Source organism: Capra hircus, chromosome 7, assembly GCF_001704415.2.
Source record: "Capra hircus breed San Clemente chromosome 7, ASM170441v1, whole genome shotgun sequence".
In the NCBI taxonomy this organism is placed as follows: domain Eukaryota; kingdom Metazoa; phylum Chordata; class Mammalia; order Artiodactyla; family Bovidae; genus Capra; species Capra hircus.
This window is the reverse complement of record NC_030814.1, coordinates 104,381,852-104,441,613: the sequence shown is the minus strand read 5'-3', so window position 1 is coordinate 104,441,613 and position 59,762 is coordinate 104,381,852. Positions and strand designations below refer to the sequence as shown.

General features: G+C 55.3%; 3 protein-coding genes across 4 annotated transcripts; 2 read left to right on the top strand and 1 right to left on the bottom strand.

The window, feature by feature from the left end:
* CERS1 (ceramide synthase 1) lies at positions 1,078 to 20,555 on the top strand. Its single transcript, XM_018051461.1, has 7 exons — positions 1,078 to 1,573; positions 3,792 to 3,951; positions 8,910 to 9,090; positions 11,183 to 11,344; positions 11,734 to 11,881; positions 12,089 to 12,198; positions 20,364 to 20,555. The coding sequence occupies exons 1-7, from the start codon at positions 1,337 to 1,339 to the stop codon at positions 20,404 to 20,406; spliced, it is 1,041 nt and encodes a 346-aa protein (XP_017906950.1). The 5' UTR covers positions 1,078 to 1,336; the 3' UTR covers positions 20,407 to 20,555.
* On the top strand, positions 20,671 to 23,025 carry GDF1 (growth differentiation factor 1). The gene is made up of 2 exons (XM_018051460.1): positions 20,671 to 21,069; positions 21,684 to 23,025. Exons 1-2 carry the CDS (start codon positions 20,748 to 20,750, stop codon positions 22,466 to 22,468), a joined length of 1,107 nt encoding a protein of 368 aa, XP_017906949.1. The 5' UTR covers positions 20,671 to 20,747; the 3' UTR covers positions 22,469 to 23,025.
* UPF1 (UPF1, RNA helicase and ATPase) lies at positions 22,826 to 56,150 on the bottom strand. 2 transcript variants are annotated; one of them, XM_018051458.1, is made up of 24 exons: positions 55,660 to 56,150; positions 44,041 to 44,183; positions 42,356 to 42,445; positions 39,888 to 40,055; positions 39,290 to 39,470; positions 38,000 to 38,161; positions 37,258 to 37,375; positions 37,009 to 37,107; positions 36,431 to 36,539; positions 36,114 to 36,273; positions 35,894 to 36,012; positions 35,310 to 35,474; positions 35,102 to 35,216; positions 34,161 to 34,304; positions 33,582 to 33,795; positions 30,505 to 30,622; positions 29,961 to 30,117; positions 29,629 to 29,771; positions 28,107 to 28,281; positions 27,502 to 27,583; positions 26,055 to 26,216; positions 25,706 to 25,923; positions 25,276 to 25,398; positions 22,826 to 24,690 (listed from the first exon to the last, which is right to left on the bottom strand). In XM_018051458.1, the coding sequence occupies exons 1-23, from the start codon at positions 55,879 to 55,881 to the stop codon at positions 25,279 to 25,281; spliced, it is 3,384 nt and encodes a 1,127-aa protein (XP_017906947.1). In that variant the 5' UTR covers positions 55,882 to 56,150; the 3' UTR covers positions 22,826 to 24,690; positions 25,276 to 25,278. The 2 variants fall into 2 exon arrangements, with proteins under 2 accessions (XP_017906947.1, XP_017906948.1); XM_018051459.1 differs by having other exon boundaries at positions 37,291 to 37,375.

Sequence of the window (59,762 nt, the reverse complement as noted above, 5' to 3'; positions counted from 1 at the left end):
GAGCCTCCTCCAGCTGTGAGGCCAGTGCAGCTGGAATGGAAGGAGCAAGGTGGAGAGAGGAGGCCGTGAGGGTGGGCTGTGAGTCACAGTGAGAGGGTGGGCTTTCACTCTTGGTGATGGGAGCCATGGAAGGCTGTGAGCAGCGGAGGAGCAGGTAGGTTTCCTCTGGCCTCTGTGTGGGGTGAGGAGGAGGCACAAGGGTGGCCAAGGGTTCAATAAGGCTGTACAGATGCAGAGACTTCACGGATTCTGGAAATGTCTGAAGGTGGAGTGAATTGGATGTGCTGGAAGACTAGGGGTCGGGACAAGCAGTAAGGGAAAAGAAGAGGGATGGGGGTCCTCTTGACCCCTCTCTCTTCCATTTTCACCTGTGTGCTTGAAGGCCAGGTCAGGCTAGTGGCTGTATGGAACCCAGCGGGGCTCCTGCAGGGCCCACACTGATTGCTTAACTCTGCACCTTGAAAGGTGGTGGGAGGACTCCTAGATAGGGGGAAGGGAGGGGCACAGGTGTACAAGAATCCAGGGGGCTGGAATGAAGGCTATCAGTGGCAGGAGAGACGATGTCCTCAAGAGGTGACCTTTGGGGGCTGTGGACACAGGGCCTGGTGGGTGGATAATAGAAGATCACCAGGGTTGGTCCCAGTGAAGCAGTGGTTTGGATTCAACCCAGGTGGCCCCCACACACCTGGGGCACCCACTCCCTTGGCCTCCCTGAAGGTCTGTGAACCTGCTGCAGTGGCCCGCCGGGTCCTCAGGGGGGAGAGCAGCAGGTGGCCCTCAGGCCAGGACGTGATGAGGCGTGAGTGTGGGACAGGGCAAGAGACAAGCCGGAGGGCCTGGGAAAGGGAATCGCGGTCCCGGGTGCGGCCTGCTGGTGCTCGCTGTGCCTGGTGGTGAGGGTGAGCAAGGGCATGCGAGGGGGGACGAGGGATGGGGACACGGGCCCGCTCCGGTCCTTCTTGGGTTCAGGCCTGGCGGGCAGCAGGCCAGATGCCCGCTCCACCTCTACCCCGCCCTCCCGCGCCTGGGTTTCCTCCACTGGAAAATGAGCCCGAGCGCTGGCCCGCCTCCAGGACGCGGCGCGACAACGCCGGGACTTGTACACCCGAGGTCGACGCAGCCGGTGCCTCCGGGGGACCCAGCTACCGCGCGCCCCGAGATCGTAACCGCCGCGCCCCCTCCCTGCGGGGCGGAGCTAGCGCCAGTCCCGCCCCTTCGTCCCAAGAACTCCCGCCAGCGCGCCCCCCGGCCCAACTGCAGCGCGTGACGCGGGGCGCGCGGCTCCGGCGGCCACCGTGGGCGGGCGCAGACTGCCCGGGCGGCCGGGAGCGGCGGCATGGCGGCGGCGGGGTCGGCGGGGCCCGAGCCCATGCCGAGCTACGCGCAGCTGGTGCAGCGCGGCTGGGGCAGCGCGCTGGCGGCGGCTCGGGGCTGCGCGGACTGCGGCTGGGGGCTTGCTCGCCGCGGCCTGGCCGAGCACGCGCACCTGGCGCCGCCCGAGCTGCTGCTGCTGGCCCTCGGCGCGCTCGGCTGGACCGTGCTGCGCTCGGCGGCCACCTCGCGCCTCTTTCGGGTCAGTGCTGCTGGGGGTTAGGACGTGGGGGCCCCGGGCTGGAGGAGCTCGGGCCGCGGAATCGTGGGCCGCCGCGTGCCCTATCGGTCAGGGAGAGGTGGGAGTGGGGGTGGATGCGGGGGTGTGACCGGGCCGGGGAAGCGTGGGACGTGGGGACTCCGACTAGGGTAGGGTGTTCAAGATGGGGACCCGATCCGGTCAGTGAGGCACAAGGAGGCCCCGGGAGGTGGGAGGGCCTTGGCTGCTGCGCAGTCTTTCGGACCCGGTGGAGCCGGAGATCGAGGAGCGGAGGACACAGGGGGAGAAGGTTCGGCGCACAGGGGCCGTCTGCGCCTTGCTTCTCCGGGTCGTGCGGGGCGCTCTCCGAACCGTATTGGTGTCCTGAGTCGGTGCGGCGGCGGGACTGGCTTGTCCGCTGCTACGGGGAAGAGGCCGGAGCTGCCCGGTCGCTGTAGCTCGTCTCTCTGGAATCAGCGCCACCCTCTGATCAAGGGCTGCAAAAGCCGGGGCTCCCTGGCGACGCCGTGTTCTCAGTCTTTGGGAGAGGTCGCGAGGCCTGGGTCCTCAAAGCCGGACTGTACGGCCCCGAAGGGGTCGCGACAGAACTACTGAATTTCCGGCGAGCCTGGGAAGGCTACCTCCCCCACCTGGAGAGTGACCGGGGGTGACGGTGGTGCCTGGACTCCCTGCCTTCCTTGAGGAGGGGTCGCTGCTCTGGGAGCTTGTGGGAAGGCGTTTGAACTCATCGCTGGGCTGTGACTCCCCTGAGGACCAGCTAGGGTCACTTCGCCCGTCTGACCAGAGCTGGCAGGGGGTGCAGGGACAGAGTGCCCAGAGCCAACAAAGGGGCCTTTCTCTGCTGGCGGGGAAGAGGCTGGCCCTTGTTAAGTCAAGGATGGGATGTTGTCTGGCTGCTTGTCCCCACCCCCATCTGACCCACATGGTGGGTAGGGACCCCAGCCACCACCCTGCTCCAGGGAGGGGGCGGCAGGCGTGACGAGAGCCCCTCCGTATGTCAGCTCTGGTCCCAGTCTGGCTTTGTTGCTTCCCCCACCTTCCTAGTTTCCAGCTGGGAGGTGGGAGGTCCAGGAACACCAGAGCCCGAGAAGGGGATACGGTCACTTTGGGACTACCAGGCTGGAGCCGGCTTCCTCCTCACTTCCTGAGGGAGCTGGGTAGGGGACAGCAAGGTCACAGCGCCCCCACTTTTGGAATCCCCGGAGGTCTGGCACTCACTCCAAATTTGTGGCTCGCCCTTCCCCAGAAACGGGTGGAGGGGCTGCCTCGTCCTCCAAAGCTCATCTTCTTGGCAGTTGTCTGGTTGCCCGGGGTTACTGGAGCTGGCTCCAAATGTCTCCATGGCGACTGTTGGTGCTCCAGCCCCTCAGCCTCTCCTCGGGGAAGGGGGCGGGGCTTGGCCGGCAGCTGTGGAGCCCCGCCCCCAGGGAGGTTGAGGCTCTGCTCCCAGGGCTCCAGGGGCTCTGGGCCCCTCAGATTCCTCCACGTCTCACCGTTGCATGCCCCACTTCTCTTGTGCCTTCCCCGATGTCCCTTCAGACCCGCCCATCTTTGATGTCCTCTCCCTGACCGTCTTCCTTCCTCTCTGCATCCTCCCTTTGTCGCCCTGCATTCCCAGGTCCTGCCCCACATCCCTACCCCATCTTCCACAACCCTCTGTTCCTCTAAGGTCTCCCCAGATTCCACCTCTGAGGCACCCCCTTCCCCTCAAGTTTCTCCCCCTGGCGATCACTGGGTTCCAGCCCCCTGTGTCCCGCACAAATGCCCCCAAATTTGCCTCCATGCTCTCCTCACAGGTTCACCCCTACCACCCCTTCCAAATCTCGTTAATCCCCCCTCCTCCCTGTCATACCTCCAGCTCCTGTTGAGAGCCCCCCCCCCCGAGTCCCCTGGACTGGCCCAATGATCTCCCTGGCTTTACGCCCACATATCCCCTTCCTCTGCTCACAATCTCCCCTCACGTTTCCTCTCAGGTCTCCCCCATCACTCCCCTCCCTAGGCCACTGTGACTGGACAGCTGGGCACTAAGTTTAGCCCTTGGCAGGCGCTCGTGGGCTCTGGTTCCAGGAGGCTGTGGGGACCTGGCCCGGCCCTCCCAACACTGCCTGGCCTGGGGAGTCCCTGGGCTTTGGTTTCCCTTCCCTGGAGGAGTGGATCTGGGCCCCCAGTGCTGATGGCCCACCCACCTTCTCACCCATAGCCCCTAGCCAAGCGGTGCCGCCTCCAGCCTAGAGATGCCGCCAAGATGCCTGAGAGCGCCTGGAAGTTTCTCTTCTACCTGGGCGCCTGGAGCTACAGCACCTACCTGCTCTTCGGCACTGACTACCCCTTCTTTCACGACCCACCCTCCGTCTTCTATGGTAGGGCCCCTCCCAGGGGTGGGCAGGCTGGGGGAGGGCTCTGTTCGGGACGCGGACACTCAGGAGACATCCCATACTGGACATCAGCCCTGAGACAATGGCGATCGAGGGGCCTTTGGGCCAGGAAATGGGGCACCTGACACTGTGTCAGGACTCAGGGAGACATCCTAGAGGAGGGGACCCCTTGTGTGGGCCCTCGAAGTCAGTCCGGCACGTGCAAAGGCCCTGGGGCTTGTGTGAGCTCGATATGTAAAGATGAGAGGAGGATGGGCAGGAGCTTGAGTTTCATCCTAGATAGGGTGGGTTTGTGGATTATAAGAAACTTCTTCTGGCTCCCAGGAGATGAATCCTGGGTAAGAAGGGGAGCCGGGCCCAGAGGGCAGGCGAAAGACCAGTGTGGCTTGGACCAGCTTGGCGAGGAGATAAAGGTGGGGAGAAGTGGCTGCATCCACCGAGTGGATTCGACGTGGAAGTCTCATGCAGGCCTGAGCTCTGGGTGGGGGGTGGGTAGGAAGGTGACTGCAGTGTCATCTGTCACCAACCGGCAGGCTGATAGAGAACAGTCTGCAGAGGGGTCAGACTTCGCTACCCTTGTGCTGCCCACACAGGCCGTCTGGGACACACATGGACGTGTTTCCTGCCGCGTGATATAAACACCCTGAGAGGGTTCGTGTGGCACCAGGGGGCTGAGCATGGAACCCGTGTGTGTCTGTCTTTCGGGGGCTCTGCTGTCCGCAGGGCGACTTTTCCCATGCCATGCATCCCTGCGGGGAGGTTTTAGTTGCCATTCGATTTTCTTTTATGAGAATGAACTGTAATTGAACTCTCTCAAAGTTTTGGGCATGGACTTGCCTCTGGCTCCTCCTTATAAATTATTCTGTGAGACCACACTTGCAATGTAGCTGCTTCTTTGGGTGCACACTTATTGAGCACCTACTGTGTACCAGGCACTGTGCTGGCACAACTGTGGGCAGGTTAGAGAAAGGGCCCTACCCCTGTGTTTTGGGGTAACAGACCATGAAATAGGAAGTCTGTTAATGGTGAAAAGTACAGATGAGAAATCTTGAGTGAGGAGAGGAGAGGGGATATGGGGTGTCTGGGAGGTGGGGAGAAGGGCATTTTCTTTAGGGATGGGGAAAGTGTTAGCTAGTGTCTAACTCTATGTGACCCCATGGACTATAACCCACCAGGCTCTTCTGTCCATGGAATTCTCCAGGCAAGAATACTGGAATGGATAGCCATTCCCTTCCCCAGGGAATCTTGCTGATCCAGGGACTGAACCCAGGTCTCCTGCATTGCAGGCAGATTCTTTACCATCTGAGCCACCAGGGAGGCCACAGGGATGAGAATGGGCCCACCAAAGGTGACTTCTATGTGGGGACTGGGAGGAGCCTGGGGCAGATAGGAGATGTAAAGGCTACTGTCAGACAGACACGCTACTGGCTGATCAGAAATAGCAAGGAGGCCAGTCATCTGGGGCAGGGGCACTGGGGGCCTTAACCAGAGGGCAGAGAGCAGAAGAGGGGGACATTGACAGGATGACTTGAGGGGCTGAAGGCAGGAGCTGGTGTCTGTAACCAGAACAGGGCTGAAGGAGGGAGAGAAGTGGTTAAGAACTGTTTTAAGGGGATTCCCCCTGGTGGCCCAGTGGTTAGGACTCTGCTTCCACTGCACAGGACAGAGGTTTGATCCCTGGTTGGGATCAAACTAAGATCCTGCGTGTCACTCAGCATGACCAAAACTAAAAGAGAGAGATCATATCATTAAGAAAATTTTTGAAAGCAGAATTGGTAGGATTCACTGCCAAACCAGAGGTGGGCGTGAGAGTGGAGGAGGGTGGAGCTGATGCTGGGGCCTAGTGGCGTGGAGGTAGGGCAGGTTTGGGGAGACCAGGAGCTGATCCTGGAGGTCGAGGAGGGGGATGAGGCGAGGGGGATGTGGCGAGTCCAGAGCAGCAAGGGAGTGTGTGTGGAGACGAGGTCGGAGGTCCAAGGACAGAACCCAGCCCTACCTGCCCCCCTCCAAATGTGCTAGGAGGTACAGACACAGCTCGGATGGGGAATTATCTGCTCCTCATTTCCCTCTACCCCAGATCCGGGGCCCAAGGCTGGAGAGGGGATGCTTGCTCTCTACTGTACCAGTCTTGCCAATGCAATAGGTGGAAAAGTGGGTGTCCAGTTTCCACAGAGGCTTCTCTATGTCCCTTCCTTCTCAAGAGGGACAGAGGCACCTGGCAGGTGCGGGGTGGGGGGCCTCTGTCTGCTGACTGCAGCGCTGCTACGCGGCTGCACACAGAACGTGGTGAGAGACCCTCCCATGTCTGTGAGTTTGGCTGCCGAGTCTCGGGAGCCCTGGACGTGTTAAAGTTGGGGGTGAGTGATCTGTCGGGTGTTTTGCGTTTTTTAAATTAGTTAAACATAATACAGAATTAACTATTTAATTTTATTTATTAATTTATTTGACTGCACCATGTGGCTTGCAGGATCTTAGTTCCCTGGCCAGGGACTGAGCCCATGCCCCCAGCAATGAAAGTGTAGAGTCCCAACCACCGGACTCCCAGGGAATTCCCAGGATTAGTGATTTTAACCAGTCACAGAAAGACAGATATTGTGTGACTCTACTTACATGAGGCAACACTTCGGGCTTCCCTGACAGCTCAGTTGGTAAGGGGTCCGCCTGCAATGCAGAAGACCCCGGTTCAATCCCTGGGCTGGGAAGATTCCCCTGGAGAAGGGACGGGCCACCCACTGCAGTAGTCATGGGCTTCCCTGCTGGCTCAGCTGGTAAAGAATCCACCTGAATGCGGGAGACCTGGGTTTGATCCCTGGGTTGGAAAGATCCCCTGGAGAAGAGCATGGCAACCCACTCCAGTGTTCTTGGCTGGAGAATCCCATGGACAGAGAAGCCCACCAGGCTCCTTTGTCCATGGGGTCACGAAGCATCAGACACAACTGAGCGACCAAACACAGCACAGGACTGTCAGATCCACAGAGACAGAAAGTAGGGTGGTGGAGGCCAGGGCTCGGGGGAGGGGGAGCAGTGGGGGTGTCCGGTGGGAGCAGAGTTTCAGTTTTACAACGTGGAAAGAGCTTGGGGATTGGTTGCACAACACTGTGAATATACCCAGTGCTGCTGAATTTAAAAGTGGCCTAGATGGTACATTTTATGCTATATATATTTTTAGCACAATTTTTCAAAATTCACCATTTTAACGTGAGCAAGCAATTCAGTGGCAGTTAGCACAGTCAGTATTGCCCAAGCACCATGCCTGTCTAGTTCCAGAACATTCCATCTTGCCCCAAAGGAGACCCATCCCCATTAGCAGCTCCCTATCCTCCCTCTCCCAGCCCCAGGTAAGCACTAATCTGCCTTCAGTCCCTATGGATTTGCCTGTTCTGGTCATTTCTTCTAATGGAATCATTGGTTTGTGATTATCTGTGACTGTTTTGTGTCTGGCTTCTTTTACTCAGCATAATGTTTTTGAGGTTTATCCACATTGTAGTGTGTTAATGTTTCTTTCCTTTCTGTGGCTGCACAATATTCCACGGTGTGAATTTATCCCATTTTGTGCATCCATTCACCTGCTGACAGGCACTGGGGCTCCTCCCCTTTCCTTCCATGAACATGGATGTAAAGGGCCCCTGTCTTCATTACCCTTGGCTATAGGCCAAGTGGGCTTGCCAGGTCATGGGGTCTGTGTATTCCCAGCCATCGAGGTGGCTGCGGGGAGAATGGACCATCAGGCAGTCAGGAACAGGCTCTGGAGGCCAGGAAGCTGGGGCAGCGCTGGGAGGAGATGGCAGTGCCTGGTCCAGGGGTGGGGTCGGGGCAGGGGGACCAAGGAGGGACCCTCTGAGAGGGGCCCAAGTGGATCTCTGTTGCAGGAGGGGCTGGGGCACAGATGAAGGCTTGTCACTGGAGGAGGCAGCCAGGGGATAGGGCTCCAGGGGGACCTGAGAGTCTAGCTCCAGGTCATGGAGGCAGGGGGTGGGAACAGGGGGTCTGGGATGGAGCCCGCGGAGGCCATTTCAGGATGCGGTGAAGAGAGAGGAGCTGCAGACAGCAGGGCGCAGCCCGGAGTTCTCGGTCAGATCAGGCAGAGACTGGTGATGGGCTGAGGAGGGGAGAACGGTGGTGGTAGAAGTAGCTGGCGGTCGGCGTCACTGGGAAGGCTCAAGACCGGGGTGTGGGTGGGCGCATGTGTCGGGGGTGGGGCGGGGAGTACTACAGGAGGAGGGGAGGTGGAGCTGGGCCTGCTGTGCGGGAGCACCCACACTCATGGGCATTGGCTGGCACAGCGAGGCAGGTGGCACCTCCATCAGTCTGGATTTGCTGAGAGGGTCTCGAGCAAGCCTGGTGAGTAAGAGACAACAGGAAGGGGGCCTGGGGCAGAGTTGGAAATTCTCGCAGGACCGATTCCAGGGCTGTTGTTCAGTCAGTCAGGCGTGTTCAACTCTCTGCAACCCCATGGACTGCAGCACACAAGGCCTCCTTGTCCCTCACCATCTCCCAGAGTTTGCCCAAGTTCATGTCCATTGAGTCGGTGATGCCATCCAATCATGTCATCCTCTGCTGCCCTCTTCCCCTCCTGCCTTCAGTCTTTCCCAGCATTAGGGTCTTTTCCAGTGAGTCAGCTCTTCACATCAAGTGGCCAAAGTACTGGAGCTTCAGCTTCAGCATCCGTCCTTCCAGTGAATATTCAGGGTTGATTTCCTTTAGGATGGACTTGTAGGAGTCAGTTTGAGAGTAGCAGCACCTTTTTCTGTAGGTCTAGAATTGGTCTAAACGGTAATGCCTGTCCTTAAACAATGACGGGTGGAGAGTGGGTAACAGAAGACCAGTGACCAGCACATCTGCAGAGATGAGGGGCGCCCGCCTGGCTTGAGGGGGTGAGTGGGGTCGCTTGGGGCTCCCAGAGGCCCTGTGAGTCCCTGACGGCACTGTGCGGCCCTCCCCAGACTGGAAGACGGGCATGGCAGTGCCACGGGACATTGCAGTGGCCTACCTACTACAGGGAAGCTTCTACGGCCATTCCATCTACGCCACGCTGTACCTGGATGCTTGGCGCAAGGACTCAGTGGTCATGCTTGTCCACCACGTGGTCACCTTGGTCCTCATTGTCTCCTCTTACGCCTTCCGGTGAGTCCAGAGGGAGACAGCAGGGTGGAGGGAGCTGGCGTGAGCAGTGGCAGGAGGCTGGCACAGGACAGAGGCTGATCCTTGGGTCAGGCATGGGAGTGTCCGTGGGGGAGGTTTCTAGAGTTGACGGGGTGAGACAGGTGCAGAGAGGCCCTCCTGCCCCCACCCCATCTGTGCCACTCTGACCCCTCCTAGATGGCACCCTTGGCCGGGTCACAAAGCAAGTGTTTACTGAACACCTGCCATGTGGCAGGTGCTGCTGGGGGTGCGACCATGAGCCCAACAGACAGACCCTGATGTTCCAGAGCCCACTGTGGCCACCGCATGCGGTCACGGTGCTTCAGGCAGAGCCTGTCCAAGCCACGAGCTGCTGTATATGGAGAAGCCACTCTGATTCCAAGGCAAAGGAGAGTGGAAATGCCTGCAGTCCCTTTGTTACTCATTTACATGTTGAATGACAATATTGCAGATATACTGAATTATTTAGAATATATTATTAGGATTCATTTTACCTCTTCCACTTTATTTTTTTCTAAACATGGCTGATAGAAAATTTAAAACGAAATTGGGATTAGCAGATGTAAATAATTACATATAGAATGGTTAAACAACAAAGTCCTACTGTATAGCACAGGAAACTATATACAGTACGCTGTGATAAATCCTAATAGAAAAATATGTAAAAGAATATATATATACACACACACACACATATATATATATGTAAGAATGTGCTTAGTCACTCAGTTGTGTCCGACTCTTTGCAACCCCATGGACTGTAGCCCGCCAGGCTCCTCTGTCCGTGGGATTCTCCAGGCAAGAATACTGGAGTGGGTTGCCATTCCCTTTTCCAGGGGATCTTCCCAATCCAAGGATCGAACCCAGGTCTCCTGCATTGCAGGTGAATTCTTTACCAGCTGAGCTACCAGAGAAGCCTTTATATATATATATATATATACATATATATATAAAACTGAACCACTTTGCTGTACAGCATAAATTAACACAATATTGTAAGTCAACTGTACTTCCAATAAAATTAAAAAAATAACGACATATACAGCTCATATTCTATTCCTATTGGACTAGCTGTGCCCTCCAGCACAGTAGCTGCTGGCCACAGGTGGCCTTGTTAATGTTAATTAAACTTAAATAAAATCACACATTCTGTACTTCAGCGCCAGTATGCGGCTGGTGACTCTGTAGCTGGTGACTCTGGGTCTCAGGTTTAGAACATTCCTATCATTCCTGAAAATTCTATCAGACAGCCCTGCTCTAGAGGGTAGAGTCAGATAACATCCCCTCACCCCCCCCCAAAAAAAAGCCCTGCATTTATCTGAAGGTGATAACTGGAAAATTCGAGTGGAAAGATGAGGACTGGCAAGGTGGGGAGGTTGGGTGGGGAGGTTGGGGGTGACAGGTGAGCAGAGACTGAAGGGCGGTGAAGGAAGGCTCCGGGAACACCAGGGATGTTAGGTGGTGAGCACAGCCTGTGACTGTCGGGAGCCTGAGCTGTCAGGAAGACAGAGTGGGGACAGAGATGTGACCGAGGCACAAGGCCACATCCAGGCTGGACTCAGGCCGCTGGGCCACGCGGCTGTGAGGGGTTGGGAGAGGGGCTCCAGGCTTCTGCAGATCGTGGTGGGGACCCAGCCTGTCTCAGGCAAGCCTGCAGATTGTAGCCATGTTCAGGTTAAATGTATAAACCTGGGAACATCGGCAAGGCAGTCGTGTTTAAAATTTGAGGGGTCTGGACATGTGAGGGTCAGGGGTTACAGAGGGGTCAGGGGTCACGGGTGAGGTTACCCGTGAGGGGGTGAGGAAGGATCAAAGAATACTTCCAGAGAGGTTCCTGAGTCACGAGGGATAGGGTGAGGGCCTGGGTGGGGCTACCACAGGGTGGACTCCGTCTGGGTGCTACTGCTGACTTAGCCCCGTGAAGGGATGGGCAGGGCAGCCAGGCCAGGGAGGATGGCTCTGAACCCGCCCACAGGAAGCCTGGGGGCGGCCAAGGGGGCCTGTGCTTGGCAGCCTGGGTGTGGGTAGGGGTCCTGTGTAACTGGCCCTCTCTGCTCTCCCGCTCTCCCCCCAGGTACCACAAGGTGGGCATTCTTGTGCTCTTCTTGCATGACATCAGCGACGTGCAGCTGGAGTTCACCAAGCTCAATGTCTACTTCAAGTCCCGCGGAGGCGCCCACCAGAGGCTGCACGCCCTGGCCGCCGACCTGGGCTGCCTCAGCTTCTGTCTCAGCTGGTGCGGGGAGGAGGCGGGCCCAGTGGAAGGGGCGGGCACTTGGTGGAGGCGGGCGAGGCCAGGTCGGGAAGGGGGTGGGGTTTAGCTGAGTGGGCGTGGCCAAGCCAGAAGAAAGCAGGTCCCAGAGACGGGGTGGGCCCGGCAGGGAAGCCGGTGGGGTTGGTGAGGTGGGTGGGGCCTGGCAGGGCAGTAGGCGGTGCGAGTCGGGAAGAAGCAAGTGGGCTGGAAAGGACAGAGCGGGAAAGGAGACAGATGGGCAGGAATGGATAAGGGTGGGGTAAGGAGATAGGGACAGATGGATGATTCCAGCCGGGACAGGCCAGGCACGGGGTGGGGCCATCCTCCGGTTCTCCCCCACAGCCTCGCCGAGCCGCCCCTCCCTCCTGCAGGTTCTGGTTCCGCCTCTACTGGTTCCCGCTCAAGGTCCTGTACGCCACGAGCTACTGCAGCCTGCGGTCGGTGCCTGACATCCCCTTCTACTTCTTCTTCAACGTGCTCCTGCTGCTGCTCACCCTCATGAACCTCTACTGGTTCCTGGTGAGTGCACGTCCACAACGCGTCGCCCCCCGGCCCTCCTCAGACGCCGGCCCTGTTCCGGTCCCCGTCCCTGAGGAGCCCTCCAGGTGCAGGCCCTTCTCACACAGGCCCAGTGGTAGGGGCAAGGGGCAGAGGGCCTGTGGCTGGAGCAGACGGCGGTCAGGAGGCGCAGGGCTCTCTTTTCACCTCTGCCTTCCCTTCCCACAGTACATCGTGGCTTTTGCCGCCAAAGTGCTGACGGGCCAGGTGCGGGAGCTGAAGGATGTGCGGGAATATGACACGGCAGAGGCCCCGAGCCCCAAGCCCCGCAAAGCTGAGTGAGTTTGGAGGGGCCGGCGGCCCTGGTTCATTCTTTTAGCTACCTCTGTCTGACAGAGCGCGCGCTGAGGGCGGGTTCTGGAGACGCAGCGGCGGATGAAACCCAGGTGCACGCTGCCCTCCACCCAGAGCCTCCATTCAAAAGAGAGACTGCAATAAAGGCATGGACGACATAGCTACAGAGTTAGACGCTGTCGGAACAGACAGTGAGGAAGGTGGGGGCAGAGAGGTGCCTGGTCGGGGCAGAATGGTGGGGGGTGAGATCAGGGTCTCAGTGGGGAGAGCTGTAAGGGCCAAGCCCAGTGGTGAGGGGCGGCGGTTGGCCAGGACTGACAACAGCCTCTAAGCAGGTGGCAGTGGAGGTGGGGGCAAGGGGTGCTGTGGGCGCCAGAGCCTGCACTCTGTTCATGCTGATACTCCCTGGCTTCAAGGTCCCTGAGGCAACCACTGGTCAGCCAAGCAGGAGATGGGGCTCGGGGTTTGGGCCCCGAGGAGTCATAGGGACGGAGAGCAAAAGGGACCTCTGGCAGCTTTCTGGAGGTGGGCCTGGGGACTTCCAGCCCTGGGATGTGAGCCAGACGGCACCCAAAGCCCCTGGCCTAGAGGGGCCCCAGGGGTGAATGGGGCCTGCTGGGGTGACCAGCCAGGTCCAAGGCATGCGGCGCCCCACAGGCAGTGCGAGGAACGGTCCAGCAGCACTGAGGCGGGGCAGGCGGAGGCTGCCGGAGGCCCCCGGGTGCTTCCCAGCAGACCCTCTGGTTTGGCCCCTGGACTGACAACAGTCCAGGGAGGTCATGAGGGACCAGGCTGGGGAAGATGGTTCCCAGGAAGCAGTGGGCTCAGAGTGCAGTGATGCGTGGGTCAGCAGGGGCAGCGAGGAAGAGGAGGAAGAGGAAAACAGGCCTGAGAAGGGGAGCAGAGAGCTGGGGGCTGGTCAGAGAGGCCAGAAAGCCAGCGCCCGGGGTCGAGAGAGGAGTCAGGCCAGGGAGCGGAGATGGCGGACACTAGAGGGCTGGGCAGCAGGTGAGGCCACCCCAGTGGTCAGATCCCAGCTGTGTTGGAGAACTAACCAGGCTTGCTCTGGATGTAGGTGAGACAGAAATAAAAGAATCAAGGACGATCCAAGACCTCTGGCTGAGCTGCCGTTTACCAAGACGGGACTCAGGGCAGGGCCGTGTGCAGCCATGGGGGTGGGAGCTGGGAATCTAGTTCTAAGGGTGCTGGATTGTCCGTGCCCAGCGATTTGAGTTGGGAATTGCACATAGAGATCGGTGAGGCCTCACCAAGGAGTCTGACCAACCCTCAGAGGCTTCTGGAAGAAGCAGGGACTAAAGATGACTTCAGGGACGAGGTCAGGGAAGCGCTCGCTCAGCCAAGTCTGAAACTCTGAAAGCTCTTTCTGCTGTGAGATAGTGAACTCTGGAAAGCCCAAGGCAAAGAGAAAGTCAGGCCCCCTACCCACACCCCATTCCCTGCTCTGTCTCCCCCAAGAATGTCCAGCCAGAATGTGGGCTGGGAGGCTGGCGCTCCAGCTGCAAAGGGCAGCATTCCCGCTAGGATGGCAAAGAGCAAACTCCATACAGAGATGACAGGGGACCAGGGAACGCTGCCTGAACCTAACCCTTAAGGATAACTAGAACAGTTGAGTGCAAAACAAGATGAGATAAAAAGCAGTGAGAACGTGGGATGTGCCACAGAAGAGCTCAGGACACCTCAAAACTGTCGGGTCATGGAAGACAAGAGACGGAGGGGCTGTCCTAGCTCAGACTGACTGAATGCAGCTGTGGAGTCCTGGGCCAGAAGAGACGGCTATAGAAGAGCTGGTGAAATTCAAACCGAGTCTACTGTTCAGCTCACAGCAGTGTCCCCAGCGTTGGTTTCTCAGCTGTGACAGATGTACTGTGCAGATATGAAATGTCAGCATTTGGGGAAGCTTGGACAAGGCCTGCCCTGGAGCTCTTGATACTATCTCTGCAAATCTAAAAATTATTCCAAAGTTGAAAGTTTATGAGAAATGTGAAAGACACGAGAGACCAGTCAAAACAGCATCGGATGTTCTGTTACTTTCCTGGGCCTGCTGTAACAAAGTGCCGCGAACCAGGGGGCTTAGAACAACAGGTTATTCTCTCACAGTTCTGGAGACCAGGCGTCTGACGTGAAGGTGTCAGCAGGAGCCGCAGACTCTGTCTGAAGGTCTAGGCAGGGTCCTTGCTCGCCTCCCCCAGTTTCTGGGCGCTCCTTTGGGCTTGTGGCGACATCACTCAAGTCTCCACTTCCTGTCTCCACATGGCCTCTGGTCTCCAGCTCTTCTCTCATAAGCACATTTGCCATTGGATTTAGGCCACCGTCATCTCTTTGCAATTTCCCTCACTTAGTTACATTTATAAAGACTCTTTTTCCAAAGAGTCACATTCACAGTTCCAGAGATTAGGATGGGAACGTATCTTTTTGGGGACTCCTGTTCAACCTACTATAGAAGTTGTCTCCCACAATTAGATACAGCTTAAAAGAAAATCGGTAAATTGAAAGCTGTGGAGAAATTATCCAGAATGCAGCTAAACGCATGGAAAATATGACAACTCAAATGGTAAGAATTATCTGGCCGAGTTCTAAGAAGAGACAGACAGGGAGAGAGAACAGCGAGAAGACAACGCTGAGACTTCTTCCAGAAAGTGACAAACCATAAATCGTCAGCAGCATGAATAAAAAAGCATCCTTGGCCCAAACGTGGGGCTTCCCTGGTTGCTCAGATGGCAAAGAATCTGCCTGCAGTGTGGGAGACCTGGGTTCAATCCCTGGGTTGGGAAGATACCCTGGAGAAGGGAATGGTTACCCACTCCAGTGTTCCTGACTGAGAATCCCATAGACAGAGGAGCCTGGGAAATGTAAAACAGCCACAGAAAAGAAGAGATGACCTACAAAACAGTGACAGACTAACAGCAACAAGGGAAGCTGGAAGACTGTGGAGTCAGATATCACCCCAAACGCTGAAAGACAGTAACAGGAAACCAGGACTCTTGTATACAACTGGAAAAACAGTTACTCAAGAGAAAAGATACGTGTTGGCTTGAATGAGATCCTGGCTTGAATTGTCCCTAGCATCCCCATCAAGAGAGAAAAAGAAAAAAGAATATCCACAGGAACAAAAATTAAGAATGCTCAGCACTTGCAGATCTTCTCTACAAGAATATTACAGAAAACGAGAAAACTATACCCGAGAGATACATCAGCAGAGAAACTGACACATATCTGGGTAAAATTCTTGTCAATGCCTAATCGCGGAGATTTAAAAAAAGGTGGAGCTGGGACTTATCTGGCGCTCCAGTGCGTGGGCTCTGCGTTTCCACTGCAGGGTGTGCAGGTTTGATCTCTGGTTGGGAACCAAGATCCCACATGCTGCACAGCCGAAAATCAAAGAGGCCATGTTTGGGTCAAGCTTAAAAAAACAAACAAAATAAAAAGAAAAGCCATGCCCTCCTCCGGGGGGTCTTCCCGCCCCAGGAATCAAACCTGCGTCTCTTGTGGCTTCTGCATGGGCAGGTGGGCTCCTCACCACTGGCGCCACCTGGGAAGCCCCAGGGGATCACCTCTGGGTTCTCTCTGTTAGTCGCTCAGTCGTGTCCAGCTCTCTGCAACCCCATGGACTGTAACCCATCAGGCGCTTCGGTCCGTGGCATTCTCCAGGCAAGAATACTGGAGTGGGTTGCCATTTCCTTCTCCAGGGGGTCTTCCCAACCCAGGGATCAAACCTGGGTGTCCTACATTGCAGGCAGGCTCTTTACTGTCCGACCACCAGGGAAACCAGCTATAGTGAGTACTTACGGTAACACTATTAGGGTGTAGAGGGGAGAATGGAACAAGAAACAGGCATAACAAATACAGAAAAGGAAAGTTAGAAGAAGCAGAATAAGTAATGCAAAATAGAGCTCAGAATCTCATATAATAGGCATCCAAATAAATCTTTATGGAATCATCATGACATTTACGAGACTGGGCTTTTAAATAAACCCACTCCTGACCTGGTTAAAAGACTTCAACTCCAGGATAAATGTAAGTTGCAAGTAAAGGACAGGAAGAGACACTCAGGTGTAACCTTTGATCTGGAGGAACCTGCACAATGCAGCCCTAAACCGTGGCGAGAGGGGACCCCGGGAGGTTAAGTCCAAGCTCCTCGGCGGGCAGCTCAGAAGCAGGAACGGACGTTCTTTTCTGTGTTTTTAAACTTAATTTTTATGATGTATTTTTGTCCGTGCTGGGTCTTTGCTGCTGCCTGGGCTTTCTCGAGTCACGGCGAGCGGGGGCTGATCTCTGGTCGTGGTGCTTGGGCGCCTCGTCGCGGTGGCTTCTCTTGTCTCAGAGCGCGGGCTCTAGGGCGCGCAGGCTTGGTAGCTGCGGTTCCCAGGCTCCAGGGCACAGGCTCAGCAGTTGTGGTGCGTGAGCTCAGTTGCCCTGAGGCATGTGGTATCTTCCCAGTTCAGGGATTGAATCCCTGTCTTTCTGCACTGGCAGGCGGATTCTTTACCACTGGGCCATCAGGGAAGCTCAGGGACAGATGCTCTTTTAAAGCACAGAACACTGATCAAAATTGAAAAAAAAAAAAAAAAACAGGCCACAGGAGCAACCTCAGTTGCTCAGAACCAGGATCACGCAGACCATGTATGATGAGAAGATTCAGTTAGGTCTGAAAACAGTAAGAAAACGGCGACTGAGAATCACTTCGAAGGACCCCGCAGTGGAAGAACAAATCCTGTGGCAGGGCGGCACCGATGCCTCCCCTGCTCCTGCTGGTTCTCTTCTGATCCGCCTCCACGGGACCCCTCCTGGGCCTCCAGCTTCAGACCCCTGCAGTGACCCCCACGCCCTGGGCACAACCTCGGCCTGAAGCCCCCGTCATCCTCTCAGGCTGGTGGGACTGCCGTTCATCCAGGCCCCTCGCCGCACTCTGGCTCTGCTGACTTGCCAGGCCCATCTCCCCAGACATTGGCCTTCGCCGCGCTCTCAGCAGGCCCTGCTGTATGCGAAGAGCTGAGACCCACGTGTCTGGCCACAGCAGCCACGTGGGCCAAGGGTCCTAGTGATGCCGGGGTGGTGCCTGCGCTCCTGGGACTCTCCCTTCTCCTCGGCCACCAGCTGTCTTCACCATTGTCCCCTCACCTGATGACTGGCCCTCGTGTCCCCAGGAGGAGGACGTCCACCCTCTTGCCTGGCTGGCTGTTTGGTAGCTGGTCCATCTCCTTCTGAAGCCCCCATTTGGGCCACCGATGTCTACCCCCTTGCCTGCTCAGGGACATTCTGATAAAGGAGAGAAGCCGCCTCTCTCTCTGCCCTTCCCTGCCAGTCTAGCCAGCATCTTCCCCACCCCATTCCCCTTTACAGCACAGCGGCCCCCTCCCCTCCCTTCCCGAACCCAGCTCCCTCTGGGATCTTTCCCCCATCAACCCCTGAGACCAGTCCTGTCTGCTCCACTGATGCTAAACAAACCTGGTGGTCACTTAACCCCTCCCCCTTTTAAAAACAGTTTTATCAAGAAAGAATTCACACAGCATGCAGTTTGCCCATTTACCATGTAGAATTCAATGTTTTTGGTCCATCCACAGGGTTGTGCAACCCTCACTGTGGTTTTAGGACATTTTTGTCAGCCCCCCAAAAGAAACCCCGTACCCAGCCTGACCCCTCCTTTTGCAACCACCAGTCTGCTTCTGCTCCCCACTTCACTTTCTGCCGCCTTCCTGCTCATGTGCCTGGCTTCCCGCCCCGCCCCCCCCGGGTCGCTGAATCCAACCCGACTTCCCAGTGCCTCTCCCAGCTCCCAGTGCTGCTCTGAGCGCCATTCTCAGCACCTTCTCAAATATCCAAAATCAACCCCCAGCCCCACTCCCAAACTACCTCTCCTGTACATTTGCCCATCGCAGCTGATGGCAACTCGAGGTGAAAACCTTGCAAAACCCTCGAGAGACCCCACTCTCTCCCTTCTCCTTACCCGCAAGAAAATATCCAGAAAGCCCCTGGGTCCCTGCCTGCCCACATCTCCCTCCAGCTTCCACCCTCACTCTGACTTTTTTCTTGCCCTGCAGTGTTGCACTGAGACTACAAAAGTGTAAATCTGATACTGCAGAGAGGCCATCCTGCCAGAATCGGGTACTCCCCTCCCCCCACAAATACTAACACTGGTTTTGAGGAGAGAGGGGACACTTGGAAGCTTGTGCAGAAAAACAAACCCGAATCACCCCAGGAAAGCTCTGATAAAAAGGTCCAGGGCAGGGAATACAGATCCTTGGAGGTATTAAACCTATAAAAGTATAGGAATTAAAAACAGCAGGAACAGAGCTGAGCCCATCAAACTTTAACAAAGAAGGAACCCCGGGAGGGAAGAAGTGTCAGTGGGACGCTTCCTTGGTAACTATCTTTATCTCACATAAGCCCCCAGCACAAACTTCCAAAAGATCAAAGATGTCGGTGCAGAAATGAAAGCTGTGCAATCGAACAGGAGCAGAAACGAGAGACTGTGTCGTCCAACAACAAAACTATGAGAAGACTCGAGAAGCCAGGAATCCCACCTAAGCTCTGTCGGAGGGACCAACAGGCAAAGCCAGAAGCTATGAGACAGATGGGTGGTCCACAGGGGGCTTATCTCTGATCTCCTAGATAAAGAACTCCTGTGGTGGCAGTGAGAGAGCAGCAACCCACGGAGAAGTGGGCGGAGGGGGAGAGACGTGCTCCCAGGAAGGGACCTCCAGGGCTCCAGCCCAAGGGGAGAGCGAATCACAGTGACTGAGACGTCTGCTCAGGAAAGTCTGCGTCCTCATAGGAAAGGGTCTGTGGACCAGAGAGCTGCAGGGGGCAGTAATCCACATACCTCTGTGAGGATCCTCAGGAAAACTGGTGGATTGCTCGGAGTCATCCAGTCAAACTGAGTTTGCTGTGCTTTCTGAGGTCTAGATCATGAGAATATATTTGTTGCTTAGTTGCTAAGTCGTGTTCGACTCTTTTGCTATCCCCTGGACTGTAACCCACCAGGCTCGTCTGTCCATGGGATCCTCCAGGCAAGAATAAAGTGGCTTGCCATTGTCTTCCCCAGGGGATCTTCCTGACCCAGAGATCAAACCCACGTCTCCTGCATTGGCAGGCAGGATCTTTACCGCTGAGCCACCAGGGAAGCCCAAGAATGTATTACTGGCTCAAAAAAAATACATTTGTGTGTAAGCTGGGCTGTAGAACTCACTTCAGCAGAGACTGATGGATCGATCACGTGCGAAGGCATGAAGGGTTCTCATACGTGGGAACAGGAATGGCCAGTGGCCATGACCATTAGGCTGCAGCGAGGTCCATCTTGGCATCAGCAGACTGGCAGTTAAACAGGGCGTAACTCTGAGCAAGGGCTGGCAGGAGCAGGGAGGAGCAGGGCAGACCTGTTGGGTCCAGTAAGGTGGGGCTGGGTAGACCCCTCAGAGCGCAGGTCCACTCCCAGTGGGAAGCCCAGAGATCTGCCACTAACACAGGCAGGGAAGATGGAATTAAGGAGAGCGCCAGAGCACATGGGTGCCATCTCAGCCGCACCATTTGGAAAATTGAAGGGAGCACGCATCTTTCTAGACCGAAAGAAGCAGACCATGCATATTGCTTAGAAGTTAGGGGTCTTTCTCCGGGATCTCAAGCTGGGCGCTTATAGTGCTGATTCTTTTTTAAAACACTACCTAACTTGTTGTAAGGACGTGGAAGCAAAATAGGGCTGTGGCAGATGTAGACAGCGGGCAGTGGGTGGAGAACCGTGGCCTGGGAAGCCTTTCTTGGTAAGGCTCCTGGAGGTGGGAAGGAGCCTGCCCCGCTCCAGTGGGGTCACAGGGGGCTCTGGTCAATTCTGCCTCCTGTGGAGGCAGAGGTCCAGGTCCTGGTTCAGGCAGAGATGGTAGGTAACTCGCCCTCCAGCAGCCACCGGTGGCTCAGGAGGTGGGGAGGGGAGAGAAGGGTTTAATTGTGGGGAGGAGCAGGGACCACTTGCCCAGCAGGCAGATGGCAGGGTCTTTTGGCTTTATAGGCTGGGAGGGAGGATGGAGGCGGAGCTGGGAAAAGAGATGTGAAAGGCCAGGAGGGCAGGACAGGGGTGAGGGGCGCTCCGCAAGGGCTTGGTGTCCCCAGGCTAACCTGGGCCGGTTCTGGCTCGCAGGAAGCCGCTGAGGAATGGCCTGGTTAAGGACAAACGCTTCTGAACTCCTCCACCCCGGCCTCGCCGCCCAGGACCCAGTCCCACCCAACCTCCCCCTCGGAGACCAGCCAGGCGGCTCCCCAACCCGCCCCAGGGACCCTAACCCTACCAGGCTCCGCTCCCTCTCCAACCCACTCCTCCTCGGCCACTCCCTGGACCCCTGCCCCGCCCCCCGCAGACCCCGCCCCCGCAGTTGGTCCCTATTCGGCTTCAGGATCGCGGCCACACCCCCCGGGACCCTGACCCAGCCCAGATCTCTCCAGGGACCCCGGTCCCGCCCCCAGCCCACAGGTCAGGGAGCCCGACAGGCCCTGAGCACTCGCCCGGCCGCTGCCTGTGAGGAAGATGCCACCTCTGTGCCGCCGTCCGGGCCGCCAAGTCCTCCTCCTACTGGCCCTGCTATTGCCCTCATCACCCCCGGCCTGCGCTCCCGCGCCCCCGGGCCCCGCCGCCGCCCTGCTCCAGGCTCTCGGATTGCCCGACGTGCCCCGGGGCGCCCCCAAATCCCGGCCCGTACCCCCTGTCATGTGGCGCCTGTTCCGCCGCCGGGACCACCAGGAGGCCAGGGCGGACCCGCGGAGGATGTCCCCGAGGGCGACCTTGCGGCCGTGCCACGTGGAGGAGCTGGGGGTCGCCGGAAACATCGTGCGCCACGTCCTGGACAGCGGTGAGTGGGGTCTGCGCTGGCGGCGTGGGTCTGGGAGGCCGAAGAGCCCTGAGGATCCCCACCCATCCCGTCCAGCCCGCAAGCAACCTGGGCTTCAGTACTCCATGCGGTCCTGCGCGTGGACACCTGTGGAGACAGGGGATGGGGGACAGCGAAGGGAGCGGTCCGAAAGCCAGGCTCTTGTACTCCGAGCCGGGCCCCCTGGCTTGCAGCTGAAGCCCTGCCCCCACTCCATCACAGCCCCTCTGCCGCTTCACACCACTTGATGCCTTCCTGCTGATGCCACCCCGCCCCAGCATCGGTTCCCCTGGCCCCAGGCGGGCTTTCGTTCATCCCCCACTTGCCGATCTCCCCGCATCCCCGCACGCGGTCCCCTGTCTGCCGAAGTCCCCAGCCGCGGGTTGACCCCAACTGGGTAGGGCCTCTTCCTCGCGAGTGATGCCCTTCCCCCACCCCCTGGCGCTTCACACCACTTGACGCCTTCTAACCGACAGTGCGGCCCCACCTCCGGACGCTCACCTTTCTCTGCAGCCCCCAACCCAGAACCCCCTCGTGGGCCAGCCAGCACCGAGAGGGGACCCAGCGCCAGCCAAGCCCTCTCCCTTTCTTCCCAGGAGCGGCCGCCCGCTCCCCGGAACCCGCCTCAGCCGCAGGGCAGTGCCCTGAGTGGACCGTCGTCTTCGACCTGTCGGCCGTGGAACCAGCCGAGCGCCCGAGCCAGGCCCGCCTGGAGGTGCGCTTCGCGGCTGCGGAGGCGACAGCGGGGACGACCGGCGGCTGGGAACTGAGTGTGGCGCCGGCGGGAGCAGGCCTCGGGCGGGTGGGGCTCCGTCAGGTGGTGCCCACCCTGGGACAGCCGGTGCGTGCTGAGCTGCTGGGCTCCATCTGGGCCCGCAACGCCTCGGCGCCCCGCAGCCTCCGCCTGACGCTGGCGCTGCGTCACCGGACCCTCGCGGCCTGCGCGCGCCTGGCCGAGGCCTCGCTGCTGCTGGTGACCCTCGACCAGCGCCTGTGCCACTCCCTGGCCCGGCCGCGGCGCGAGGCCGAGCCGCCAGTGGGTGGTGGCTCCGGGGACTCGTGTCGCGCACGGCGGCTCTACGTGAGCTTCCGCGAGGTGGGCTGGCACCGCTGGGTCATCGCGCCTCGCGGCTTCCTGGCCAACTACTGCCAGGGCAAGTGCGCTCTGCCCGCGGTGCTGTCTGAAGCTGGCGGGGCTCCCGCGCTGAACCACGCGGTGCTGCGCACGCTCATGCACGCGGCCGCCCCCGGCGCCGCCGGCCTGCCCTGCTGCGTGCCCGCGCGCCTGTCGCCCATCTCCGTGCTCTTCTTCGATAACAGCGACAACGTGGTGCTGCGGCGCTACGAAGACATGGCGGTGGACGAGTGCGGCTGTCGCTGAGGGGCGGGCGGGGCGGGGGGACAAGCAATAAACACTCCGTGGTCCGCGCAGCTGTCCCCACTGGTCTTGTTACGTGGCCCCGGGGGGTGGGGGGCTGGCAGCCATTGACCATCACCGTTGACCACGAGGGTAATAGGTGGGGGTTCCCAACAGTGCTGCCACGGGAGAAACCGTCCCAGAGCCCAACATCTAACGTGCCTGAAACCTAGGAACCACCCGGCCCAGGCCCTTTTCAAGCCCTGTCTCAGCTTTGTCATCAAGGTGGCTCTGAACCCCACATCCTCAACTAGCCAGACTCCCCCCTCCTCCCCCGGCAAGTGCTCTGCCACACACCCCTGCAGTTATCCAGCCCCAGTGTGAAAGCAAGAGATGTTTATTAAGATTTTATTGGTGACAAAAGAGCTTAAAACAAATTGACCAAAAACCGAAAGTTACATTGCCTTGGTACAGATGTTTTTCTAATTTGGGGAACTTATAGTGACTGCTGCTAAGGTGGAGAAAAAAGCAAACAGCACAAAGCAGAGGCAAAGCATTCCCAGGAACAGAACAGGGTGGTGGGTGTGTCACCCACGGGACGGCACACGAGGGGTCACAGCAGAAACCTATCCAAACTATGCAGCTACCAAAAGAAGCGGGGGGCCGAAGGCCCTGCAGCGAAGGTGATAGACAAGAGGCCTGCCAGAGGTGGCAGCCCGTGCCCCGCCCTCCTGAGTGCCAGAGGAAGGGGGCCTGCGTCCCCTCTCTCCCGTGTGCCAGCTGGAGGCTGTGGGATAAGGCACACTGGGAGGGGGATGGTGGGGTCAGGGGCACCAGGGCCCGGACAGGCAGGGTTAGGGCTAGATGGTCCCCAACCAGGGCCGGCCGAGGCGGCTAATACCCCACCATGTGCGAAGAGCTGGGCGTCGGGGGGCCTCGGGCAGCAACAGTAACTTCGAGTTGCAGTTCAGACCCAGGCAGAGGCCCCGTGTAACACCTGATGTGACCAATTCTTTCACGCCCTTTAGCACAAATTCAACTTATTTTGGAAACTTACTGTCTCCCTCCCACAAATGACCCCACCTCATCAAAGCTGTGCCTGTGTGTAGAGCGGCTCCAAACTAGTGGGGCAGGTGGGGAACAAGGTGGAGGTGGGGGGGGCGTTCAGTGACTCCAACTGGCCTCAGGGGTGGTGGGGGCCTCCCTGGGGACAGGGACGGGTCCTCCTGACTGCTGCCTTTCACCAAATCCTCAGGAAAGACCCTGGGGAAGCAGCAGCTGGCCAGGGAACAGCCACCTTCTAGCCTTCTGACCTCATGGCCAGTCCGGCCTGAAGCCCCTCCTGTGGGGCCAAGTCCACAGCGCACGGGAGGCGCTCTGCTTCTTGGGAGTCCAGCGGAGCCTCGGAGCTGCCTGCCCGGCCCAGGACTGTGCTCCCTCACTGCCCTGATGCGCTGGGAGAAGCTGCTGGAAGCTAAAAACTGAAAACAATCCTCGTCCCATCGCAGGCGTTGATTCTAATCTTGAGTTGTGTTGGCATGTTTAAACTTCGTTTCTGGAAGCTTCTCGCATCTCCCAGGCCCACCACTAAGATTTGAGAGACAAACTCAGCAAAGTATATTTTTCAGTACTCCTTAGAAAGAATTTTTAAAAAACAAACAGAAAAACACAAACCACCATATTTTCTTGAAATGAAAACCCTCCTAGAACGCAGGCAGCATGAGCGCGGCGGTATCAGAGCCGGTGTGGACAGAACCCACTCTCTGCGGGGCTCTCCCGGCATGGCCACCACTGCAAGCAGCCTGCTCAGCACAGAAACGCCAAGTTTTTTCCTGCTAAAACGTAGTCCCCTTTCAATAAAAGAGAAAAGTAAAGAAAGAACAGAGGAAAGGGCTACTCTGAGATGAGGGTCTTCCTCCCTCCGCCCTGGTCGCAGACCCAGGTGTGGATACGGCGGGCGAGCTGGGCTCCTCGCGAGCGGGGCTGGCGGGGCTCGCTGGCGGCGGTCCTCCGCGGCCGCCCCACCTCCCGCGCTCCCTTCCGGCTCCTTGCCGCCACGTGCCAGCAGTGGGCGCTCGCTCTGTCTCGGGCTCCTCTCTCCCTCGGGTGCTCCTCTCCCTCCTGTTGCTCACAGTGGTGCTTCAGTTTTAGCAGTGGAAAACAGGTATCCATTTATTTTTATTTTTTATTACCCAGAATAAGATGCTGATGGACTAAGCCACATAGCTTAGCTCTTCCGCTGCCACCTGTCAGGGAGAGAGGGAGGGCAAGAGGCTTTAGAACAGGTGGGAGCCAGGGCAGCTCGCAGACATGGCCTGGAAGGCTCCCCCATTCCAGTGGCCAGCTGGGAGCCCAGACCACTGACTTCCCACCCAGAGAGAAGGTGGCTGAGAGTCATGGCTGCGGGGCCTGTGCAATCAACAGCCCCGCCCCTGCTCCCAGCATCACCAGCTCCCGCAGCCCCTGGTCACTGGCGGGTGGGGCAGGCCCAAGGCCTTCTAACTCCACTCTGGCCTTGTTATGGGCAGACAACCAGGACACGGGGCCCTCGAGGGACCGAGACGCACACCCAGAGGTGCCGCAGGCACCCAGGGGCTGGGCCCTCTCCACCCTCGTGACCAGCCTTGTCAGGGTGAGGGGACCCTCTGCCTCCTGGCTGCCCACCAGAAGCAGCACTAAGACCCTCTGGAGAAGCCTGTGGCAGAGGAGCGCGCATGCATCTCCCATCCCCTGCAGCTGAGCAGAGGCACCGGGACCCAGAGTGACAGGCGACAGGGTGGGCGGGCCCCTGGAGGACTCGAGACCCACACCTCCTCCAGAGGCCAGCTTGCCTTCTAGTACTGGGACAGCCCCGTCACTCCACCGTGCTGGTACGCCCGCTCGCCCTGGTATGTGGAGTCTTGCGACAGCGCCACGTCGATCTGTGACTTAAACTCATCCCCAAGGTAACTGTCCTGCGAGACAAGGTTGGAGAGAGCCGCACTGAGTCGAGGAAGCGCGTTCATCCTCCCGGCCGTGAGAACCTGCTGTGTCCAAGCCGCCACTAGCCCCAAGGAACTATCTGGAAACTTACCTCGAAGCCCAAGCGGCAGGAAACCCACACTGGTTACCTCACCACTGGAGATGTGCTACCCAGGACTGCGTGTGGAGTGTTCTAGACCCACAGTCCCAACGCGGAGGTCGTTAGGGGAGAGTGGCTCCCTGGGCGGCTCTGACCCCTGCGGGTGTGCGCTGCTTCAAGCTCATGTGGCCAGGGCTCACCTGGGACAGCTCAGGCTGGGAGAGGCCGGGCTGGCTCATCTGGGAGGGCTGGCTCATGGAGATGTAGCCTTGGGTCAGGGCGCCCTGGGAGAAGGGCTGGGACGCCACATCCTGGCTGGCCTGGCTGTTGGGGAGGTTCGTCTGACTGGGCCCAGGAAGCCCAAAGCGGTTCTTCTGGCGCCCCCCACGACCAGTCTTGCCTTTTGGGGTGCCGCGGCCTGAAAGACAGCAGTCCAGGGTTCCCTGAAAGAGGTTCTGAGCCTCACAGACAAGCACGCCTGCTCGACCCTACGGTGTGACCCTAGCCCAGGCCAAACCGGCTTCCCACGGGATCCCGCTCAGCGCTCACCTGCGGCTGGCCCGTTAGCTTGTCCAAAATACCCCGGTGGTGGCATGGGCGGCATGACCAGGTTGAAGGGAATGGGGATGTTCATGGCAGCCACGTGGCTGGGGCCGGCACTGATCATGCCGATCTGGTCGTGGGTCTGGAAGTACATGTTCGAGGGCCGGCCTGTAAGACACAACATGAACGGCACGCGTCACACTGCATCCAAGCGAGTCCACTGCCCGCTGCTCTGCCCAAAGCGGGAACGTCTGTCTTGTCCTCTCACTGCTGTCTGTCCCAGCGTCTCCTGGTGTGCTCTGACAGCAAAGTCACCTGATACAGAGTCTTCCAACACATCCTCCCCACCCCCAACAGCCTCCTGGGGCTGGTGTCTGGGAGTGAACTTTTTCTCCTGGGGGATTCTGGGAACCACTGGCCTATCAGGGATATGAAAACGGAAACCATGCTGCGTTTCTGATGTCTTTAAACAGCCCTTTTTACTGCAAATGTTGTATTACATGGTACCACTGCCACCCTGCCACCCCTAAGAAAAAGCCTAAGCTTGATACACCAGTGGATCTCACTGAAGACAAAAGCCCCCAGGGCAACCTGTGGTCAAGGAAGATCCACGGGGGCCTCAGGGATGAAGGATGGACCCAGGACACCCTCAGCTACACAGGGACGCATCAGATATGGTGACAAGATCTGTTGTTATTTAAGAACACAACCCCCAGTCTGAGCCTAACGACCAGAAGAACACTGCGGCAGGGAAAGGGTCTCAACGATTTCCTATGGAAGAGGGGCAGCCGGGGTCCACCTGCCCTGGAGGGGAATGGCAAGCATGCGGGAGGCCAAAGGCAGCTGCGAGATGTGGGCAGGTGGCAGAGAGTACATGGGCGAGGCGCTGGCCCTCCACGACAGCTGGCTCGGGGAAGGGTCCCAGGAGGCAGGGACCTGTGGGATGAATGGGGACCTGCGACAGACTGCCGCCTAAGGCCGGAGGAGTCCCAGGCAGCAGGGCCAGGCTCGGCCTTAGCACACAGTACACAAAAGCCTCACCCAGCTAGAGAGGCGGTGCGCCCAACCCTGAGGTCTGACAGACGGAGCTGAAGTTCAGGGAAAGCAGCAAAACCTGAGACGAGGCTGCAGGTGTGACCCTCCCAACGGAGGAGAGCAAAGGGCAGGCAGGGTGGGGTGAGGGCGTAGAAGCAAACTGACCGAGCTACAAGATTTGCTGAGACACCACTGCGTACGCAGAGCTGTATTATTTTAAAAACATCTGTCATTTGAGAAATTGCCCAAGACCAATTATTTGATTTCAAACAAGCGAAGCTGAGAAAGCTCTCTCACTGTCAGGCAGGTTTCTGCGGACAGAGGCATGAGAGGTCACTCAGGAGTGACAGGGCTGGAAGGTGTGGGCGTGGGAACAGTCAACAAGTGCGGGGCCAGGCGGTCCCCCACAGAGACTCACCCTGGCTGCTCCGGTCGTAGACCGACCCTGGGATGATGGCCTCCCGGGCATCATACATGGCTGTCGTCATGAAGCGGGCTCCCTGCAGAGGGTTTAGGTCAGTGAGGAATTTATCATGCTGACAGGAGGAGGAACTTTCCAAACACCTGGTGGCCTGGGAGGTGGCCAAGCTGTACACACAGATGACAACCCAGAGGCTGGCCACTCGCGTGCTCCGGGCTTCGTCCACCTTTCCGCGCCTGACCCAGCCTTTGATGCCCAACAGCTCAGGCAGCACCCACTCCTTAAGCCCCAGAGCACCATGGGTTTACCAAGCTCCCAGCTGCTTGGGTCTGACTGCGAGCGGCTGGGTGCCAGCTGTGACGCAGTGTTCCACAAGGGCCAAGAAGAGAGAAGCCTCAGAGCGCCCGAGACACCTGGCGTGGGAGCTCTGCGGGGACAGGCTAGCACGCACCGCTCCTCTTCACACACTGACACTCTCAGCCCACCCCCAGCTCGTACTCGTCCCAAGTCCCACGTGCCGTCACTCGCGGCCACAGGCCCAGAACACCGGCCCGGGAGCAGGGGTTCCCAGCAGGCTCTCCCTGCCCGTGGCAGGCGCTCACCGGGTTGATGGTGTTGACCAGCTTCCTGGGCTTGCTGAACTGCATGAGGCTCTCCCGCAGGTTGTTCAGGGGTCCCTCCACCAGCACCTTCTGCTCCTTGTAGTAGTTCAGCAGGTGGTTCCACAACGGCTGCTTGGACAGGGCCTTCGGGTTACCCACGATAATGACCCCATATCTGCAAGAGATAGGCACCAAGAGTTTAGTCAAAGCTATGGCTTTCCAGTAGTCATGAATGGATGTGAGAACTGGACCATAAAGAAGGCTAAGCGCCAAAGATTTGATGCTTTTGAACTGCGGTGTTGGAGAAGACTCTTAAAAGTCCCTTGGACTACAAGGAGATCGAAACAGTCAATCCTAAAGGAAATCGACCACGAATATTCATTGGAAGGACTGATGCTAAAGCTCCAATACTTTGGCTACCTGATGCAAAGAACTGACTCATTTGAAAAGACCCTGATGCTGGGAAAGATTGAAGGCAGGAGAAGAAGGGATGACAGAAGATGAGATGGTTGGATGGCATCACCGACTCGATGGACATGAGTTTGAGCAAGCTCTGGGAGTTGGTGATGGACAGGGAAGCCTGGCGTGCTGCAGTCCACGGGGTCGCAAAAAGTCGGACATGACTGAGAGACTGAACTGAAAGTACAAGGTGCCCAGGCAGCTCCCCTGGCACCCTGCCCACCATGCCCCTGTCTTCTCAGCGCACAGGAGCATTGAGAGCCACCCTCAACCTCCCTGCCTAGACGCCTGGCCTGCCTATGCAGCGCCCTCTGGGAATGCTGGGGATGGTTGGGTAACTGCAAACTGGGGTGACTTTCACTGGAGCCCATCCTGTAAGCTGCCAACCCTGCACATGGGTTTGAGGGCAGGTTTCTGTTGAGCCCAGATGTCAAAACATCTCTGTGGGAAAATGAACTCAGAGACGAGTCTCCTCATTTGCAGACCTGAGTCAGCCTCCTGGGCAACTAAGTCACACATGGCAGGGGCAGACTCCACAGCTGCCTCAGGCATTCTGATGGGCTGGGCACTTGATGCCCAAGCCAAGCTTCTGGGGGAAAGCTTACATTCATCAGCTGTTTCGGGGCTCCCCGCCTATGCTGGCTACCAAATGAAAAGCAAGGTGCCCTCAGTGGGGAGGGAACCAACATGTGAATGTGAGTCCTGCTTGCAGCTGGTACAAGGGTGGCTGCTATCTGGTTTCATGTGGGGGTGACATGGGGTCCACCTGATTCTCTGGGTCCCTCACTATTTCGAAAGTTATATTCCAGAGCTGAACAAGGCAATTGGACAGAAAGCCACCAGGACACAGAAACAAAGACCACTCACGGGCGAGAGGTCCTCTCCAGACTGCTGCTGGGAGCCCTCTGCCGCGCCCCGTGCCACAGCCCAAGGCGCGGCTGGGGTGTGAGAGCTGACAGGAAGAGAAGCAGGCCGGGAGCAGCTCTCAGGCCAACCCCTCCCAGCACTTTGGAAAGCCTCCTACGCACGAGGGGCCGCCCCTGCAAGATGCAGCTCTCCCTACCGTGCTCTGGTCAAGGCCACGTTGAGGCGCCTGGGGTCATTCAAAAATCCAATGCCTTGGTGCTCATTGGCCCGCACACAGGAGAGGATGATGAAGTCCTTCTCGCGGCCCTGGAACGCGTCCACACTGGCAATCTCCACCTCCTACAGGGGCAGTAAGCACGGTCAGCCAACAGGCTTCCTCTAAGGAGCCCTCAGGCCGCACAAAGTCTATCTAAATGCACCATCGAATCCCACAGATGAGCCTGGGACCTGCAGCCAGCAAGCCCCCCGCTGCCAGGTGGTGGAGGGCAGGGCCTGGGGCGGGGCCTGGCGGAGCAGGCGGGCACGCACCTGGTAGAGCTTGGTGTGCAGGGAGCCGCTGAACTGCATGTACTGCACCAGGTAGGAGCGCTGGCCCTCGTAGGGGGTGATGATGCCGATCTGGTCCGGCTTGGCGCCTGCCTTCAGCAGCTTCGTGGTGATCTTCTCCACGTTTGCAGCCTCCGTCCTAAGAAAGTCAGGCTTTCACTTCCCAGGCTCCATCTCTGGGCTCCTGAGACCCCCCCCCCAGGACTAGAGGCTGTGGAAGGCCCAGGGGCAGCCTCGCCTCCAGTACAACCCTGTGGAGGCCCTGCTTGGCACACCCGTGGCCGGGCAGCCCACCATTTACCAGCTGAGTCAGGAGGGACAGAAAAGACTCACACGGGGGCTCCTAAAGGATCTGCTCAACAGGAAATACACACTGAAAAGATGAGGCTGGACCTACGCTGCTGGTTTGAGAGTGTGAACAGAATGAGCGCAAGGGAACCAGGACAAGGTTCACCACCGCATTACACGAGACCACAGGCGCGCAGTCCCTGAAGCCAGCAGGCACCACGGACAAGTCTCTGCGTACCTGTTCAGGTAGGAGGTGCCCGAGCTGGCAATCTCCTCTTGGCCCTGGGTCACATAGAAGAACATTGGTTTATCCGGTTGGGGCCACTGAAAGTCAAACCCCTTCTTTACACGATCCGCTGGCATCGTGGAGGAGAAAAAAGAAAACACCCTGTTAGAGAAGCAAAGTGCGGCCGGTCTGGGCGCGCTGAGGTGGAGAGCGGAGTGGAGGCCACCCCATCCTGGGCAGAGGCACACGGCAGAGCAGGAAAGGGCAGGCTCCAGCGACTGACCCAGGTCTGTGGGTCCCAGGAGAGGCCATCGGCGGGGGTCCTCTGAGCGAAACTCCCAGCAACACTTAGCACTATACCTGGTACAAAGCTGGCTTACTTGCAGAACAGATCTCACTGTTAGTGTTTTCTGCGGCCTATGCCTGCCCCAGGGTAAAGAAGATATTCTGTCTCCTTTCACAAGGTTTATGATGTACCTTAAGGGACTCATATGCACCCACACCTGGCTTTTAACAATGACACTGTTGACGCCCAACGTCTTGTCTCAAACCAGGGCCTGTGGACAGGCGGGTCTGCCTCTGGACTCTCTCAGGCCCTGCGTGCAGCGTCTCTGGGACTGCAGCTGGACAGTAGCTCGTGACATCCCCAAGTATGAGCTGCCACCATCCTCAAGCTCTTTCATGCTCATCTTAAGTGCTCAGTCCTCTGCAAGTCCTTACGATGCTGAAAATCAGTCTGTCCAATCAGACAGTCCACCCATTCTTTTGGGAATTTCTGACTGGAGTACACCTAATCAGATTAATGTAAGAAAACTGGAATTTTTGCACCAAAATAGACTACCACAGATGAAGGAAGGGCCTGAGCTGTGAGGACACACGGTATGATCCCTTTTATGTCAAGCTGATAATGAGGCAAAGACTCAATGTTTCAAGTGAGGGCAGTGGCTAGAGCGAGCTCGGCGCTGGCAAATGTTTAACCACCTGCCAGGGACAAGGCAAGGGCTAGCCAGTGCCGGCTAATTTCCAGGCTGTAGATACGCCCACACCACCGATGTCGGCCACCCCGGGGCAGGGCGCCAGCACCATCCCAGACAGGGCTCACTGCCAGGCTGCAGGGTGCTGGGGAGGCAGCGTGCAGGTGCAGGTGCTGGTAACAAACATGGTCCCCTAATGAAAACTCACTAAGCCTGGCACTTCTTTACACTCCTCAGAGTTTTTTAAAAAGTTACTTCGGGAGTGCCATGTCCCAGACACTGACGGTCCAGCAGTGAAGCATCGCCAGCAACCTCTACCCTGTGGAGCCGACGCCATGGAGAAGGTGGAGCGAGGCCAGCGGGAGTCTGTGCCAGTGCCGGCGGTGGCTTTCCCAACAAGCTCCTCGTGACCCGGCCTTTCCTAGTCCTGCCACCCACCAGACCAGCAGCACTCCGAGGGTCGGGACTGTATTGCACAGCAGCCGTGTGCCATGGACAGGCACTCACACGTCCCGCCTCAGTCTCCTCATCCACAAAGTGGGCTAAACAAAGCCGGTGTGATGGGCTGCTGGCATTAACAAGACTCTAAACCAGCAGTTCTCAAACGAATGGTGTGCTCAGCATCTCGTTACACTCTGAAAGCGGAGCAGTCCAAACAGCTATTATTTCTGTGCATTACAACTACCGATATTTATTGTATTTTAAACCCCCCAAATTTTAAATAATTAAAAAAATTCATTTAAAGATGACTATATTAACTTAAAAATATTTTTATGGAAAATAGTATTTCACGAAAATATATATAGTGAATTTTACCAACTCACTTCACTCTCCAGCTTACTCGACTCCTGCTCCCAGTCTCCTGGGAGCCCTCACAGCATGTGAGGATAGACAGGCCTCACAAATGCACGTGGTTGGAAAAGGGAAGCATGTTTGTTTTCAAATATCTATTTGGCCGTGCTAGTTCTTAGCTGCAACACTTGAGATCTCTCGTTGTGGCACAGGAACTCTCACTCGCACCGTGTGGGACCTTAGTTCCCTGACCAAGGGCTGGCCCCGGGCCCCTGCACAGTCTCAGCCACTGGGCCACCAGCGGAGTCCCAGGAAGCATCTTTAAGACCCTTCCTGCTGCCGTGGGATTATCTCAGTTCTACCTGGAAACCGGATGGGAGGCTGCCCTGTGGTTCAGGGACGATGGCCTTTCTGCGCTGCCCTGACTTGCGTGGCCTCTGACCCCCAGTGACGTGGAAGCACCTTTGCTACCTGTTGGAATGGGAAGTGCTGCTCACCCTGTCAGGCAGGGCTTCCAAAGGCTGACACCCCTGACAAGTGTCACCACCACGATCTCATCAGAAAGTTTACTCAGCACCTGGAAAACACAGTAAGCTCACCTAGGGGACATGTGTTTTCCAAAACTCTCATTCTGATGTGAAGTCTCATACTTCATCACTGGTGATGAATACTGTGAGTTGTTTTCCTTGAAGCCACAGGCCAGGTTTGATCCCTTTGAAGAAAACGCCTGCTGACTGTCCAGTCTGTGTAACTAGCATGTGAGTCCTTCCTTCAAGCACCTCACACACCTGCCCATCGTCTCGGGAGACGATCCTCTCCCACACAGGATCCCTAGAACGCGCCTCAGGGACCAGTGAACAGAGTACTCCTCGCTTTGAACTCAGGACAGGGCCTGAGTGTGTGGGCCCTGAGTGTGTGTGGCATGGCAATACACAGCAGCCTGGGTGCACCACAGGCATCAGCACAGCCTGAAGGCGCCCAGCACCCCAGGGCCACCGCGGAAGAAGTCTGCTCTTGGGCGTGCACAGGCCTCGAGAAGCACAGACAGAGGAAGGAGGGGGGCAGGCGCTTGTCTCTGCTACCTCCTCTTCTGTGTGTGATGCACCAATGGACGGAATCCTCACGGCTGACTCTGCGAATCTTACCAAGATGCGGACCCCCCACCCCGGCCCATGCCGCAAGAATGGCCTGCACTCTAGAGCACGCATTGCCCCACTGCGCCTCTCGGAGGGGCCCCTACACACGCAGTCACCACGTAAGGCCACTTGAGAAGGAAGCGAGACCAGGCACTGTCCCCAGACACCGGCACCGGGCCAAGCTTACCTGCGGTAACGCCGTTCTGGAGAGAGCCCTCGTAGAAGATGTTGGATGGGAAGGCGCTGAGCGCGGGGTGCATCCGGTACTGGACCTGGAGGCGGATGGGGCGGATGCCCAGCACCACCAGGCGCTCAAAGAGCGACTGCGACAGCCCGGCCTTGGCGGCCTTCTTGCACATCACCACAGGGCCCAGCTGGCAGTGGTCACCCACGAGGATCAGCTGCGACAAGAGGCCCACATCACAGCTCAAACATGGATGGCCCACATATCTGCTCAGGGACTAAGAGGACTGGGGTCCATACAACCACCCATCGACGCTAACTCAAGTCCAAGACACTGACCTGGAGTGGGAAAGCTGCCCACCATACACGTGGAACATGCTCTGAACCTTCACGAAGGCACTCTGTGCCACGCCCACCCTTGGCAGACCCCTCAAAGGCCTGCTGTGCACCCCTCTGTGCTCTGCCAGGGCAGGAACACAGAGCCTAGGACACTAACGCAAACCTCCACACTAAGTGCCGCACAGAACGAGAGGGACGCACTCAAAGCGCCAAGTCAGGCCGTGGCGGACGCGCTGGGGCCCACCTGCTTGGCTCCAAGGACCACAGGCACCATGCACTCTGGCTCGGTGGCCTGCGTGCTTTCGTCGATCAAAATGGAGCGGAACTGCATCTTGGCGAGCCTCGGGTCTCCTGCGCCCACACACGTGCAGCAGATGACATCTGCGTTCTGGGGAAGAGAGTGCGCCAGGTCTCAGGGCACCTGCAGGTCCAGGCTCCCAGAGCCCAAAGGGCAGGCAGGACGGGACGCAGACGCCGCTCTGGTCCACACCCTTCCTGACAGCATCTACAGTCCAGGCTGTGGTGACCCTAAGCGCTTGCGAATCACGCCTAAAAAGGGCGTGGTGCCTCGAGACAGCCTCTGAGGGGCAGTGCTGAGCCAGGGGAACGGTGGTCTCAGTCGGTTGTCACCTAGAGCGGGAGATGGTGCTCTGAACCTGCCCGAGGCTCCAGGCACAGACCAGGCTTCCAGAGTCCAGCAACAGGGAGGCTGGCAGGGAATGCAATCTACCTCAAACACTTGTGCATTTCAGACAATAAGATGTCTCTGTGTGACCTCAGAGGAAGCACACGGAGGACAGCATCAGAGTTCTCTCCTCAAATGGAAAAGAACCCACTAACGGCACTTCACATGGACTTAATGTATCCAAACAGGTCCTTTGGCCCAAGTGAACAAGTGAAACTGAAAGCGCTGCTCAGCCATGTCCCACTCTTTCCAATCCCACGGACTGTGGCCCGCCAGGCTCCTCTGTCCACGGGATTTCTCAGCCAAGAATACTGGAGTGGGTTGCCATTCTTTTCTCCAGGGGAATCTTCCCAACCCAGCGAACAAACCCAGGTCTCCTGCACTGCCAACAGATTCTTTACCGTCTGAGCCGCCAGGGAAGCCCAAGTGAACAAGAGAAGAAGACAAAAGCCCAAAGGCCCAGACCTGTTCCTGGGCAGCAGGGCAGGTGAGGAGCTCACCATGAGCAGCTCCCTCTCGGCAGTGCGCTTCAGGGCTCTGTAACGCTTCTCGTCCGCCGATGACAGCTCCCCGGTCTCATCCTTCAGCTGCTGCAGCTTCTGGAGCTCTGGCATGCTGCGAACACGGCGTGTGAGCGGGAGGCAGGTGCCGCCAGGGCCTGCCCCGGGGAGACGCGTCTCACTGTAAGGCCAGGGACCCGACACCCACCTGTCCATGTTCCTGATCTGGTTGTGCAGGGCCAAGAAGGACACCGGGGAGTCTATGGCCTCGCGGCTCTTGGCGCAGAGCCGCACGACTTTCAGCCCGGTCTGGTGGATCTTCTCAGTCAGCTGATCCACGGCTATGTTGCTTGGAGCACAGACCAGCACGGGCCTTCAGTAAAACGTGAGCAAATGTCAGCGCTCGCCCAGAGAAGAGCCCAGAGCGAGACCACTGTTTGGATCACAGGTGGTAGGGGAGCCGACTCAAGCCCTAAGACTAAAGCCAGGAGTGACATGGTGCTGAAGGAGCAACAAGGTAGATGGTCTGGAACTTCCTGATCTTCACACTGTGCATGCCACTCCCCACTAACTCCTGATTCCGGCGTCACCACCTCCTGACCGCACTGTTAAGACTTTCCAAGCTCTGAGGTGCACACAGGCACAACACAACCGAGGATGAACCTACCCTGTGCAAGCTTACTTGTTAAAAACAGCCACAGAGGCCAGATCTACTACCAACGGCGTAGGAATCAGCACGCCAGGCACCCTGGGCCCCTCCATTTCCCCACCCTGGGCTGTACAGAGCCCTACCCGTTGCCTTGCCGAGCCAGGTGGTAGACGATGGTGGCTGAGGTCACGGTCTTTCCTGTGCCCGGTGGGCCCTGGATCAGACTCAGCGGTCTCTGCAGCACAGTCTTCACGGCGTAAACCTTCGGATACAAGTGGCCGTTAGGGGTGCAGACGAGGCGGAGGGCTGCTCGGCACGCACCCTGAGGCCTGGGGCCCTCCTGCCCCTGGGGCGGGTGAGAACCTGAGAGTGGTTGAGGTCAGGGAGCCCCTGTGCCGTGAAGCGCTTGGGCAGCTGGCACTTGATGATCACATCCTCCACCTCGTGGCCAAGCAGTTTATGGTAGATGTAGCCCGACACGGAGGTCTCGTCCACGGCAAAGGTTTTCAGTGCGCTCTGCATTCTGAAGGGGAAGCTCTGGGTCAGCAGCGGGCACATGGAGCTGCCAGGCAGCCTGGCTCCCCACAACACGGAGCAGTGGGGAGGCTGCAGGCACGCTGAGGGCCAGGGCCTGCCAAGCAGATGCAGGCAAGCGGGGGCGGGGAAGGGGGCGGACATACCTGTCAAATGAGGTTGACTTCCACACGAAATCCACCTGGAAGTTATGAGTCACCTCCACAGGGGCACCCACACTGCTCCGAAGCTCAATGGCAATCTCATCACCATAATCTACACCGCCGAGTTAAGTCTCACCCTTGTCAAAGCCTTAGGAGGAGCCCTCACTCACGGAGGAGACAGCCCCTCCTCCGCACCAGACACAGGAAACACAGCGAGGGACCCGTGTTCTCAATGGCAGGTTCCGGCCACTGCAGCCAGGGGCGTCTTCCCCACGAGCCTAGGGTGGCACCCAGCATGGAACAGCCAAGCCCAGGGCCCAGGTTCCACAGAGCCCTCGGGCACACAGTTCAGAGCACCCTGGTTTCTACCTAAGCAGCTCTGTATCAGCTAGGACAACTGAAGAGCCTGACGGCTGGAGACAAACCAGAGTCAACGGGGCTGCACACAGCCTTCCCTGCATCCGAGGCCCCAAGACTGCTCTCCACGGTGACCCACACAGGTCTCCTGTACTCAGGGGACAAGCCCGTCGGAGACTGGGGCAGAGGGTGCCTGTGCCGGCCCTTCTTAACACAAAGGATACTATCAGGGACCTTGATGACGTGGCCGATCCCTTTCCAGAGGGGCGCCAGGTCCCCTTTGTACCGCAGGCATATCTCATCCCCTTGCATGAGCCGCATGTCTTACAGAGAGAAGACAACAGGAAAACCGGCGTTTTCACACGCGTCACAGACACCACCACCAACAGTTCAAATTCAGGGACACTTTACAAGGGTGAAACTAGGAATTTTATGCTACTTAGAGTCACAAATATTTTAAAACTTAAAATCACCTCTTAACCAAATTATGACTAAATCCTCATTACCAGAGTCAGTCTTGGGCAAAGTGAAGTAGGCGATTCTCTTCTTGTTAAGGCCCAGGTCCCACCTGACCGTGATGTTATCTTGAGTCTGAGCACATAAAAAATAAGAGCCCTGTTAGCCTGCAACACAGACACGGGCCTGGGCTCCTCGTGTCTGTTTTCCATAGGCAGGCGCCCCACGGCAAGCAGCACCCGACAGCCTGAAACACCAACAAGCGCACATCCGGGAGAGAAGGTGTGAGGACCCTGAACCTGCAGAGGACGACCGGAAGACCCCCCACACGACGTCTGTTCTTGGAGACAGCGGCTCTGTGGGCGGCGGAGGCAGAGAAGGAAGCTGACAGCTGAGGACATGGCCCGTGAGCCTCGGGGCTTCCGATTCCCGTGCAGTTTCCGAGGAACGGGCACAGGAGGGTCCTCAGGGTACCGCGGGCTCCTGGGGTCTGCCTCTCCCCGCTGCAGCAAAGGCTACAAACCCAACTGGAAGGAATGTTTGTTGGATTTTAAATCAGACAGCACCTATATATGGATGTTTGGCCATGAGTGGCGGGGCACCTGCCCACAGGCCTGTCCTTAATCCACGGCTCCGTCTCTCAGGGGCTGCACCGTGGCCCAAGTCAGCATCTGAGTCTGCAGAGAAACCCACCCTCTGCAGACCTGAGGAGAGAGGCTTTGTTAAAACGAACAAGCCCTCGTGCACACACCACATCACCTGCGACTCTTTCAGCTTCTTGTCGTAGTCAGCCTCCAGCTTGACCAGAGGCCCGAATATGTTCTGGTACTGGTAGGCGTCCTCGTAGCGCAAGAGGACGTGCTGCGGCTCCTCATCCACTCCGGGCTTCTCCAGGTCCTCCAAGGTGGCAGAAGGGTTCTCCTAGAGACAAGAGCCGGCACCACGCTCTTCCCCATTCTCACCTCCACTTAAAACGCACTGTACGCAAGTGCACACCCGCCATCACTGCTCAGGACGAGCAGGGCTCCCAGTGGCCCAGCCCTCTCATCAGGAAGCCCACGCGGCACACAGAGGGGGAGGCCCCAGGATCACAGCCTGACACACATCCCACCCGGTGGCCACGTTCCTCCACCAACACCTCGCCCCTGACACGGGAGAGGTTACTCTTCCCAGTTGCCAGGAAGAGCACTGGATTCCCTGAGTGTGTAAACAGAAAGGAAGGCCCGCCTCCCCATTTCCCCCTGAACCCACTATGCTGCAAAAGGAGAAGCACGCTCTCAGCAGTAAGTGGGCTGTTTAGATATAAACAAGGACGGTGAGATAACCACAGCAGCCTGAAAATCGAGGTGGGAAGGTTCCTTGCTAGCCAATGCTTCAAACATACTTTGCCCTGCAGCTGAAGAGAAGATAAATTCACATTTTTAAAATTATACGGGTGCCTAATTAACACTTCTAGCCTAATTAATTAAAGCAGCAATTAGGAATTCTCGGCCGCTCACTAGTTAAGATGCTGAGCTTCCATTACAGGGGCTGCAGGTTCAATCCCTGGTCAGGGAACCAAGACCCCACATCCCGCACCAAAAATAAAATGTGTACCTGTGTCTGTGTGTGTGTGTGTGTCTGTGTGTGTGCGAGCAGCCAGAACCAGAGGAGGGCTTCCTTGGAGGAATGGCCTATGGGCAGGGCAGGAATCTTGCAAGCCCCCAGCCTGGCGTCGCCCTGGCTCCAACATGTCACACGTCTCAAGCCCAACCACGTTCCACACAGTATACCGCAGTCCTGGCTGGCTGCTCAGGCCCGGCTCCTCCTGGCATGTCCAGCCGCAGTCACTGACAGCCAGCTCCCATCCTCCTCCTTCCCACCAGCCACCCCTGCCCTCAACAAGAAGAGAAAAATTCCACTGGCCAGAGCTTTCCTTTCCCAGAGGCCTGGCGGGAGGCATCGCTGGCACCCTCCTTCCTGTTTCTGAGGACCCCAGTCCTGGTCCCAGCCCCCTCCCCCACCACCACCTGCCACGGAGCCGGACGGGCTTTGCCGGCAGGCCCTCACCTTCCAGAGCTCCTCCAGCTTGTTGATCTGCTGGGCAGTGATCTGCCGCGCCCGCAGCTGCTCCTGCTCAGAAGGGATCTTGACCAGCCAGGACAGGAAGCACCGGTCCTGGATCAGGGGCTGCCACTGGGAGCTGTCCCAGTTGATGTCCTTGAGGCTGCTCTGACTGGCACAGGGCTGCCTGCAGAAACCCCGAGGGCGGGGAGAGCCCAGGTGAGGATGACCTCTGCTCCCCGTCCCAGGCTCATTACCTCGCACCTCAGAGTGGTACTCCCTACATTTTACTGTATGATCACAGTGCCTTTAAATTGTTAGCAATAAACGCATCTCCCCATGCACTTGAGCTCTGAACTCTTAAAACTCAGAACAGACTTTGCTGTTACAGAACTTTACGATTTAACCAGAAGACACCCCAAAAGGGTCATGACATTCCTAGCTCTGTAACAAGCCCCAACCCTCCAAACCTCCTCAGACCTTGCCAGTTGGCAGAAACCATTTAAAGCTATTTTAAAGCTCCAGAGAGTTGGAGCTGTGGAGAGACTGAGTCTTCGCCTGAAAGGCACCCCCCTCAATGAGGAAAGTGGGGCCCTGCCCTCACCTGCACAGCAGCACCACAACCGAGTCAGCCTTGGCAGGGATGAAGCCGAGGAGGAAGACGTTGCGGCAGCCGCAGTTGTAACACTCCAGAACCGTCTCCCCTAGGGGCCCATCCTTGTGCAGGGTCACCTCTTTGCATTTTGCCCTCACAAGGTGATTTACAATGTGGCTGAAACCAGGAAATGATCAATAGTTAACACCCAAAGTTTGGCTTTTCACCACTTCCAATTTTCGAGCTCCGTTAAAAGTTCCGGTACCGTTCACGGTCCATTAGCAGGAGCGGTCACACCTCATCCATCTGGCATCCAGAGGGACCGGGCCTGCCCCCGAACTGGCTCCCCACTGAGCGCAAAATCGATCCAACTTGAACCATTTCTAAGGAAAACTTTCCTAACATGCTTCACACAGTTCCCTCTTCCCCCACTCCTGCTTTCTTAAATCCAGCTTATTGGGCCTGACTGAATCTAACGCGGGTGCCAAGGCTGCTGTCTTGGAGAGGAAGGCTCGCCCCTTCACTGCTCCTATTCACTCAACGTAGTTTCTCTGCTGCTTCTTTCAAAGTCACTTCTCCTGGCCCCCGCGCCTGCTTCCAGGAGCAACACCCCTTCTCATTTGCTGCAGGCCAGGAAACCTGATAACCAAATGTACTAGAAACCTGAAGACAGCAAAAAAATAAGGAGTAGGGGGAGGTCAAGGCTACTCTCCGGAAGCACAGGGCCAGCTCTGAACTGTCTGGAAGCCCCGCTGTCTCAGCTCTTTCCTTGCTGCGCGTGGCCACTCTTGACGTCTTTCTCATTTCCGGGACACGGCTCACCTAAACCGGGGCCTGAGTCCCTGGTTTAGCCGCTGGACTCGCCCTCCCCGACGCGAGCCTCACTCAGGGCCCCAGGCAGTGCCTGCCCCTGCCTCAGGCTCTCCCAGCCTCCCCAGCGACCCCCAGCCTTGCTGTGGGTGTGTCACATGCTGAGCGCGCCTGCTGGGCCTCCAGCCTTCACTGCTGCTCCCCTCGCGTCCCCTTGGGAAACCCCTCCTGTGCAAGCTTTGGCTCAGAGGCCAACATCCTAATCCTCTCTGGCCACACAAAGACTGTCAGATTACCCAGCTAATCATCACTGCTCTCTGTACCTCCAAAGCCCCTCCTCCCCTCCTGGAGCAGCCCCCCCTGGGTATTCTACGGGAATCAGCGATTTCCTCTTGTCTTTTCTAGGCCCACCACGCTCCATCACATTGGAAGCTTCCTGAAGGCGGGTGGCTGCCCCATCACCTTCACAACTTGACCTTGCACAGAACACACAGTGCTGGCCGATGAAGTCTGTTTTCTCTTAGAGGTTCTCTGCTCACTTCCCTGACCCTGGCTCTGCTGACCTGAAAATGGGGCTGCCAACTAAGGCAAGTTTTATTTAATCGCTCTTCCTGCAGGAGGGGAACTAACGCAAACGCAGTAACACTTTCATTACCCAGAACATGTGGAAAGTGGGGTGCCAGTCTCTTCCGGGCACCCTAAAGATGCTTCTCCTTTCATATCCCTAAAAAATCCTCAGCTCCCTTTCTCGCCTCACTCAGAAGCCCGTAATTTGCATTACTAACTCCACGGTGACATGAGATCTGACCACTCTGCGTCCTACACGAGATCGTGAGCCCGGGTCCAGCTGCCGAGGACATAGGAAGGGTAGGGGCTCTGCAGAATAAAGCCGCCTACAGAATTTCGTCACTTTACTTCTAAAAACGGGAATCTCAGAGGAAGATGCTGCTTCTGTCCCACGGAGACTCTGCTCTGCTTCTCTGTGGCAATGGCCTGAGTCCTCACCTCACGGCAGCCTGAGAGAAGCCAACAGGACCAGACCCGTGCCAGTGGTGGGGGCTGAGGAATCTCACCACTCGAGCTTAGATAAACGGACTCTCCCCTGGAATCTGAGTACCCACATCATGCTGGTCTCACCCAAACCCAAAAAAGGGACCTAGTCACAGCTGCTGCTGATCAACAGCAGGAAGGGAAGCCCAGAGTCGACGATCAAGTGAACTTAATTTAATCTGATGATTCAGGATCTGGCCCATATTAGCCTCAGGACTGCTCCAATGAGCTAAGGCCAGAGGGAGCCTTCTCAGGAAGCAGCTCCCATGGATGCCCATGACTGTCTTGGGAACATCCTCCCCAGGCATCCAGTAATGAAGATGAACGGGCATGCCAGGAGCTCATCTTGCAGAAAAATATAAATAAAAACTGGGAATGAGAATTAAACCAACCCTCCTTGCATAATAAAAAGAACCGCAGAGAATAAATCAAGGGTAAATACATTAAGGCATTCACACACCACCATCTGTTTCAAGTTAAACCAGTCACAGAGGAGGGGGAAAAACCAGGTTTGTTAGCGTGATTTTATATTGTGCTTCGCCTCAACATTTCCATAATTTACACACAAATCTGAGCACAGCACTGATTAAAGACACATGCGCGGTTTGATTATCTACCTGCCAGAAGTATTTCCACGTCCATTACAGAACCACTTCTTGCTGGTGTTACAGTAAACCACGCAAGCAGGATCATGTATTCCACAGTAACTAAAAAAGTCAAAACATCAACAGTTAAAGTTGGAAGATTGCTCTCTGGTTTTAATTTGGCAGGATGTAAAATTCTTTCCTCTTACAACATTTTTAAGTTTTTCATTAAACACATACTCAAACCCAACGATCCCACTAACAAAATCCAATCAATTAACTGCAGAGGCTTCCTGACCCTGTGAACACAGGGAAGGGGTCGGGGTGCTGTGGAGACTCCTCAGATGGCAGCACAGACCCTCGCAGGCAGGGTCGGGGGTGTGGGGCACAAGAGCGGTGCAAGGTGCCAGGTGAGCCCAGCAACGTAGGCCTAGCACCCCCAAGGTGACGGAGCCATTTCCCTCACTCTCAAGTTTCAGGAACGGTGACTTGTGAGCAGGGAAGTCAACATCCTGGCTCTGGGCGCACAGAAGGTAAGCTGAGGCCACGCTGCATTCAGAGCCTCACATGCTCCGGCAGAGGGCGCCATGCTCCCGTGAACACTCAGCTCAGCCCAGCAGTGGAGGGTCCCGCATGGAGCACCTCAGGAGAGCCCCCGGACTCCCTTTTCTGAAAATCAACACACCAAAAACAAAAGCACTGGCTCTGGCTCCGCACAGAGTAAAGTTCTGTATGTGCATGAAGCCAAGACTTCATCTCAAACCAGAACGTGCTCTGGCCAAGAACCTTCCCCGCGGCACCTCATGCCAGGACAGCTCTCCCTCCTCCTCCACTCCACGCGGACGGCAGGAGTGCGAGGGGGTGTGCAGACTTTAACCACTTCACAGGCCTGTTGAGAACAGGAACACTAGTACAGATGTAAAAATGTACTGTGAATGAGAGGGAGCACAGAACCAACAAAGTCAGACAGCCTGCCCATCAGGCAGGGAAGGAGCAGCCCTCTGTGCCGCCATGGGTGCTGATCGTGGAGGGCCGCGCGCCTGAGGGTGGGCAGGGCCGAGAGGCCCAGTGCCCTAACTGGCGGAGTGCCCCAGGCAAGATCATTTCACCTCTACTGGTCTCAATTTCCTTGTGTGCGTATAACAAAAAAGCAAGAGTAAGTCCAAACACAAGGGATGGGTCCTCCTCTAGATCAGAAATCCAAATTTGGTCAACACGCAGGTCTTTTATTATTATTTTTTGCTGCCCAAGAGCCTGTGGGATCTTAGTTCCCCGACCAGGGATGGAACCCACGCCCCCTGCCCTGGCAGCATGCACTGCCATGGAAGTCCCCAAAGCAGCTATTTTAAAGAAGCCTACAGGAACCTTGCTGTGAGCGAAATCTCGGATGCTCTTACCCTCTGGACCCAGATGCTCACCCCATGTGCTGAGTTCTTTCGGATGAGTGAGGGGGCAGGTTCCGGGGAACAACCTTAAGGCCTGAAGAAGGCAGAGAAGGGGACTCTTTCTCCCTCCAGCTGGGAGAATCAGGGATGACAGAGGGTGCTGATCCCACTCTCCTGCCCAGGATGAGGGATTTATGTGTGTACAAGGGCTGGAGCAACCTTATTTCCAAGCACAGTGTTTCCAAGTGTCACAGTCCGTGTGTCTTAGACGGGCCTCTGTGAAGTCAGACCTTGCATGTGGAAGGCGAGTCCCCCCCATGCTGAAGCGCTCACCTGCAGGCGTGTACAGGGAGATCCTTTGTGTAATAGGTATCTTCTTCATCTTCTTCAAAGTTCAACTCGGCCAACAACTGGCTGGTCTTGGCCACGCTGTCGTCCACGGCCCCGTTCTGCAGGATGCCCTCAGGGCCACCAACCTATGGCAGAAGGGCAGCATCACCATGAAAGGCGGCAGCTTCTGGGCCTCAGCCCAGGCACCTGGCGTCTCTCCACGTGAGCAGTCATGGCAACCTTCCCGTGAAGCACTGGCCTGCTCTCCACTGTGAGGCAGTCCAGCTTCTTCCGATGTGACTTTTCATACTCTCCTCCCTATCAAATCTGCCTGGCCAGAAACAGGGCACGCGCAGCAGAGGCCACCCGCCCTGCCACGTGCATACCCCAGCCAAACCCCATCTAACCACAAAGCCACACCCACCAGGATGCGGAGGGCCACAAGGAGCAAGAGGACAGCTCACAAACCAGGCATGGTCCCCCCGAGGACAGATGCGCAACGCCAGACCAGAGGGCCTGGAACCCCACCACGGTGAAGGGGCCGACCCCCCAATCCTCTGCCTAAGCACCAGAAGCAAAGGCTGAGACTCCTGCAGGCGTAGGAATGTGGTTCTCTTGCTAGTCCACAAATTTTCTTCGCTGTCAGTTCCCCTCTCTGGAAGGCAGCCCTTAAGCAGGAATTAGAAGCTGAATGTTAAGACAGTCTCCTAGTTTCAGGATACAATCGTACTAAATATACTACCTTTTGCATGTTGTAACAGCAAAAACATACGAACAGGCAACTTTAAGTGACCAAGCGGTGAACTTCACAGGCACTTCTGCTGAGCTCACACATCCATTCGTCGGCACACAGAGCTCATCCGAGGGGAAGAGACGCTCCTATTAGCTGCCCTCCAGGAACTGCCCCCTCAGACGGCAGCCAACAGCCCCCGTCACCCCCAGGGGCCACAGCCCACACGAAGCTGGGTCAAACAGAGGGAGCAGCCTGTGACGAAGGACAGGGAGGGACAGGAGCCCCGGGTTTCTCTGAGCTGAGAGATGGGTCAGACACTGGCCTGGTGCCCTGGCAGAACCCCTGCCACACACAGCTGGCAGACTGAAACCATAACCCACATCCACACCGCGGAGGGTCAGCCAGGCCAGCCCCTGTCCACTGCTCCAGTCACCCATCTGAGCAGAACAACACGTCTCCTGAGAAGGGCACCCAAGAAATTTCAAAGACGCATTCGGGTTGTCAAGAAAGCCAAGAACCCGCTACAGGAATCCCTGTCTCCGTAATGGTCTCACCCAGATCAGAACCCCATTTCAGTTTAATATACTGCCACCACTTTAATATACTTTCATTTTCAGAACGTCCAGGTTACTGTATGCTTTGTTTGGGGGAAATTTTTTTAAACAAAAAATCAGTATCAACTTTTGGGTTTTAGTGTCACGAAAATAATATTATTAACATCATCACAAGCACCTCTCTGTGAATCCCTGATCTCCTTTTAAAAAAATTTAAGTGGTTCTGTGGCATTAAGCATATCCACATGGCTGTTCAAACACTGCCACCACCCACCTCCAGACCTTCCTCATCTTCTCAGACTGAAGCTCTGCCCGTCTTCCCGCCCTCAGGCCCTGGCGACCTCCATTCCACCTTGTTTCCGTGGATTTTCCTACTGCCACAGGGACTTCAGGTCAGTGGAGTCATGCCCTTCTGTGACTGCCTTATTTCACTCAGCACAAGGGGTTAAAGGCTCATCTATGTCATAACTGTGTCTGAATTTCCTTACTTTTAAAGGCTGAATAATATTCCATTGTACGGACGCAACATTTTGCTTATCCATTCATCTGAAAGTGGGCAGGTTGGGTTGCTCTCACCTTTTGGCTGTTGTGAATGATTTACTATGAAGTCCAAGTCTTTCTTCGAGTCCCTGATTTCAATTCTTTGGGGAATATACCCAGAAATGGAGTTGCTGGATCATACAGCTATTCTCTGTTTAACTTTCTGAGGAAGTTACTACTGTTTTCCACAGCAGCTACACCATTTCACTTTTCCACCCACCAGAAGTGCACAAGGGTCCTAATTTTTCCACATTGCTGCCAACACTTGTGGTTTCTGTTTGTTCTCGACAGTGGCCACCCTACTGGGTGTGAGGCAGTAACTCACCGTGGTTTCGATTTGCCTTTCGTGGATTGTAACGATGCTAAGGATCTTTCGCTAGGCTTGTTGGCCATTTGCATATCTTCTGTGAGGAAAAGTCTATTCAAGTGCTTTGCCCGTTTTTTCACCAGGTTGCTGAATTCCTTGTGGTGCTTTGTTTGTCCAAAGCCACCTCTCCTCCCGGCAGCACTCCCCCTGCCACGCACAGTGGCGGCACTGGGGTGAGGCTGCTGACAGAGACCAATGCGTCCCTCAGGATGACCGCCGCAGCACACACATGCTGGTTTCCTCAGTGTGTGGCCAGATTACGGTACCTGGATTTCACTTAATGGCAGTGGAACAGCCACATATATCATGCTACAGGAGACAGAAGGATGTGGGCCACAATCTCAAGCTCAGAAAAGTACTTACATTTTTAAATGGTTGAGTTAAGTACCTAATAGTAGGTATTTGCTTCTTGTCCCACAAAGTCTAGAACATTTAGTACCTAGCCCTTCAAGAAAATGTTTGCCAATATTTCACCAAAGACATACAGATGGCTAATAGGTGCATGACAAGATGCTCAATGTCACTAATTATTAGAGAAATGCAAACCAAATGAGGTATCACCTCATATCAGTCAGAACAGCCACGACTAAAAAGGCTACAAATAATAAACGCTGGGAAGGTGTGGAGAAAAAGGAACCTTCCTGCACTGTTGGTAGGAATGTGAACTGGTACAGCCACAATGGAGGGTCTTCAAAACACTGAAAACAGTGTTATCACATGACCCAGCAACCCCACTGCTGGGCACACATCCCGAGGAAGCTCTAACTTGAAAAGATGCGTGCCCCCTGATGCTCAGAGCAGCACTACTCACAACAGCCACGACACGGGAGCAGCCTGAACGTCCACCGACAGACGAGTGGGTGAGCTGCGGCGCGTACACACGACGGAGCACCACTCGGCCATTAAGAAGGACCAAACAGTGCCTCCTGCAGCAACGTGGATGGACGGGAGAGCATCGTACCGAGTGAAGTCAGACAGAGAAAAACAAGTATCATATGGTATCACTTATATGTTGGAATATTAAAAACAAGCAAATAAATAATGAAACAAATGAACTTATTTACAAAACAGAAAGACTCACAGACACAGAAAACAAACTTGCGGTTTCCAAGGGGGCTGAGCGGGAAGGTGTTAACTAGGGTTCTGAGACTGGCACATACACACGGCTGTGTATGAAACAGGTAAACAAGAGAGGCCTATAACATCAGGAGCTCCAGTCAGTGTCTTGTAATGACCCAGAACAGAACAGAGTCTGAAAAAGAGCACGCATATGTATGTGTGTAACTGAATCACTTTGCTGTACACCTGAAACTAACACAGGACTTCAACTATACTTCAATTTTAAAAATGGTTAAAGGAAAGAAAACTGAAAATCTCACCAACTCCTAGAGGAGCAGCTCCTAAAACGTGTCATCAGGCTGCATAAACATTTTTGTTCAAGGAAACATCAGTGATGTGGATCTTTACTTTCCTGAAATGCCAAAATTAGTATGTAGAGTGATACAGAATCCTGCGTGCCACCAGGGGCCCTCATTCTACCCATCCTGCCTCATCAGGCCTCAGACCCCACACTTCTCCCCTCAGAGGGAGGAGGGAACCAGCATCGGCAATGTGTGAGGCTCTTGGAAGCGGCGATCCTTTCCCTGCATCACTGTGATGAACCCTTCCGGCTTCACAAGGAGCAGGAACTCTCAGTCTGCTCTAGGAACTCTCCTGAGAGACAATGCAATACAGACAAGACAAAGTCAGATGGACTCTCCCTCAGCCTCTAAGGCAAGGAGACCAGAGAGGAGTCCAGACTCCCCAGCAGGCTCTCAGCTGTGTGGCTGGGAGTGTGGGTGTGACCCTTCTTACAAGGACTTTTGCACACGTACACGTGCATGTCCAACCCCTGCCCGGCCCGACTCCTGCCCTGCTGTGACCTGACCACAACACAGACTTCCATAGCTGGGTTGTTAGTTTCTCCCTCTACTTTCTGGAAAGTTTTAAGATAAACATTAACTTCAAAAATACATTTGACCTTAGAAACTATAATTAACTGAATTAAAGCACTAAAGAGTGCCTGGCACAGAGAAGGCACACAGCCCAAGCCAGGCAACATAACAGAAGGGAGGCGAAGGTCCTTGTCTGGCACAGGACTGACTGAAGTTATCAACCCCTCAACTACAGCCAGGAGCCCTGGGTCCTGCTGGGCTCAAGAGGGGAAAGGCCTCCCCAAGCCTTCCCCTGGGCTCTCTGAGCACACCCCCAGGCACCAGGTCACTGGGTCTAGAAAGCCAAAGAAACAGTTTCCTCCCCACGTCTGCTCTGGACACTATGAACAAGGCCTTGCACGGATTTTCTGCCGAGAGAGTTTCTTATGACCCACTGCAGAATTCTGTGCACATCAGAGAAGCAGGAAGAAAAGTCACTTCATTCTCACGGAGGAAACGCACATTAATTAAAAATTACCACTAAATGTATTGGTAAGAACTTTTAGACCACACATTACCCAAACCCTGTAAGCGTCAACCACTCACCATAAAATGGGCCTTCCTCTTGGTCCCTGAATGGGCCCGCTCCCCAGGCCTTGGCACTCACTACCCCCTTGGCTTCGGCACAGACAGCTCCTGGTCCTTCAGTCTCCATCCACAGCACACCTCCAAGGGAGGTCACCCCTGACCCCATCTGAGGGGTGCCAGTGGGGCCAGCTCTGCCTGTTCTGCTTCTTGCTATGACCCCAGCACCTAGAACTAAGCCCACACCCCAGTATGCTCTCACAGGCAGGCTCAATGAATACATCTTCTCATCCAAAATATAAACGTTGTGATGAAAAATGATTCATCATTTACTCTTTTCTTCCACAGTCTAACTAAAAAAGAATGAATGGGAAACTGCCTTTCCTGAGGTGGCCTGAGGCAGAGAGGAGCTACTGGGTCTCTGAGCCCTCAGGAACAGCCTAACAGAAGATCCCTCTCCCTCAACTTTCGAAAAAGTTTCAAAACTACAGAGAATGAATGACCCACTCATCCCCCATTTGGATCTACCAGCCACTCACATTTTACCAGGCTTGCTCTGCACAAGCACGCACACACACAAATACTTTTACTTTCCTGATCCACTTCAGAGTCACAGGCCCCAGGACAAGAGCTTTCTCCACATAGCCACAATATGAGCATCACACTCAGGAATAATGCTAATATAACACTGCTATCCAACACACATACACACACGTCCCCAGTGCCCTAATCACATCTTCTATAGTTTTCTAAATTCAAGATCCAGTTAACGATTAAACATTGTGATATAATCTCTTAGCCTTCTTTAATCTGTTTTAATCACAAGAAACTATTGCGATTTGACCATTTTTGACCTGCAATGAAGGGGACTGCTCATGGCCCCACCCAGCAGAGCAGCCCCTAAGCTTTGAGTTAAAGGGGCGCCACCTGCCTCCCCTTTTCTTGTTCTCATCAAGAGCTGAGCCCACCCCTGCAGTTCATTCCAAAGCTCATGAGTACCCTCAACCTGTCTGGGGTGGCTGAGGCTTACCTCGACCCTGACTACTCAGTTCTGGGGTCAGCCACTTTTCAGAGGAGCTCACAGACTGAAACGGGATCCACCCACACCTGCAGGGAGAAGCCAGACTGTGAGGAGAGGTTCGGTCCAGGAGGCAGGACCCCTCACAGGACAGTGACCTGGACAGGATCCTGGCTCGGGGCATGAAAAGGGGAGAGAGAAGCTGCCCGGGAGAGCAGGGCTGGAGACACGACAGGCAGTCACGTTAATGCCAGACCTCGCAGGGGTCTGGGCCAGGTAAACAACGTGACTGTGGAGAAAGGAAGTCCCATGTATTAGACGATCCCGGAAAGACTACCATTGGTGCTATTCATCTGATAACAGCAGTGAGGCTACGAAGATGCCCTTTCTCTGTTTTTAGGAATGCATTCTAAATATTGTAGGTCTAAACGGCCGACTATCACTAACTCATATGGCTCAACCTCAGAAGAGCGAAATAAGTTGGATTTGCTTTAAAACACGTCAGAGAAGGAAAAGAAAAAGGAAAATCTTTACAATCAGCAAACCAAGAAGAAAGAAGGGCAGGGTTTGCTTTCTTTACTTATACACGGGAGAATCCATAACATACATTTTTATATAATACAGGTGGACAAAGTGCTGCCTGGAAACTGTCAGCTCTGCAGAGCCATGCACTTGAGCGGAGTGATGGAAGACAAGCACAGCCAAACGCCTTCCACCCGGGGACAAGGAGTGGCGCGCCAGGCTCATGTCACCCCCAGCCGGTGAGCTACGAGAGGAGCTGGAGTGGACGGGAAGGTGCCATCCTCAGTCGTGACAAAGGTCCCCAAAGCTCCACAGGCTGCCTAAGCCAACTGGAGGTCTAGAGGCCATCCCAGCCCAGCCCACAGGGGTCCCGAGAAGCCGGGTTTGGCTGTCCAGCTCGCAAGCTGCTACTGGACCAGCACACGTTTAAAAAGGCACAAGAGGATCTGATGCCAGCCGTGGGACCCCAAGAGGAGGAAGGGCCACCTGGTACATGAGCATTCTCTGTCACACACACAGAAGGCTACACACCTGACCCCAGCACTCTCTACCTGAATCCCCCTTCTAGCTCCAGCCACACTCTGCCAGACCTCCCGCCGTCTAAGGGCCCGCTCTCCACACTCTGCCAGACCTCCCCACCATCTAAGGGCCCCGCTCTCAAGTGAGCTCACAGCACCCCTCAGCAGCAACACAAGGCTCCCAGATCGAGCTGGGCCCCTCGGTGTAGACACTGGCCCTTGCCTGCACTCGCTAGCCCTCCATGCCAAGCCCTGCGTTCCCTGCCAAGTGGGCGCACCTTCCTGAAGGACTCGAGGCTTTCACTTTCACCACTCGTAAAGGCTTTCACTTTGCCGGGCAGACCACCCCCTCCTCTGCACCCTCACTGTCCCCACGGCCAACTGCAGACTGGGCAGCACCTGCCATTTCTGATACAGCAGCTGCAGTTGACAAAGGACTCACTCTGCCCCCCAGCAGGAATCACCACCCACAGCGCTCCTGGAGCACAGCAGGACGCGGAAAGGGACGTACTGAGGGGCAGCCATCGAGAATCAGGCCAAGGAGGGGAGCCTGGGAGCCTGCGTGGAGGGAACCGAAGAACAGACCCACGGGGCGTGCGGGCTCGTCACTGAGCGGGTGGCCAAGCCTCCGCACCCCGGTGCAGAACCCACACAGGCCACACACGTCCCCGACGGGCCGGCTGAAGTGGCCAAGTGTGGGCTCACCCGATTCCCTACCTCAGGGCTTTAACAAGAGACCACCAAGATCAGCAGGAGCAAAACAGAAGAGGAAAGAACGGCGGCATGAAGGAGAAGAGAAGACAGTGAGTGGCTGTCTGATGGCTGCACAGCTAAAAAAAAAACAAAAGCCACGAATCAAACACTTAAAAACAAGAGGACTCCATGGTGTATGATCATACCTCAGTCAAGCTGTTTGAAAGATATCTCCTTTTTGGTTGTGGGACCTACATTGATAGAGAATTCTGCCACTGTGTTAGTGTTCAAACTTCCCCCTCAATCATGCTAAATCTGGGTAAAGAAATTAATTGGGTAAACAGAGTTAGAAGCTATTTCAGCTATTCAGCACTAAGCCACATAAGTCCTCTCTTTTCGTTTTCAAACCCCAGAAATCCAATAAAAGACAAGTGCTATAGAATACTTGCCAGAGCGCCTGTGAAGTTCGCAGCATCTTATCTCCAATTTTCTCAAAGCGTACTATGTCACAGTTGTACTAACTGAGTCTTCACACAACCAAAAAAGGTCCACACAAATTTTAAACTCACCATTTTCAGGAACCCTGGGACTGTAAGGAACTCACTCCTCATCATAAGCTAAGGGCCAGGAATGAGAGGACGATCTGTTTACCTAGATAGTCAAGGATGTGTCAGGACAACCTTCCTGGACTTCTGAAGGCAGCCAGCGTTTGAAGACAAGGTAGCAGCTCTTTACAGCTTTTAAAGTCGACACACACTGATGTCTGTAGATACCCATGAATCCATCACCCCCAGCCGCGTCCTGCCTTTGTCAGCCCCTCCCTGCTCCCCTCCCCTCCCCGCAACCGCTGTCCTACCTTCAATCTCGTAGGTTACCTGGCACTTTCTAGAGTTTCATGAGAAGGATCACAGAGTACACACTCTTTTTTAAGTGCATCTTTCACTCAATGTAATCATTCTGAGACGCATCCACGCTGCTGGGTGCATCCGTGGTTCACTCCTTTTTGCTTGGTAGTGTTCCCAGCTCAACATTTCCATCATCCTAACTCAATGTTTGGAGGAAACACGACAGCAGCACCAAGGGGAACTATTACAGCTAAGCAGGCCAGAAGGCCTGTGAACTCACCGTTCCCTGCCCCTGGAGACGTTGGGAGACAGGCCCCAAAAAGGGTCGAACACTCAAAAGAAAACTGTTGCCTTATCTTAAGGACATCTGACAGGGCTGTGACAAATATCAGTTCATTTCATAAATAAGAAAACAAGTGTTATCTGAACCAACTCAGTTCACCTCAGCGTGCCATTCTCCCTGCCGCCCCAAGACACACATGCGTTACCTAAACCTTCAGGCAAAACCAAAGCTGGCAGTCAAGACTGATATTAAAGGTGCTATCAGTGATATAGAAAGCTACACATCAGAAAACAGTCTGGTAGCCCCTGAAAAGGTAACAGGCAGCTGTTACCAGACCACCCAGAATTTCCACTGAAGGCTTACACCCACACAGAAATTTGTACACAGATGTTCATAGCAGCATTTCCCATAGTAGATAAGCCAAAGGTCCACCAACAGACAAGTAGATAAACAAAATGTCTGTCCATGCTGTGGAACATCATTCAGTCATAAAAAGGAATGCAGCAGACACATGCTACAACGTGGATGAACCTTGAAAACATACTCAGTGAAAGAGCAAATGACCACAGGCACAGTCTGACCACATACAGTCCATTTACACAAAAGGTCCAAAGTAGGTAAACAGAGATCAGTGGTTGCCTGGGGTTAGAGAAGGGAGGACTGGTAGACTGAGGGGCACTGGGTTTCTCTCCATGGTGATGAAAATGTCCTAAAATCGACTGTGGGCAAGGCTGCACAACCCTATACCAAAGCCACTGAGGGGCACACTCGGAATGGCTGGGTGTATTGTATATGAATTCTATCCCAATTAAGCTATGGAACAAAAGTAGTTGCCCGGCACTTGACAATTCACAGCCACTCATCCAAAAAGATAAAATCAAAAGGCACCCAGAATAGAAGCCCCACCGTACATTCGGTTATACAGCAAGTCTTGAGGACAAATAAGGGAAAACCTCCCAAATGTCGTAGGCAGCCAATGCCACCAACACAGGAGATAATCAACTTTTCACTCCCCTTCCCCAAACACAAATCCAAAGTTAGGCTACAAGTGGGTGGGTCACCAGAGTTACTTAAAAGTGAAAAAGGACAAACCCCTTCAATGTCATAACAAGTGAGCTCAGCTGTCATGTTTCCCTCTGGTGGAGTGTTTCAATGCTCTTATTCAGTACAGTTCGGTGTTCAGGTGCAGTAAAAGAAATCAATTACTGTAAAGCAATTATCCTTCAATTAAAAAATAAGTAAATTTATTTAAAAAAAAAGAAATCAATTACTTCCACAGAAGGAGAAAGACACGCCCCACAATTAATCAAAAACAGAACCCAAGGGACAAAACTAGAACTCAGAGCTGACCCAAGTTTGCTGTTTTACAGTCCACAGTTTAAAAAGGATTTGCAATAAAACAATAACCTTCCACAAAACAGCCCTGAACTGCCACAGATCATGGCACACTGCTCAGCCAAGAGATCTTTAGCCTCCGTCTGCTGGACACACTGGACACGAATTACAGACAGCACTATCTGGTCTATTCATTCAAACACGAGTCCAGATTTCAGCTATGTTTAAAAGTAACAAAAATACAGCTGTTGCTCCCATGTTACCGCTGTGGAAACAGCATCCACAGAGCATGAAACTACTCTGATAACAGGTGTTATCATGAGCTTACAGCAGCTCACTTATTTCCCAAGCACACTCTCCCTTCCCCCATGATATATCAACAAAACAGGAAAAACACAGATATGTGCACACCTGTTCTCCCTGATGCCCCACCCATTAAGCTTCTATTTTTAAGGAATCTGGGGTTAGAATGAGTCAAATGTTTTCTGCTTCTATTAGGGGCTAAAAGAAAGTCCAAGTGGGTGGTCTACCCACGGGAGTGACTCAATCAACTAGAATCCAAGCCCCCAGGAGACAGTTTCAGCTCACGCTGGCTGAGGCTGGATTGGCTCCCCCACTCTGGCAGTGGGTCCTCATGCGAAGGGACACCTGCGACAAGGTGAAGCCTATAGCTCCTCTGTGGCTGAGAATTCAGGAAAATAAATGAGGGAGGTGCCAGGCACAGGAATGGAATCTGAGACCCACAGGATGATGGCTACAATCCTGGGGAGCCTAGCCCAAGACCATAGCCAGCGCCCTCTCCCATCCCGGGTCAGGGACCCAGATCCAGGAAGTGTATGCCGGATACACTCTCATAACACAAACCCAAATTTAAAATAACCAAGCAGCCTTTGCTGAAAGTTCACATCATCAAGAACAAAAGTTCCTGACGTGGCAGAGCCACATATATAAAACCCACTACCACTCACCCACTGGAGGAACAAACTCAAAACCAACTTTTCCAAGGCAGGGCTGCGGAGTTACGTAACAGGTCGGTTTCAGCAACAGGCAATGCAAGAAGAAAAAACAAAACGCAAACTGCCTCCTCAACAATCTTAAAAGTCTGCGAGCTTAGGGTCCTCTACTGAATGCAGAAATTCCGTTTCTGCTGGAGGAGCCTCAGCCCTCCTCTCGCCAGCGTCCGTGGGCCCAGCGAAATATAAACCTACTGCACGGTGGGCATGAATGAGGGCAGGGCTGCCCAGACTGCGACCACAGGTAAGGGGGTGGGGCAGCGGTCGGATGGGACTGACCGGGAAATTGGCGCAGATCAGGAGCTGGCTTGAGCGGGGCACTGACCCAGCTGAAGGAGAACTCGGGGACAAGTCACCACTGCCCAGGCTAGAGACGGACCTAGGGCCGGTCACTTCGGACAGGCCCGGAAGGGGACTTGGGACCGATCAGCTAACACTCAGTCTGGAACTAGATTCTGAGATCACTCGAGAGAGACCAGAGAACTTGAAGTAGGTTTACCCGGGTCGGGCTGGAGAGCAGAAACTGGAGGCAGGTTACTCCGGACCTGTACTGAGCGGGAGATACCCGGCCGGGTCACTCTGGACCAGGCGGGACTGCAGGAGCCGAGCAGATCAGCCCCGGCGCGGCCGGAGGGGAAACCCGACCAGGTCCCCCGCCGCCGAGGCCCGGCCCCGGCTTCCGGCGCCGCCATGTGCCGCTCACCTGCGCGTCGAGCTGTCCGGCCGCCGCGCCCGGGCCGGCTCCGACCGGGGCCCCCGCGCCGCCACCTCCGGGGCCGCCGGGGGGCGTCTGCGTCTGGCTGGGGAGGGTGAAGTCGGTAAACTCGAACTCGGAGCCCTGGGTGTCGGCGCCGAGCAGCTCGGCCTCCTCGGTGTCCAGGAAGGTGAGCGTCTGCGAGCTGGGCCCGTACGCCTCCACGCTCATTGTGCCGCCGCGTAGGGCCCTCAGGCCGGCTCCGCGCCGCACTCGAGCCCGCCGCCGCGCTGAGGCCTAGGCCGCAGGCCTCGGGTCGCCGCCGCCGCCGCCGCGTCCGCGCCCCTGGACCGGCTCAAAACGCCCGCCGCGGAGCGAGCCGGGTTGAGAGTCACGCGCGCCTAGCCGCTGAGCCCCTCAGCTCCGCCGCTTCCTTCGGGGCCGCCCGCCCTCGCAGCCCCCGGCAGGAACCGCCGCCACCGCCGTCGTCGCCGTCGTGCGCGTGCGTGAGGCCGGCGCCGGCGCAGGTGCGCGTGCGCGAGCCCGACGACGGCGCAGGCGCGCGCGCTCCGCGAGGACGCCTTCAACCGCGCCCGTACTGCCGGAGCCGAGCGGGCAGACGCGGCGCGCAGCGCGCACGCGCGGGGGCGGGGCTTCCAACCGCCGCCCGGGCGACCACGCGAGTTCATGGGTTCGCCTCTGCCGCTGCCTGTGGCACTCGGGCAGCGGGACGTGTGGCCGTGGTCGTCTGTGCCCCTAGAAGCGGCGACAGTGCCATGAGGTAATTGAGCGCCAGCTGGATGCCTTACCGAGGTGGAACACCCAGCTGGGGAGGCTTGGCGAGGAAAGTGTGGTGCGTCCGCTTCACTCGGAGAAACTCCCTGGGCTAGTTTCGCCAAATCTTCAAGATGAGGGCGCATGGCACATAGTAGCTGCTCAGCGTGCACTGGTTGAATAAGTGAGTCGGGACAGTCCTTACCACAGAGCCTAGCACGCAGAAAAGGCGGTTGCTGCTGCTCTGGACAATGGTATTATTCAGAGGCATGAAATAACAGCGATTGGGAGCATCGCTCTGGGTTGAAACCCGAACCTGGCCACCTACTGGCTGTGTGACTTTAATTATACAAGCGATTTTACCTCTCGGAGCCTAGCGTTTCCTCAGCTGGGAAAAGGAAATAATAGCCATTAAGATGGGTTGAGGGGAACTTTCCTGGTGGTCCAGTGGTTAAGAATCTGCCTGCCAATACAGCAGACACTGTTTGATCCCTGATCTGGGGTGAGCCCACATGCTGTGGGGCAACTAAGCCGCTTGGACCACAACTACTGAAGCCCAAACCCCCTACAGGCAGTGCTCTGAAACAAAAGAAGCCGCTGCACTGAGAAGCACGTGTACCACAGCCAGAGAGTAGCCCTGCTAAATCGTGTGAGGAGCATCCAAGACCCAACACAGCCAAAAATAAATAAAAAGCTGGAATGAGGAATAAACGAGCTACTCTTCACTCCCAGGTATTTACAGAGAAAAGTTCCATGTGGACAGGGGCGGACTGTTCCTCACATGGTCTTCTCCCTGGGAAGAATAACTGCCCACACAGGAAAGGTGCACAGTAAAAGCTTAATTACTAGTTTCTGAGCCTTAATCTCCTAACTCCTAGCCCCAGCTTCCTTTTCTGTAAAGTGTCTTGGAGAACCCCCCACTTCCCAAGATTCTGGGACTAAATACTTGAAGTCAGTTCACAGGGCTCCTGGTTTGCATGGCTGTCCCTAAAGTTCCAGATGCTGAATGGTTCCTCATTTTCCAGTATTCCTGTCATGACATGATAAAAGGTTCCTTTCTCCTTCTTCACATCTTTTTTGGCTTCCTGTGCATGAAAACGTGGGAATATAAAAAATGAATAATTAGGTCCCCCTCCCCTCTACAGGAAGACACAGTTTAAGGGAGAATCCTAGCAAGCTAACAGATGCTTTCAATAAAATGCAAAGCCCTCTTTGGAAAGTATCCAGTCGAATTGGTAGAATCATTTAAGATCAATCTGGTAAAACTCAGCAGTTTCAGTGCATGCCCTGCCCTGCCCTTGACCTAGTAATTCCACTTCTAAGGATCTCCTCTTTTTTCCTACATAGACTCACATTTGCAAAACGACATTGTGGCTGATACTCTAAAACATATCAGTTTAACACAGAAGAAGTTAGTAATGGAAGAATTGAAAAGAGACATGACATACAGAAAGCAAATAGCAAAATGGCAGAAATAAGTCCTTATCAATATTACACTAAATGTAAATGAATTCAATGCTCCAGTTAAAAGGCAGAGGTTTTCGGAGGTGTGTTTTCTTTTTTTTTTTTTTTTTTAATCATGGTTCAGCTATGCTGTCCACAAAAAAAAATCACTTTTTTTTTTTCTCTTTGCCACTTGGCATGTGGGATCTTAGTTCCCTGACCAGGGATCAAACCCATGCTCACGCATTGGTAGTGCAGAATCTTAACCACTGGACTGCCAAGGAAGTCCCCAAAGACTCACTTTAGATGCAAAAACAAAAAGTAACTGGATGGAAAAGGATACTCCAGGCAAATAGTAACCGAAAGAGAGCTATATTAGTTATGCTAGTATCAGATAAAACAGATGTTAAAAAATAGTTACTTGAGACAAAAAAAATTATATAATGATAATGATAAAATTTCAATCTATCAGGAAGAAATAATAATTATAAACATGAAAGCACCTAACAACAAAACCCAAAAATACATTAAGAAAAATGTGATAAATTGAAAGAAATAATTCAACAGTAACTATAGTTTACTATCAAGGAAAGGAGTCAAAAGCTTGTGAAGTCGCTCAGTCGTGTCTGACTCTTTGCTACCCTGCGGAGTATAGCCCACCAGGCTCCTCTGTCCATGGGATTTTCCAGGCAAGACTACTGGAGTGGGTTGCCATTTCCTTCTCCAGGGGATCTTCCTAAACCCAGGAATCGAACCCAGGTCTCCCACATTGCAGGCATATGCTTTAACCTCTGAGCCAACAGGGAAGCCCAGGAAGATGAAAATGTTAGAGCAGATTTATCATTTAAGATCTCCTCACCTCCCTGAGCTTTTGAAGATGGATGTGGTTACCACAATGGACAGCAGAGTCAAAGGAGCAATCCAGAGAGAAAAAAAGCAGCAATCAGAAGAGTCTGACTTATAGAGCCTATGGCATTGACTAGCTGATCATGGCATTCTTAGAAGTAAGACAGTTGGGAAGGCTACTAAATTCTTACTTGGTCTGTTTAAGCAGAAAAGTTCTAGGTCATGTGAATAAAAGTCTAATTTGAATCTTAAAAATGGAGTATCATGGCTCCTCAGTCAATTCTCAGACCTGATCCAATTCACAAACCCAGAACATCTTTAATGAAGAAGAGGCTGAGTCCCCTTGAGAAACGACCCAGTACACTACCAAAAATTCTTATATTAACCTTTCTCCTTTTGGAGAAGGGGAACCTTTGGCCCTTTGCCAAGGTGAACATGCACTGGGCTAAAGGAAATACTTAGGCCTTTCACAGATTACTAGACAGTGGCTGTGAACCAACACAAATCTCAGGACACCCAAAACATCACTGTGGTCCATCAGTCAGAGCAGGGGCTTAATGGAAGTCAAGTTATCATTGGAATTTTATCTGGTTCATTTTCCAGTGGATCCCTGAATTCATCTTGTGTTGTATCTCCAGTTCTGGAATGCATAATTGGAATAGATACACTTAGCAGCTGGAAGAATCCTCACATTTGTTTCCTGACCTATGGAGTGAGAGCTATTATGGTGGGAAAGGTCAAGTGAAAGCCACTAGTACTGTCTCTTCCTAATAAAATAGTAAACCAAAAATAATACTGCATTCCCGGAGGGGTGGAAGAGTGTCAATTAAGGGTGGAATTAGTGTCACCATTAAGGACTTGAAAGATGCAATTGAATGCACATCCCCATTCAGTTCTGCTATTGGGCCTGTGCTGAGGACAGATGGAGCTTGGGGAATGACAGTGGGGAATCACAAGTAACTGGGTAGTTGACTCCAGTTGCCCTACCAGATGTGGTTTCATTCCTTGAGCAAATAAACACATTCTCAGTATCTGGTATGCAGCTATAG

Excerpts from the sequence above, each read along its gene's own strand:
- CERS1 (XM_018051461.1), top strand. The coding sequence starts at position 1,337 with ATGGCGGCGGCGGGGTCGGCGGGGCCCGAGCCCATGCCGAGCTACGCG. Across the intron at positions 1,574-3,791 it reads CCACCTCGCGCCTCTTTCGG|CCCCTAGCCAAGCGGTGCCG; the intron begins GTCAGTGCTGCT and ends TCTCACCCATAG. Across the intron at positions 11,882-12,088 it reads TGAACCTCTACTGGTTCCTG|TACATCGTGGCTTTTGCCGC; the intron begins GTGAGTGCACGT and ends CCCTTCCCACAG.
- GDF1 (XM_018051460.1), top strand. The coding sequence starts at position 20,748 with ATGCCACCTCTGTGCCGCCGTCCGGGCCGCCAAGTCCTCCTCCTACTG. Across the intron at positions 21,070-21,683 it reads GCGCCACGTCCTGGACAGCG|GAGCGGCCGCCCGCTCCCCG; the intron begins GTGAGTGGGGTC and ends CTTTCTTCCCAG.
- UPF1 (XM_018051458.1), bottom strand. The coding sequence starts at position 55,881 with ATGAGCGTGGAGGCGTACGGGCCCAGCTCGCAGACGCTCACCTTCCTG. Across the intron at positions 33,796-34,160 it reads TGGTCCTTGGAGCCAAGCAG|CTGATCCTCGTGGGTGACCA; the intron begins GTGGGCCCCAGC and ends CTCTTGTCGCAG. Across the intron at positions 29,772-29,960 it reads TGCACACCAAGCTCTACCAG|GAGGTGGAGATTGCCAGTGT; the intron begins GTGCGTGCCCGC and ends CTGCCCCTGTAG.